Genomic DNA, 72,089 nt, shown 5'->3' with positions numbered 1-72,089 from the left:
TCGGAGCCTTCCAGGCAACATAGGAGCTCAGGTGGATGGCAGTCGGCTAAATGCAGTTGCATTTGCCGACGACATTATTTTATTTGCCTCCACAGCTAGGGGCCTGCAGGAACTGCTAAATTGCTCAAATATGTCCTTAGGTGCTCTTGGGCTAAGGATAAATTTTATGAAGTCCTTTACATTATCCTTCGTCCCCAGTGGGCGTGACAAGAAAACAAAGATCATTTCTGGTTCCTTCCGGGTTGGGAACACCCCAATTCCGCACCTCGGTGTGGATGCGGAGTGAACATACATGGGGGTTACCTTCACGCCTACTGGAAAAGCGAAAGTTAAAATTTTAGGGCACCTTCGACCCAAATTGGAGGTTCTGACCAAGGCACCTCTCAAGCCACAACAAAGATTATTCTTTTTGAGGTGCCATCTCCTACCCAGTGTCTATCATCTACTGGCCTTAGGAAGGGCTGGCCCCTCCTCATTGAAAAAGGCCGACACTGTGGTTAGGGGATACATTAGAAAATGGTTGGACCTCCCGGTCGACACCCCCGTCCCATTTTATTATGCTGATGTTGAGGACGGGGGACTGGGTGTGCCTTGTCTCCGCTGGTCTGGAGTTAGACTACGCCTTGACCGCTTAAATTATTTTAATCACATTTTATCTTTTAGGGAAGTTGTCTGTTCCCATTTTAATCTTTTTAATCATTCGACGGACCCTGCAGGACAGGTGTCCTCTAACTACATAGAACGTCAGCGGTCAAAGGTTGCACAAAGTCTGCTCCAAGACGGAATAATTTACGATACAAAAGCTAAACAGCGGCAGATGTGGGCTGAGCGGCTCTATGCCTCAGTAGATGGTAGTGCACTGAGATCATCAGGTAAGACCGCTGGACAGCACACCTGGATATCGAATGGGACATTCCTTGTCAGCGGGAGAGACTACATTAATATGATTAAGGCCCGCATTAATGCTCTCCCTACTAGGACAAGGACAGCTAGGGGGAGCCCCAACAAACCAAGGAACTGTTGGGCCGGGTGCGCCGCCCTAGAGACACCCAATCATGTGGTCCAGCAGTGATTTCGAACACATGGCCTGAGAATAAAGCGGCATAACGCTATAGCTAACTATGTAAGCCGCTCCCTTCAACAGAAGGGGTTCCAGGTCGCAGAGGAGCCCATCTATCCTCTGCCCGCTGGTACCCTTAAGCTCGACTTGGTGGCATATAAGAAAGACACTGCACTTGTCCTCGATGCCCAATTTGTAGGGGACGGGGTGGAGCTGGACTCCGTCCACACCGCCAAATGCTCAAAGTATAATATAAAACCATTAGAGCAGGCGGTGAAAGTGCAGACAGGCGCCCAAAAAGTCCTATTCTCCAGCATTACTCTAAACTGGAGGGGCGTATGGTCACCTAAGTCGGCACAACATCTTCTGCGATTGGGTGTCATTAATAAAAGAGACTTATCCGTCCTCGGTACACGCGCCATTATCGGCTCTATGGCGTGTCACCGACGGTTCGGATTTATGAACACCCACACAAGTGGGGGGAAGTGGAACAGGGCGGGTGTTGGCTGACTGACTAACTCTGTTAACCTGTGGGGTGCTGCCTAGCCCCGTTTATTATTATTTATACTAACATCTTTTTTTTGTTCACCTTGTTATGTCCTAGGCACAATTTTCCTTCTTCCATCTCTGCTCTATCAGGAAAAAAAATAGGAGAGATGGCCAGATGGAATCTGTATAGATGTGTCGGGAATGGTCCGCGTCCAATGAAAAAACATCCCCTCTGTTCCAGTTGGTCACAGGGAGAGAAACTTCGGACATTATATTGAATGGCGACCGGCCTGTTTGATCTTCTTAGTATTCTTTTTGCAATTTTTTCATCAACGATTACCTAATTATTGTTAAGATCAAAAAAATGCTAAAATATAAAATATATACAAAATTTCATTGGATAAAGACACATATTAATATATTAGGTAACATGTAAAACAGATTCTCTAGTCAAAAAGGTAATTAAAAAAGAAACATTAAATTTTTATTTTAGCATTTTATCATTTATAAGCCATGAATTAAACTTAAAATTAAAAAGACAATTTTGCAAAAAAGGCCAACTAGATGGGAGTTAAGTAATAATTCAAGGTTTCTTTTTTAATTGATTCCTTCTATAAATTATAAAAGATGCTAAGGAGATTTGTATATACTTCAGATTTTTAACTAATCATGGTTATTTTTCAGTATAACGAAGACGTTTCTTTGGAAAATCTCCAGAATGTGACTGCGGTGTTTTATTCAAAATTATTTCCAAGCTGAATTTCGAGAAAATTTTCGGAAATTTCTTTAAATAAAGCGTTTTATTGATTTTCTCCTATTTGATTGATTATCAGAGGAACTGTAATCATACAGTCAGTAGTTTCTTAATAAGTTTTTTTTTTTAATTTTGGTGTAAACTTAAAGGGGGGAAAGGACTATTAATTTTTAATTTTTATTAATTTTTTTCCAGTGTATTTTTAACAGATATTTAAGGTAGTGTAATATCGAAACAATTGGGTAGAAATGATCAAGAATTTAAATTGTTTATATCGGTTGGTTGTTATCATAATCAATTATACTTTTCTTCAATCAGGATGGTAATCACGTCATTTTCTTAAATTTTTTTTTAATTTTCATTTTTGAGAAGTTTGGCGATATTTATAGTGATTTCGCATTCCGAAATTTCTGCTATTTTCTGCAAAATTGGATAGTGTTCCGAGAGTGTATAAAAGCCGCAAATGCAATATATGGTATGCTGTCATTAGTGTTTTTGACCGCGGCGAAATTTTTGAACTTTTAAAAAGTCTAAAGTCGAATTGTAGCATAACGTCTTTTTGATTTGTAGCATTGAAGGCTAAATTCTTTTTGTTCTATTAAATATAGGTATTTGTTAATAGCAACCGTAAATAAATTTCTCTTTGCGCCATCTTAAATCCATTCAATCTATAAACTCGTCAAACTAACAAAATGAATTCTGTAGAGAGAATGAATAATGAAGCCTGGAGTAATGACAGAAATGGAAACAAAGTTTAAACAATTCCTGTCCATAATAAAAGAGGTGAAACAAGGACAAACAGAGATGTAGCAAAAACAAAAAAGTATGGAACAATATCAGAAAGAAATGCAAGCTAATATTTTAAATGGGATAAAAACAAAGGTGAAGAAGCCAATGGTAACAGTGAAGCTGAAAAGACTGACAATGGGAATATTAATGAACGTGCTGATGGAAATGAACAGGAAAAATAATCTACTGAAGAAAATCATCAAGATAATAAATGTACTGATGGAGGAAAAACTGATTAATCACGTTGTTTCTGATGATAAGAATATAACTAATGATGAAGGAGACAATCATAAAGGTGATGATAATAAAAATTAAAGTATTCATAATTATCTTTCGTTCCCAATATAGATGGAGAGAAAGAAGTTAGTAGATTTGAATTGAATAAAATAGCCAAAGAAATTTTATAGTATTGTTAGAAATGCTGAATAAATCGATGATACAAAAAGACCATGGTGAAGGATCTGAAATTTAAGATCTTACTGTAATAATATCTATTTTCATACTTTTCTTTGTGAGTTAAGCGTTTATTAATATTTTAAGGTCCACACTATTGATAAAAATCATTCAACAATATTAATAATAACAGACTTTTTCCTTCACCATTTAGGAACGATCTTATTATGTTTATTATTATGAACTTGTTCGTTTGCGAAAATCGTTGCGAAGCCACATGAAAGTGATTTCTAAGGTCTCTGGAGATTGAGCCCTAACTTTCTTTCATACAAGTTAGGAATATCTGCAATAGAAATAAATACACGGTGTTTATACATTTTCAAAAACGATTTCGAAAAAGAATTTTTTAAAGAAAGAGTTTTTTTAATAAAATTTCTAGTATCGGTTTATTATTTAAAAAAAGTAATGTCATCTATCCCTCCTTTAATTAATTAATTCTTCTTTCAAAATGTAGAATGCAGACAAGCTGTGAATTGAAGTGTATGAGTTTGATATTCCTAAAGAGACTTATTCTTACACCATAATTAATGCTTCAAATTCCCAAACGTTATGAAATTAATTATTTTTCCAAAAAATTTTCGAAATAAGCAACATTATTAACCGGATAAAGAAAACCGTCAATCGTAACTTTTTCATGGAAAGGAGCTTCTGAAAAAATACTAAAAAAAAATTAATATTGTTTCAAATATTTCTCAAGAGAAATCTCTCTCTAACAAAAGAAAATTCACCGACACAGAAATCAAATTCAAAGTCTCTAAATACATTTGCAACAACAATAAATAAAATAATAAACCATTATTTGCAACTCAAAAAATATAAACAGTATTATATATCTTCTGCTAAGGCGAGTAGCTCAACGTACAACATAGTTTGTACAACTATGTATGGAGACAATTTTACATGAAATAAATGGAAATTAATTGATGAAGCATGGGTTTATCTAAAAGTTTGCAACAAAAATAAGTCGATGTAATAAAGAAAAGAAAGAGAAAAATACATAAACATGATTCCATTAATGCAAAGGAAATTTCAATAAAGGATTTGTGATTGTAACAGGACTCTCTGATAATGGGATACCAAAAACAGCAAAGGTAGAGAAAATGTTAAAATCCACTCAAGGTGCTGACACGAAAAAGGTTTAAGTCCGGTATTTATAGAAATAATTCCGTTTCCTTATCCCACTAACTTTCAAAGAAAGAAACTCCATCAAAGCCTACTTTGAAAAATATCACTGCCTTCCTTGAAAAAGTAAAGATTAATAAAATAGAATTTCCAAGCTCAAAAAAATAATCCTTCAAAAAAGTTAATTCCAAGTGAAAAGGGAAATACCCTTTGCAAGTTTGGTAAGCAAGCATATTCCAGTTAAAATGCGTCTAAGAAAAAGAATATTACATTGTGAAAGCCTCATATTTTTCTGAGCAGGAAATGCATTAATAAACAATGAAAGAAAAAATTCTAATTTAGAAAAATGTTCCTGACAGCTTCTAAAATTATCCAGCTTCCAAAAAAACTGATCATTTTACTAATTTTCTTGATAGAACTTTTAAAGGACGGAAAGTCCCAAAGCAATTAACATGCTTCGAGGTTTAACTTCTTAGCTAGCACTTAACCAAGACGAGAAAATGACCGCTCCCAACTTGATTGTTTTGTAACTAAAAAATTACCTCGCCCATTTGCCTCTAATTACACTTATTTATAAAGGCAATTAAAAAAACTATGGTCTAATTATAGAGTTAATTATTGTTTAAACATTCTTAAGTATTATTAGCTACTTAATATTTGGTATTTATGGTTAGGTCTTAATTAAGAAAGAAATTTTTCGATTCCGCAGGGATCGATATTAATGATATTTTTCTTCAGATCTTTTTTATCATAAAAGGTAATTGATATTAATAATTAGAAACTTCACAATGCGTGCGTGCGTGTGCGTGTGCGTGCGTGTGCGTGTGCGTGTGCGTGCGCGTGTGTGTGTGTGTGTGTGTGTGTGTGTGTGTGTGTGTGTGTGTGTGTGTGTGTGTGTGTGTGTGTGTGTGTGTGTGTGTGTGTGTGTGTGTGTGTGTGTGTGTGTGTGTGTGTGTGTGTGTTACCATTTAAAATCTGCTTTGAAAAGAGACTAACATTAATCTAATTATTTTTTAATCTTCATTTTAGATAAAGTTTTGAAAATTCCAGAAACAATAAAAGCTAAATCCGAAATGAAATATCTTTTGTAAATAGTAATTTAAATCAAAAAATAAATGGAATTTTGACACCTTTAAGAAACTTATGACAGTTTGGCATCTTAGACCGGCTGACCATCATAGTTCTATAAATCTAGCTTTTCCATTTATTTTAAAGAATGGAATTCGTATTTTTATTTCAAGCAATATAAAATTCTTTTTTCAAGTCATCAAATGAATAAAACAAAAACACATCCAAATAATTCAAATTAAATTTAAATTTGGTTTAAAAATTTTCTTTTGGGATTATTTCTTGTTATTGAATGTTTCTAGTATACACAGATATTGAGAAAAACCTGGAATGTGGAGTTGAAATTATATTAATTTCTGTACTAGGATTTTTTTCTGTTATTAACTGTTTCTTGTATTCTCTATACTGCAAATTGTCCAAATCCTACTTTACAAATTATACTTAAACACTTAAGATTAATTTCATGGAAATAATCACCATTTCAATCTTTATGGTGATATTTTTAACAAGTAATTATGAACGAATAGATTTGATTTTCATAATAATTATGAATTCATATTTTTGCCTTGCACAAATAATAGCAAAAAATTGTTAGTAATTCATATTGTTGCCTTGCATAAGTAATTGCAAAAAATAGGTAGGAATTTATAATGTTGTCTTATAAGAATAATTACTAATTAAACAAATTTTTCATTATTTTCGAACCGAATCATGTTTGAATTTAACAAAGATTTAGTATCAGGTTTGGTGGCATTAGATTTCATTACAGAAATTAACTATAAAAATAAGGTATTAGAAATTTTGAAGGACAAATTAACAACTCAGAATATCTGTTGGTAGTGAATTTTTGCGGGTAATTATTCTAATATTTGACTCCGACATCAAAGTTAAAAACAATCTGCTCAATAATTTATCCTCAACTTTAAAATGGGTTAAGAACTTTGAGTTTCTTAATAATAGCAATTCATTAATGTAATATATATTTTTTAATAAGAAGAATCGTTGTTTCTTTTGGCAATGGCCTTCTGATGTTTAGATATTGAGGTTAAATCACTTTAAATAACCTATAGGATGCTTTTTTCTTGATATTAGGGCTGCCTTTCCTTCATTACAAAGGGTATTATTCACCAGTTTTAATTGTTTCACTAGGTTTCTTTTTTTTCTAGTAACAGGGCCTTGTATCTCTCTCTCTCTCTCTCTCTCTCTCTCTCTCTCTCTCTCTCTCTCTCTCTCTCTCTCTCTCTTTGCTTATTTCATCAGTTAAAATACTTGAAATACTAATATCTTATTTATTGTAAATTCTTTTCTTTTCAATAGTACTCAAATTTTTATCTCCTTTTTTTTTAATCAATTTGCTGCAAAAATCTCTACGAATCACTGTGACCACATTAAGAAATCTTAACAGTCATTTATTTTTTTCTTCAGTAACATAGTCATTTTAACTTTCTTATGTGCAGAACTGAACAAAGAGAAAATATCAAAATCATTAAAAATTCCTATTAATTTGATTCGAGATTTTCGAATGAAGAAACTTCAAGATTTTGATGAATCTCCACCTTTTAAATCTTCTTGATTAAAAAAAACTATTTTTGGAAAAAAAATCCGTCTAAATGTCTATTTGGGAACACGGTAATCCAAAAGCGCATTCAATTGGAATAATAAAATCCCATATAATAACCTTTGTGCCATATATAATCTTATCCCATATATAACCTGTTAAACAGAAATGCACATATTTCTATCAATGCTTGGATGAAGTCCATGTAAGGGTAAATGGATGAAATTTTATATACAAATTTCGCATAAAAGCTATCGACATGTATAAAATTTTGGACCAAATCTGTTAAATAAAATACAATTTCTTGTTCTGCATGTTTTGTGTGCATCTAAAGATAATAACTAAAATGTAACAATTAAAGATAAGAAAAATTTAAACATACAGTCTTGTGACCCAAATTGTATATGGGTATCAGTTGTGAATTCAGTCGGTGAAAATGAAGGTGTTCAAAATTCATACTATATTTTCTAAATTTTTAATAGAAAATTAAAACAACTCTAACTAATTTACCATATATGGAATTAGGGAGGACTAAATGCCCATGCTTGCGGACTGACGAGACTTCGAGAGTTTGCCACCATCATTCCTTCATCATCCTACACCTGAGATATGTTTTGGGGATGAAAAAGTCGAAGAAGAAGAGCAAAAAAAATAAGCTAGATTTTTTTAACTTTACGACAAGCTTTACTTATTTTTTAACAAACACCCAAGCTGGTTTTAAGCAATTTGGTACAGCGTACTCTGCAAACTATTGAAACCCACAATAAATGGTTTAAGAAGCTATATGGTTATTTCTTCGCTCAATCACCTTTAAACGATTATATTTTATCTTTCAATAAAAGCTAAACAAAATCTGCTTTCTTTTAACAATGATCAAGCTACCCTTCTTAAGCGAAAATGACTAAATATAAAAAATGTTTAATAGCTTCAGGAATTGAAAAGTGTTTGAACTTCATATCTTTATCTTGTTTGCAGACAAAACAGAGGCATAAGTTGTGGTAAATTTTTTGTAGGATTAAATTGCCAGTTAGTGAGTCCCAAATGAACGCCAGAACTTATGAATCATTTTGGGAACTCACACTTTAGGTGCTCAAACAAAAAAGTGATTAAAGATTAATAGTTTTCGAAAGAAACTGCTCAAATTTCAAAAACTTCTCCCATTATGTTTAGAAAGTTTTGAGTTGTCTTAAATCATCTTTTAATTCTTGTCATTAGGTGCTAAAGAAAGTTTAGCTCTTAAAAGACCATAAAATTAAGGACTTACTATGTCGCAATTACCATTGTTCTTCTCTTAAGATCTGGGACATGGGAATTTTTAGATTTTAAAGTGTTATTATTTGTGTAAAAGTTAAAGTTCACTCATGTAGAATATAAAAAATATGTGTTTCGAATAACAACAAAAAAAATTTCGGCTTTTATAAAAACATAGAAGTCATTATTTCGAAAATAATGGCAAAAAATTGAGCAAGTACTACAGTAAAAATCCTAATTCGGAATCAGTGGATGGAAAAATAGGGTTGCCTGTGGCTTAATTTTTTTTCCTTAGAATTAATTGTGCTACTTTTCATTTCTTGATGAAAATATGTGCTAGATAAATAAGCATCTCTGTTTATTGAAGAGAATAATGCCTGCATAATATAACTACAATGATGGTAGTCCTTTTTAAGTAACTAGACAATGACAGTTGTTGCTACAACAAGGAGATAAAATCGGGTCTTAAAAATCGTCTCTGGGAATGGCAAGCGATTTGTTGTCTAATTTCTACCTACCCATTGTAGGTATGTTTTGTCATGGAAGTGAAGGTAATTCGACCCGACTATTTTAATTTATCCAAACGAGCAATACACCATACCGGAAACTTCTCTCCCCATATTTCAGATGCTCTCTGGTATACACTACTTAATACAATTTAGAGGTTTGACTTTGCTTTTTCTTCCAAATTTATAAAAAAAGGGAATTTTTGATTGGCCGTTGAATCTAATTCACATGAAATACTTTTAAAAAATAACCCTTATTTTCACAGAGATTATTTTCGGTTTTAAAAAAATTTATACGGTTTCTCTTTTGATTGTCTAATATTTTGTTAATAATTCACGTGACATTGCTAAGTGTGCTTTTTACAAATTGGAGCTTTAAATTTACTTATAATTTTTTTAAATTAAAAAGAGAATTTTTTTATCAGCTGGTATATCGAATTCACCTGAAGAAGTTTCCGAATTGATTTTTAATTTCAAAGCTTACAATTTTCCATTTAAAGAAAAACAATTTTTCATGTTTCCTCTAGATTCTCTATGGATTTAGATTTTTTAGGCTAAAATGAATGCCGATATTCAACATGGAATAGCCGTGTAATTATCTAGACTGTTAATTTATCAATTCTCCTTTTGATTTCTTGCCATAGTTGATTTTCTCTGCGTTTCATAATTTAAATTCTTTTTCATTCTTAAGAATTTAGCCCTGTCTAACATAAGAAAATATAAACTTTACAGTTTTCTAAAATATTTAAAAATTATACATTTCTAATGAATTATTGAATCCCGCCTTTTAACTGAAAATGGCAGCTTGAAGGAAGCATAAAATAATATTTTTTGATGCATGAGCTGTCGAATCTAGAAGAAGCACTTTTAAAAATCTTTTAAAAAACTACTTAAGTTGCATTCAATTCACCAAGTGCTTTCTCTTATATTGTTTGCTGTAACACCTTTCCACTCTCTTATTATTGATATGTGCACCCTATTTATAGATATTTGTATTTTAAAAGTTTCAAAACGCATGAAAACGTTTTGAATGCACTGAATTTGGCAACAAAACAGGAAAAATAATCTGACTCTATCTGAATTTTTCATAGTCTGAAGAGCCATTCAAACCCTAAGCTGAAAATTCCTCACGGAGTTTATCTTTTTCCGTTGTTTTGAATTCAAATAAATATCCATACACAAGATCAATATAGCGCTTATATTTGGGAATTTTCACTTTTTTTCACATGACGGCTTAAAGCCTTCACGAAAAACATTATAAATGTTTATACACATCTTAAACTTTTGTAAATTCTCCCGAGTATCCGGTTCGAGACTATCCGATCAAGTTTCTTTTATGGTATTTAAATGAGAAAGCAAGGTGTTACATTGGCAACATTGCCAAAGCATTTGAAGCGGGCGTCTGCTACTATCCTTCTACGTGTCGTGCACAAAATTCAAGTTGTGACAGGAAAAGAACAGCTTTCTTCTCGCTATTCATTGTTTTGTCAGTGTGTGACGGACCACGATTGTTGCCGTTGTTCTTTAATTACACAGTACACAGAGATTCGTAAGTTGTTCTTGAAGCATGCTTAATGCTTTCTTAAGTGTTTTCAAAATGGGTGATAAGTGAAAAAAGTTGTAGTGACTATGGAGGAAAAATTATGCGTTATACAGCGATTAGATTCTAGTGTAACAGCAAAAAATACAGATTTGGAGTTAGGAGTTGGGAAAAGTACATTGGGGGACTGGAAAAAAATTGATCAGAAATTGAAAAGTGGTATGTTGCACAAGTTATAGGAAGTGGAATAAAAAAAATAAAAACCATGAGAACTCGGAAAAAAAGTGAGAAAACACGTATTATAACAGTGAGTTTGATATAAAAACTTTCTCTTTTAGTATTGGTAGGCAAAGAAATGAAATCCGGCCTATCTGGCCTGCCCCTCCACCACATTAGGCGATACTGGGGAGTATTCTGTAGTTATTAATGGTATGAACAAAGGAAATAGGTTGAATTTCAGTTCAACAATAAGATGTTTTGTTGAAAATTATACAAAAAATATATTTAATATTGGCAAATTGAACAAAGATTGTATGACAATTAAATTAATATCTTTAAAGAAAGAATATTTTAAAATTTAGAATGGTTTAGAAACGGTGTTTTTACAATAATGCTTTTAGAAGTTATCACGGGAAACTCAAAATGTTTGCTTTATTTTTAATTAATTCTACTTGTTATTTTTAAAAAATCTCTCCCAGATCTATATTCTCACCTTCTTAGATAACTTGGTAACTCTAAATATGATAGCCTGTCAGGGGAGGAACACTACCGCTTACACACCCACGTTTTCTGTTTTGTTAATAGTAAATATGATAAACCAAAAGAAATTGAATATTATTGATACTTTAACCATGCAGTACTAATTTCTACATATAAACTTTCCAAATCTTTCGTGTCAACAATGATTCTCTATACAACCTTACATGTTATCACCATTTTTAAATTAAAAATAACAAAAAAATCTTAACAGGCCTATTTTTAAAACCTGATTTTCTCAAGATTCCTCTAAATCCCTTCCTAGATTATAAATTTTGGATATTTCTAAAAAACATATGTAATTCCCAATGAATCTTAACAAAAAGACAGAGAATAATCTTCATAACTGATCAGATGATTGGCTTTAGAAACTTAATAACGACTTCCAAGTCGGTTCAAGGGCATTATAAAGCTATTGATTGCCATTTAATTAGGTTCGTTCACAATACCCCGAGGCAAGGAAATACAAAACATGTCATTCCGTATCAAAGTTAGAGACAGTAGTTTCTCAAAATGTCAAAGAATGTTCAGTTAGAAAACTGTAAGAAATAAAAGGATTTCAACAGCTTGGATTCGTAGACAAGGAGGATGCGTCATTGTTTGGACCTCATAAAGGTCAGAAAGATTATTTTTGATGCATTGCTATTCCAAATAAAAACAGAATATCTTGATCTAAGATTTTCCAGTTATGAAAAGACTTCTCAGTCTGAATTTTTAAGACATTATATAATGTCGACAAAGTTACAATAATAAAGAAAGAAAAAAAAGGGGAAAATATAATGCATTATTCATAATCAAAGAAGAGTGAAATATCTTTTGAAGTGAATTTTATAGTTGGCATTAGACTAGAAATATAGTGTGTGTTTTTTTCCGAATCTAAAATATTACAGTAATATTTATTTCGTCGTTTTCACAAATAGTTTCAAACTTGATAAGAAAACATACTTTACAAATAGGATATGCTTGCATTTAAGTTTTTTGCAGTTGAGGCACAATTAAAAATACTTCATTTTGTTGTTTCTTATGGCACTTGCCATGGACAATCCCGCTGTTACGAAGACAGCGATTTAAGCCGGTGGGGGAGCGTTTCTTGTTTTTAGTAACGCCAACTGAGAGAGACATAGCGCCAGCCAAGTAGGAGCGCCAACCAAGAGCACGATTTAGCTACTCACGCAAATTCTCTTGCAAAAATCCTTTTTACAGAGGGGTACATTCACACCTTTCATAGAGAGAACAGATGAAGAACAAACATGCCCGACCGGAACTCGAACCCAGGACGCCCAGCTCAAGGGGAAGACACGCGACCCCTATGCCAGGATGCCGGCCATATTTCATTTTTATTCTATCTACTGGGTTTTTAATACTCAGGCACTCTAATATTTACTGAGTTAGCATTTCTAGTACAAACAATAATGCAAATATGTAACAAAATATATAAATAACATAGTAAGTGAACTAAAAATTTAAAATTCGAAACATATAATTTCATATATAGAGAGTGTTTTTTTAAATCTATTCCAATAAAATGTCAAGATTGACAAAAAATTCCGTAATTACAATTTTTATCACAAATTTCATTTCATTACTTTTCATTCCACGCGCATATACATTATTTCACGAAACGCAAAAACTGCTTTTGCTAATTGTATAATAAAAAATAAAGAAATGAGGTTTTATTTAAAATTTAAAATTACAATAAGGGCTTTAATCTGATTTGCCTTTACTTCCACAAAATATTCTGGAAATTTGATCATTATCCTTCATACACACACGGCTGTGTCTGCGCAAATATTCTTATATATTCAAAAAAAATTTCGTGACATTCCCCGACGGATTGCCACAGAAATCTGGTAAGTTATTCCACTTTGAAAACAATGGAAGTCAAACAACGAAAGAAATTCAACGGAAATAGGTAAAGTGATTTTTGACTTAAGAATAAGCTGGAGCTCTAAAATGAACTGGGATGCCATCATAATGGAACTACATTTATGACGAGACTGCTAGTATCAATGTGGAAACACCAAAAAGCATGCCGACTTTCTCTTCAATACCAGTATATTCACTAAGTCGCTAATACTGCTGAAAACGAAAAAAAATACACTTCTTTTATGTATGCCAGAAAATGCATTGTATTATATCTCGCACATAAATTCTCATTTTGTAACTATAAATATTTCTCCCAGTATTTTTTGTCAGCACGAACCAGACTTTTCTCGAAAATATTATAAAATATATTAAATATTATTTCTTACAAGGCAATGGAACAAATTGTGATAATAATTATACAATAAATTTATGTGTATTGAAATAATTTTTTGACATCGTACTTTATCAGTCATCGTTGAGCTGAAGTTTATCGTCTGCATTTAAAGTTTACTTTCTTTATTCAAATTTTTATGTGTGGATTGTAATAACATGCATCATTAAATTCTATAGTGTTCCCTCCATTATCTAGTAAAATAATTTCTACGCAAAAATGTTAAGCATGTGTTTAAAAATTATTTCTACGTTTATACGTTATACGTTTCTACTCTTTTAAAATAGCTCAGTTCAAGAAGACTTTAATAAATATTTGGAAAGTTTCCATCAGACAATTAGCATTTAACCCTTTCTTTCTTCTCTCTCTCTCTCTCTCTCTCTCTCTCTCTCTCTCTCTCTCTCTCTCTCTGTGTGTGTGTGTGTGTGTGTGTGTGTGTGTGTGTGTGTGTGTGTGTGTGTGTGTGTGTGTGTGTGTGTGTGTGTGTGTGTGTGTGTGTGTGTGTGTGTGTGTGTGTGTGTGTGGTTTTATTTTTCTTACTTTTACTCAGATCTTTTGTTTTATTATCTATGTTGCCCCTATTTGTTTTATTATTAAGAATGTTTGTGTACATGATTTAAACTGCCACTGTTGTACATTTTGTGTACATTTTGAATCTGTAAGCCTCACGTTGAACATTATTTGTGCAAATAAAAAGGTTAATGTTCATTTATAATCAAGATATACGGCCAAATCCTGTATTAGTTGCAACTTTTTCCATTTCAAAGAATCTAAAATAGTCTTTGCCAATTTCTTCATTATTTTTGTGGATCTCATAATAAAATTACAATGCTGCAACCTGTATAGCAACCCTATTTACTTCTGAATGGATTCGAGTGTATTTACGATATTCCAATATCTTTTACAATTTTTAATACATTCTATAATATAGAGAGCGCCTAAGTCAAATCTGAGCATCTTAAGTTAATTATTTATCTGCTTATCGTCGAAATTATTGGTGCATTTCGTCATCCAAGAAGTGTCTTATGGTAGATATCAGCAGTTTCCATCCTGATTTTGAAGCCAAGGGCAATTTCTATAGCAGCGCTCATATTTTACTAATATACAAGAGTGTAATCAATAAATTTTAATAATTCCTTCATTTTAAATTTTAATATTTCATTTTCAATTATAAATTTTAATAATTCATTATTTTAATAATCATTTTATTTCTGTATATGAAAATTCTTAGTCTAAAGTGAGCGCCAAAAAATTTAGGACTTTTATGTGTGATAAGGAATTTACAATATTATATTTATAAAAAAAAATATGTATATATTATGCTTTTTTGAAACTTTTTTTAGTACAATTCATTGAACTATATGATTAAATAAAAATCAAATTTTTGTAGAACCAAAAAAAAAGCAGAAGACAAAATCTCAAAGCATATATTCTTTTTTCGATGTAATAGGAAATTAAATCGTGATTTAAACTAGTGCGATTCGTTTTTGTTTGCACAAAAGATATCAAAACACAACTTTTAAAATTTCAATTTAAGGTACGTAACTAAAGCTAAAAAATATATTCATTTAGAAAGATTTTATTGCCATTTTATTGCTCCTAATGCAAAAAAAAAAAAAATTAATGTTGCATTATTTATCAGTCCAACTCTTATATGTAAAGTTGAGTCGAAAAATGCAGATTATCTCTGGGTTTAGGAGCTAAGTAATTTATTTCTTAAATTATCTTCAAAATATTAATTGGCCATTCAATAAACTTCTAAACTAGAAGATCATTGTTTCATATCTCTTTGTAGTAAAAAAAATATGTTTCTCCGATTCTCCAAAAGTTTTATCTTTTAGCTATTCTTTTTTGTTGTTGTTGTTTGTTTCTTTATTTGTTGAGTTGTCTCGAACTATTTTATGCAAAAATTTGAATTTTTAATTGAGTATTTTATAACATTTTTCAAAAAATTCATCTCCAATGCAGTCTCATACCTCAAACTTATTTCATAAATTTTATCATGCCTTTACAATTATTTTTTTCTTGATTTTAGCATAATAACTGTTAAATTAACTTACTGGTTTTATTTTTTTAATTTCTCTATGATCTGAAAAATGCTCATAGTATTTCTATTTCTATAATTAGATACTTTTTGACACATTTCGGATTTTTTATCTGTGTGTGATTTTAAATTCTTTTTATTTTGCATTTGCACCATTTGACAGTTCTATTTCAGCTCCATTCAAATTAGTGAACACCTATTGTCAAATAAAACAAAAAATAGAAAAAACCTCCTGCATAGACTTTCTGTTAGTTGCTGTTTCCAATGTTGAATTTTATTGCAGATCTTCCCAGTGATTAGATTTAAAAAGAAATTTCAAAAGTAGTTTTTTTTAATTCACTAAAAATTGCAGATGTTTCCTATTTTAACTACTTTCGATTTTTTTATTTATCATACTATGTTTATTATAATACTGCCTTTATTTATAATTAATTGTATGATATTGTAAATAATATCATTGAATCTTAAAAATAATTTTCCTTCAAATTCGCTATCAGATGACACTTATAAATAATCTATTTTCAATAGAAATTTTCAATTAGCAAATAATTAAGCTCCAAAATATTAAAAAAGTATATTTTCAGTGAGAATATTGGAGCTACAAAAATAAAAATGCACATCGTAAAAAGTAGGTCTGCAAAATTTAAAAATTTTGTCGCATCAAGGAATGAATGAAGCTCAATGATATTTCTTATCCAAGGTAAAATATCGATTTTAAAATATTATCATTCGTTCCCTTCTGATTGCCAGATTTCTTTTTCCATTTTATTCAATTGTTCTAATCCTTTGAAGAAACTTTATGAGATAAAAAAAATTAATAGCAATTTAGTTGAAAAATGGGCATTAAATACTCCACATTACCGTTGTCAGCTGTATTAATGTAGAAAACTCCTTTCCCAATGATCCAATAAAACAAATGTCATTTTGAACTCCTTAACTTGAACAGTTTATTATGCAAAAAACATATTGGAATTTGTATAGAATAGAAAATAAGTAATTTTACTTGTCACAGCAAATGGCCATAAAAAAGACTTTTATGAGCCAAAATAATACAGATATATGAATTTGCATTTAACAAACATAAAGATGATGTTTCGATAACCATTGATTTGATAGATTTATTATATAAAGACAGAACATTGAATGTGTAATTTGTGGACTTCTTTCTCTAAAATTTTTTCTTCTGTTATGGTGTTTTTTATACATTAATAGAAATTAAGTGATTAAGATCTGCTCAATTCGATTTTTTTTAAAACATGCTTTCTTCCGTAAAAAGAATTATTATGAATAATTTATGTTCTTTTATAGTAATAATGATTTTATGGAGAAAATAATAGAATTCAAAGCAACGTAGAGTAAGTAATGAGCTTTAATGTAAATAACCAAAAGGATAATTACAAATTTTTCTCAACTTACAATCCTCTTCATTTATCCTCTACATCTATCTAGCAGCTACAAGAGAGTCTGCATTAAGTTTTTCTTATATTATATGTTTGTTTACGGCTCTCCTTCTCAATGAATCGTCTAAACGAATATGAGAATTCATTCTCACTGGAAATATGCTAATTTTTTTGTTTTAATTCAATATTCTTAAAATTGCAGACAAAAATCCCAGATGCCTAAACGGTCTAATTTCAGTAGTTCCTCAAAAACTAATGCTAAACAACGTTTTTTCCCACAAGAAAGGTTAATATCGTGCTGCCGGTTCTTCACAATATATAAAATATAATTTCTTTAAATTTTACTGGTAGCCCTTTAGAATTACTTTGAAAAACATTTTTGTGACCTTAAATTTGGACATGAGTGTACATATATATATATATATATATATATATATATATATATATATATATATATATATATATATATATATATATATGACCAAAAAAAAACAAATTTATAACTAATTATTAGAATCTTTCTATTTGCTCGCAAAGCTGATAATGTCACATAGCGTCATCTCATCAATTTGTGTGAAACTTGTATTGATGCCATAGAATGATAACCTATTGGTACCTCGCAATTTTGTGAAATAGCACGATATGATATTATCCGAATACGAAAAAGTTCGGCGCACATCCAGTAGAAGCAATGCAATTATTGTGTTAACCAACTCGAATAACATGTTAAACTAAGCATATTGATGATTTTTTTAACGACCAGTTCATATGTAAGTAAAATTGATAAATATTCATATGTAATCAGTATGTGATCGTATCTAAATGTTTTCTCAGAAAAAAATACGATTAAATACGATTTCTAAAAAACACTCTTCTGCAGCGAAGTTCTATCTCCTTTGTACTTCTATATAATGCTAAATGAAAAACTTGTAAAGAATTAAAGGTATCTTCACTTCGAATATCAAGCTAATCATTCTGAGATCAAAAGAACTCCTTACAAAGTACTTTCTCATTGCAAGCTTAAAGTAAGTCTCACAACATCTTCCCCATCCCAATATAGTTTTAAAGAACATAAATATAGATAAGCAAACAGAAAATAATAAAAACTGTCCAAACATTGCAAAAAAATTTAACTGATCATATTATACAAGAAAAAAATTCTTTGCACGATTGACTTCCTTTTCATATTTTTCCTAAACATCATTTTTCAATCTATAAAATGCCTAGGTACAACATAAAATGCATACAGAAAATGTATAACATATTCAAAGGATTCTCATATTTCAGATTTTTCCAGATAATGCTTATTCATTTTTGAGAATACTAGCATTTCATCAACGTTGTAATCTAATATGCGTAAAGGATGGTTTTTTCCGTTTCGAGTGCAATATTTGTAATTCATTTCAATGAAAATAGTATTTATTGGAAAATATAATTCGGCTATACCAAGGAATGAAACTCTATCTTAAATCGATGAGAATCAGTATTTAAAGAAAAAGTATTATAGATAACATGTTTATGAAAGGCTATGATTAATCCTTATATTTAATAAATATGATAAATCCTTATATTTAATATATCTGACATGATTCAGATCTAATTAGATGCAGTTTTATTTAGATGCGGATCTAATTAAATGCAGACTTGATTCAGATCTCATTAGGTTCGGGTCTAATTAGATGCAGGTCTGATGCAGGCGTAATTTGATGCAGACCTGATTTAGATCAAATTAGATGCCAATCTATTTAGAGACGGGCCTTATTACATGCATATCTGATCCGGCCTAATTAGATGCCCACCTGATGCAGATCTATTTAGATATGGATCTTATTAGATGCAGACCTCATACAGGTCTAATAAGATGCACACTTTCTACAGGCCTAATTAGATGCTGATCTAATTAGATGCAGATCCTATGTGGAGCTAATTAGATGCATATCTGATGCTGGCCTAATTAGATGTAGATCTAAATATGTCTAGTTACAAGCAGATGTAATTAGATGCAGGTCTGATGCGGGAATAATTACATGCAGGCCTGATACAGATCTATTCAGATATGGATCTAATTACATGCAGACCTGTTGAATATCAGTTTAAATGTAGATCTAATTAAATGCCGATTTGATGCAAGTCTATTTAGATGCACACTTGATTCAGGCCTAATTAGACGCAGATTTGATGCAGGTCTATTTAGATGAAGACTTCATGCAGGAATAATTAGATGCATTTCTATTTAGATTTGGATCTAATTAGATGCAGATATGATACAAGCCTAATTAGATGCAGATCAAATCTGATCTATTTCAATGAAGTTCTAATCAGATGCAGGTCTGATGCGGGCCTAATTAGTTACAGACCTGATTCAGATTTAATTAGATGCGGTCCTAATTAGTTACAGACCTGATTCAGATTTAATTAGATGCGGTCCTAATTAGATGCTATTTTAATTAGATGCACACCTTATACAGATCTATTTAGATATGTATTTAATCAAATGCAGAACTGAAGCAGGCCTAATTAGATTCAGTTATAATTGATGCAGATCTGATGCGGGGCTTATTAGATGCAGATTTGAATACATCTATTTTGTTGCAGTTCTAAATAGATGCAGATTAATAAGATGCAGCTCTAATGCGGGCCTATTAAGATGCAGACCTGATTCCGATATAATAAGATGCAGATCTATTTAGATGTGGGCCTAATTAGATAGAGTTCTATTTGGATGCAGACATGATGCGCGCTTAATTAGATTCAGGTCTGATTCTGTCCTAATTAGATTCAGACCTGATTCAGATCTAATTGCAGTTCTATTTAGATGTGGATCTAATTAAATGCAGATTCAAATCTGATCAAATTCAGATCGATTAGGTTCGGGCCTAATTAGATGCAGGTCTGATGCGGGCCTAATTAGATGCAGGCCTGCTTCAGATCTAATTAGATGCAGATCTATTTACAGGCCTGCCTTATTAGATGCAGATCTGATGCCGGCCTAATTAGATGTATGTCTCATGAGGACCTAATTAGATGCACACTGGAGCATATCTATTTAGATATGGATCTTATTAGATGCAGACCTAATAAGATTCAGGTTTGTTATAGGCCTAATTAGATGTAGTTACATGCAGTTCAAATTCGATGCAGATCTATTAAGATGCAGGACTGATTAAATGCCTAATTAGATTCAAATCTAATTAGATGCAGGTCTGATGCGGGCTTAGTTAGATGGAGGCCTGATGCAGATCTATTTAGATACGATCCTAATTAGATGCAGTTCTAATTAGATGCACCCCTGATACAGATCTATTTATCGAATCTAATGAAACACAGTCTGAAACAGACCTAATTAGATGCAGTTCTATTTAGAAGCGGATCTTGTTTGATGCAGATCTGATGCGGGCCTTATTCGATGCAAATGTAAATACATCTGGTTACTTGCAAGTTTAAATAGATGCGTATGTAATTAGATGCAGGTTTGATGCGGACCTAATTGGATCCAAATGTATTTAGATTCGGGCCTAATTAGATGCGGATCTGATCAGAGATGCTGATCTATTTATATATGAACCGTTTATTTTCAAAATCGAGCAAGTTCATTTTTTGTTATTGCGAGATATTTAAAGATTTGCATTTCAATAAATTTAAAAACATTGGTGAGAATTAAGAAATATATTTTTTATACAAATAATGTAAGTTTATAATCCAATAGTGTTTACAGTGCGGACTAAAAAATTAAGAGTTTTATTATAGTTAAATGAACTTGCCTCACTTTCAAGATTAATGAATTTTTGTAACCGTTCATTTAATTGTGAAATATTTCAGTTACATCAGTCTTTTTTTTAATAATAAAAATCAAATACTATCCAAAAATTTATATTTATTTATTCATTTGATAAAAAGTGCAAAAAAAAATATATTCTTGTAAAAAAATATAACATAACAAAAAACAATTCAGTTTTATTAAGAATTTCAATAAAATTATCCATTTTTAGTTTATACGTATGTATAATTAAATTGAATTGTATTCAGGATTTAATATTTTAAAATGTTCATGATGAACTGGAGTTATATATGGTAATACATCCATCATGTCTTGTATTTTTCAGATGTAATAGATCTCCTTTTTTCATACATAAAAGATTATTTTTGGTCTTCCTCATTGTGGTGTCAAATTGGTAATTTTAAATTCATCATCTCGCCCTATCGAAGTTTTGTAGAACATTTTGTATGGTGCATCCCTTGTAAATCTGATCCGGCATATAGTTAAACAATTCACGGTTTCTCCATCGGTATTTTTATTTCTTTTTAAAACCGCTTTCTCCAGAGGTTGGATAGAAAATAAATATCCACGTTTCATTTCATGTATTAAACATTTATTATATTTTTGACAATTTCGTATTACTTTATAGTAATCATGGGAATATACAAGGAACTAGTTTTCCAGATTGCCAGTTTTATCTATCCAAAATCACGATCGTTCGGTAAAATTGAATGTCCTGACAGCAAAAATTTGTGATCAATGATATTTATTTCATTGTCACTGGACTGAACAATTGGTGTTGGAAGTAAACATATTATTATCGACACACAAAATTAAGATATACTTTTTATTAATTATGAAACCACCGATTTTCATGATCGAAGATAGATAGATAGAAACACCCTAGATTTCAGACATGATATCAAACGCCCACTTTTTCTTCACCATACAGCGACCGGAGCTAAATTTTGCCGCAATATATTCTGTCAAAAATAATTTCAATCTAAGATGGACTTGCCCCACTTTCAAAATAAACATATTTTCAATACTGATAAGAGCTAAAACTTCCAAAATACTAGAATCTATTTTTTTTTTTTACTTTAAATTGTTTGCGCATAAAAAGATCATAACAAGTTTTATCTATAACTTCCATTATCTCAAAAATGGACTTGCCCCACTTTCAAAATAAACGGCTCATATCATTGCAATGCCATTACTTTATTCACCTGTTATGTCCGGAGGTTTAGAACCTCGTATTCAAGAACCCTGTGACACTTACTTCAAATCGGCAATACATATATAAAACAAGAAAAAAATGGACGGAATGCATGACAGACGTATGCATTGAATGAAAGCAGCTTCTATACTTTAATTTTTTAGCATTTTTAATCCGATTGACATACAGCTGGACATAGAATAATTTTATCTTTTTTTCCAATAAAACTTACAAAATAAAAAAAAAGTCTAGACACTAAACAAAAATTGTTATGAAGAGTTAAAAAACGCAGGAAATTTCCTAAAAATACTGTCATTCAATCCAAACAACTTTCTGACAGTTTGAACTTAAGGTATGTCGATGACAGATCCTATTGACCATCCCCATCCGAAAATGCCTCCCGTTTTGTTTTATATAGGAAAAGGTAATTCGTTTTAGATTTCTGGTGACAGCTAGAAATTTCTCTTTTCTCGGTATGAATTCATTGTTTCTTGCCAAAATACTGATAAAATATAAATCTTACACGAAATTTAATTTTAAAATTTAACTTCTAAATTATTAAATTTATGCAAATATTGCAGCAAAATAATTTTATTTCCTTTTTACATCATTTAGTGTCGATAAATGCCACTTCAAACTGCATATCAATCAACTCATTGCAAACTCATTTAAATAATCTCGTGATTAATCATTTAAATGAGTAAAATTAAATGATAATAAAATATTTCTTTAAATAGGCTTACAGGGAAAAAAACATACATTAAGATCTGATGACTACTTCTCTCAAACATTTTCTCGCTAATGGAAAGCCTGTTACACATTTTTTCCCGCATGCCCCAGCTTGTTGAACAATATTGCTTAATGTTATTTGGTATTGTATTATATTTTTCAATATTCAACAATATTATACAATATTGCGTGTATCGTTTAATAACATTCGATATTGTCCAAATCTATGTGCTACTGGAGTAGTTCCGGATTCCTGGCCAAGGTGTAGCGCGTCTTCCTTGTGTTCTGTGTGTCATGAATTCGAGTCATGGTTGGGGCATGGTTGTTCTTTACCCTGTGTTTCTGTGGGTTGTGTGAAATAGCCCCTCACCCCACCCCACTGTAAAAGGAAAATTATTTATTTTTCTGCTATAATAGCACAAAAAAAATCACGCATTAAATAAATATGCATTAATAATATATGTTCGTATTTGCATTTTTTATTTATTTACTTATCTTTGCTTTACAAAAATTAGGACCCCAAATGACTTCTTGCATCCAGGCCCCTTTGAAGAGAAGACCGGCTCTGACCATAAAACCTTTAATTTACTTTGTCATAACTGGCTATAAATATATGGCAACGAATTCTGTGATGAATTTGTAAATATTTGTCACTATACTTTTTCAAATTTAAATCATTAAAATTCCTCCATCGGATTTATGATTGTTAATGCTACTGATTTTCTGCATGTGTGAGTTTGACAACAATTCTTTGTCAAAAACATATTTTAAATTCTTTTTTTTTAGGATAAAAAAATATATAATTCTTACGTGTATCTAAAAAACATTGCAGCTGTTGCTACCGTAAATACACGTTCTGCATGTTCTGAATTTGATGCTTGTAATGACATTTTGTGGCATTAAAACGCAAAATCGAAAATTAAGTGTGTAGTTTTGTCAAATTAAATCAAAAGTTCATTATTTGTTTCATACTTGAGTAGCCTCTTAGCCGATGCAGTTCCAAAGAACTGCACTGTTGCCCAGGGAACACCACGTGGAGGTGGGCTACTTTTGTTCCCCGCCCAGCCACCCTCCATCGCTGCATCCGAAGACAGTTCTGATCTGAAAACTGCATCGGGCAGCCGACGACAGTTTTGATATTAAACTGCGTCCTTCTGCGACCGGTATCTCACTGGAATATCCAAGGCTAAGCAGAACTGGTAGATCGCAAAGGATTCTACAACTGGCACTCCGACAGGAGCCATCCGTGCAGGCAAACCCAGAGCAGAACACAGCTTGTAGACCGTATAGGATTCTACAACAGGGATATCTAACTTCTGGGTTGCAGATGGAGCCAGTTTCGCTGGAAGTTCTAAAGCCTGGTAAATCCTAAATACCGTGTAGGAGCGAACCACTGGGACGGATTCTACTCTAGTCGCAGGTGGATCAGATGGTGTATCAACATCTTGATCCATATCGGGATCGAAAAACAGATCTCCGATTGAGGGTAAGTGAGGGAACATGTAATATTTCAACAGTTCCAAGATCGTCCATAGGACGATCCATCCAATGATGGCCGTAGCCTCATTGAAATGTTCAAAAAACACACCAAGCATAGCTCAGCAAAAAAAAGTCACACAACGATCAGTTGCAAAAAGAGAAATGATTCTTAACAGAGCAGAAAAAGGTCGATTCATTGTTTCATCTATTATATTGTTTATATTTTATGCGTTTGTTTAACATTAAACAATAATATTTCTGCTAACAACAATAATAAGAGTGATTGTTGAAACCTGCATCCAATAATAATTGAAATATAACCAATGATTATTACTAAGTTAACAATGGAATAAATCTAGTAATCAAGCATAGAATACTAGAGGGGGGGCAAAGAAGGGATTTAATATTTAATTAAATTATGCGGGTTTTAATTTATATATTTTTTTCGTATATTAATTAGATTTTTCATGAGAGATTTAAAATAAATACAATGAATCGAGATTGAAATTGATTAAAATCGTAAAAAATGCGTTGAGTAAAATTTGAGAACAAATTTCCTTTTTACTTAATATATTAAGAAATAAGTTTTGCCCTGTGCTATATTTGCGGTAAATTGCCATCTCATATTAGTTTAGTAATTAGTTAAATAAAGGAAGTGGAATGAAAATGAAAAAGAGAAGAAAAGCGCAAAAATATGCTGAAAGATAATATGCACGCGAAATTAATGCAGAAAAAACATCAATTCAAGAAGTACCAATTTTCAAAATCTCATACATGAGCGTTTAGTGCTTCGTAGAATAATGAAGGAAACCGAATATGCATTTTGGACGCTCATTTGTGAACCAAATGAAACCCAAAATTCCATACCAAACTATTTTAATGATAAGATCAATTATCATTAAAAGTCGCCTGTTACTACTTTTACACGCTTGTGAACAAGCAGATCGACAGACTGTCAATCCAGATTTGAAATACTTTAGATGTTAAATCGCCGGCATCCTGGACTAGGAGTAGCGCGTCTTCCCCTTGACCTGGGCGTCCCGGGTTCTTATCCTGGTTCAGGCATGGTTGTTCTTCCCCTTGTGCTCTATCTGTGAGGTGTGTGAAAGAGCCCCCCTGTAAAAAGAGATTGTGCAAGCGAGTGTGTGAGTCCATTTTTCATATGAGCTGGAAGTCAGACTTCTGCTTCGGGTGCTCAGGAGCCCTTACCCTCAGAAGCGGCTGAGCAAACTCAGCTTAAATCGCTGACTTTGTCAGTGTGCTTGTCTGTGACAAATGTCATAAGTAACAATAACAACTGGTGTTATAAAATGGATATCCAACTAATATTCTAAGAAAATGAAAAATATCAATATTTTGATAAAGCTTTTCCTTTTGGCTTAAACCAGACAATTACAGACAAATCGTCCAATGTATATTATAAAGATAGTCCCAAATCCGTAAAAGATTTTAACATACAGTGGCTCAAAAAATTGAGAGTACACCTTACGTTTACTTGATAAATGCGACTTTCAATATAAATAACACATTAACGGGAAGTGCAAACATGATTTTATTTTTACACATAACAAATGGTTTAATTTAGAGTAAAAATAAAGCAAAATCAACAAAAAATTTCTAAATTGAAAATTTTCAGAAGCATTTTAAATAAACATACGCAGAATTTTACCTCAAAAAATTGAGAATACACCAATGAAATTCTTGTAATATTTCGCATAGAAAGAAAGTGTCATTATTAAATTGCATGTTTTTTGGCTCTTATAATGGTCTCTAAACGTCATGGTACCGATTCGACCCATTTTTGGTGGTATCTGAAGATATTTTACCCCATTCATCTTGCAACACTTGTTTTAAATGGGTTTTGTTTCTAATTTTGTATTTTTGAACCACTTTTTCGAGTATCCCCCACGAATATTCAATGGCATTGATGTCAGGGTACTGTGGTGGTGTGTGTAACTGTTGTTTACAATGAAAAAGACATCATATTTTGAAGTTACGTGTATTCTGTTTGGGGTCGTTGTCTTACTGGAAAATGAAATTTCCATCTAAACCCAAATTTTTAGCACTTTCCTTTAGATTGCTGCTACCATATGGTTCATCCAACTTGTTGCAGAAACTTTTCAAATCATAGGCAGAAGTGTAAGTGCTGAAACTGTGCTAAATGCCATTAAACAAGCTGGATATAAAAGTAGCATTGTTAGAGAGAAACCGTTCACCAGCTTGCAAATTCCGAAAAAGCATTTGAAGTTTGCAAAAACTCATCAATTGCAGACCAATAACCCTTGGAAGAAATCTATATTTAGTAATGAAAGAAACCTCAACATTTTTGCCAGTGACAACCATCTTACTGTATGGAGAAAGCCTAATACTGCTTTGTAATCAAAAAATGTACATCCTACAGTTAAACATGATGGTGACTCCGTGATGATTTGAGGTTACATGGCTTCATCCGGGGTACTAAATTTAATTTTTATAGATGGAATTATAAATGATACGGGTTACTTGGATATACTTAGCAGCAATCTAAAGGAAAGTGCTAAAAATTTGGGTTTAGATGGAAATTTCATTTTCCAGTAAGACAACGACAGAATACACGTAATTAAAAATATGGTGTCTTTTTCATTGTAAATAGCAGTTACACACACCACCACAGTACCCCGACATCAATGCCATTGAATATTCGTGGGTCATACCCGAAAAAGGGGTTCAAAAACACAAAATTAGAAACAAAATCCATTTAAAACAAGTGGTGCATGAAGAATGCGGTAAAATATTTTCAAATACCACCAAAAATGGGTCGAATCGGTACCATGACGATTAGAGGCCATTATAAGAGCCAAAAGACATGCAATTTAATAGTGACACTTTATTTCTATGCGTGATATTGCAAACATTTCATTGGTGTATTCTCAATTTTTTGAGGGAAAATTCTGCGTATGTTTATTTAAAATGCTTCTGAAAATTTTCAATTTAGAAATTTTTCGCTGATTTTTCTTTATTTTTACTCTAAATTAAACCATTTGTTATGTGTAAAAATAAAATCATGTTTGCACTTCCCGTTAATGTGTTATTTATATTGAAAGTCGAATTTATGAAGTAAAAGTAAGGTGTACTCTCAATTTTTTGAGCCACTGTATATTGAATTACCTCTATCTCTACAACAATAATGCAATGATACTTTTGATGATTCCAGTTTTCCTAAGCCATAATTTTTGTATATCGAATTATTACTATGTGAATCAAACAATGCTCTCTTTAGAATCTTCTGGGGCCGTGGTAGCCTGGTGGTAAGGTCTCGGCTTGTGAGCCGTCGGGTTTTAGGTTCGAGACCCGATTCTACCGAAGAACCGTTGTGTAAGTGGGTCTGTTGCACGTTAAATCCGTCATTCCCAACGTCCTCCCGCTAGTGTGGTGTGGCGTGGTGAGGGGTTGCCAGCTCATGTGTCGTCCTCGTCATCTGACCACGATTCCAAATTACGAGGTAAATCCCAAAATAACTCTAGTGTTGCTTTACAACGGGACGTTAATATAACTAAACCAAAACCAAATTTAGAATCTTCTGAAACTAAAGTGCTACTTTCCATATTATTTGTTACTAGCACCAAAAAGAATTTTGAAAAATATGACAATCACTTATTATCACTTAAATAGGAGTAACTGAATTAACTCTCATAATTTGATTTCTATTGAAATTCCTGAGCATCTTTTTGATAGAAATGTGTTTTGACATTCAATTATATTTCTAATATTTTGACCTACTTTTCCTACTTGAACCAGTGTAAAATGGATTTTTTTTCATTGGAAATTAGAATAAATATTGAATATATTTCGTTAAGGTGCATCAACCACATGTTATGATATCAAGCAGTCTTTTTTGTAACGAAAGTTCGGAGCACAAAAGAAATTTCCACTAACATTCATCTTCATATTTTCAGAGAAATATAGATATCTCATCTTTCCTTAGCTTAAACTCTAATAATAATTACAATATTGATTATTTCACTAATGGATTATTAATTTAACTTAACTGGATTAAAACAAATACTGTGAACATATAACGAGTGTGAAACAATTTAATTTAACCGTGTTAATAAAGGAGGAAGACATGACAACACAGAAATGATTCATCCTAATAATAAAAGTAATATGTTAACATGATCCTTACTGCTTCCAGCAGCATCTGACTTTAATTCTTAGAGGGGTTGAGGATCTTTAATTCTCCTTTTCCTCACCTCGCTCGTGGAATGCAGAGAACAACAAAAAAATCATAGGATGAGAACGCATTGCTCTAGAATGCGTTTACTTTGCTAATCTATTTATCAAATTATTTATCTATATAAAATAATAAATTTTACAATTTTATTTTTTCATTAGATAATCTCTGATAGAGAATAAAGCGAGGAAGAAAAAACTTTTTTTAAATGAATTAAAATGACTTAATTAATTTTATTAATAAGTATTTTTTTAATATCTGCATTTAGCTGATGCAGATATTGCTTACTTTCTGAGCTATGCTCGTGTTATTCTTTTGAAACCTTCAAAAAAATATAGATATATTACGAAGTTAACAACATGATTAAATCAGTCCTCTTAAGTACTGTAGTTTTATAAAGGGTACCTAAATGCTTGGAAAAAGAGCGTATCAACAAAAAAGCATAGCAGTCTACAGTCCCGCCATCTATATTCTCTTCTCTGATTTAGATTGTGATCGCCATCTAACCGGGATTCACAACAGTTATTAATTATGATAATAAATCTATGATAATGATGATAAATCTAAATTTATATAATCGACATCAAAGCATAAAATTCTTTTAAAAACACTAAAATTCTACACAATAATGTGCTTTTATAAAACAGTTATAATTATTTTCAAAAACTGGAAAAAATTATTAAAACTTGTAAAAATGTATTGTGCAGAACTATATATATATATATATATATATATATATATATATATATATATATATATATATATATATATATATATATATATATATATATAGTTCTGCACAATACATTTTTACAAGTTTTAATAATTTTTTTGAAAATAATTATATACATATATATATATATATATATATATATATATATATATATATATATATATATATATAGCAGAATCGTGGCTGAAGACACAGAAGAAGACTTTGAATTATTAATTTCATTTTATTGCATCCCGGGAAGCACGAATTATGTACAAGCAGAAGCGACGAGCACAACACAGAACAACAAAAACGAAATGAGGAAACGCTGATGAAAATTTTATCTCTTAGAATATATACTGTGAGATTTTTATAAGGATTACCATCACGTGTCAATCACAGGCAAGGGAATGATAGGGATCTTTAGAAGAATTTGTGTAAGTCAGCAATATTTTATCCCTTCACTCCGAGTGCAAGAACTTAACCGCGTTTAACCGATTCAGCAAGCTTCTGTTAAATTAATTAAATAGAAAGAGTGGAATAGGATCAGGAAATAAGAGAATATTTTAGAATGAAGTTAATATTGGCTGAATTGCAATAAAACTTTGGAAATTAATTAGGATTTAATTTTTATATATATATATATATTAAAAAACATATTCATATTCATAAAATTTAATAAATAGGATAAATCATAAATAAGATAAAGTATATATTCAATATCAGACCTCTTTTTAATCTAAAATTTAGGAAATTAAAAAATGAAACTTTTTCATGTTATTAAAATAATTCTTTAGATAGCTTTGATTTAAAACTTATCCTGGTATATGTTTAAACTTTCTTTAATGAAACTGCCAAAGTCTGGCTTTATCCATTAATTCTTTAATTAAAGATCGGAGAAGGAACTCGAAAATAACGTAGTGACAACTCTGACGTTACCTTCGATCTCAGAAGAGGATACAAAGAACTCGGATAATTAAATATCAAGTAAAATGTGCCAAAGCATCAGGATTTCCTTCCGGGACGAACTTTGGAGGCGACTCAAGATTCAAAAGGGCTTAATAAGAGTTCTGGAGCCCATGTTTAAGGAACGGGGATAAGTCTTCAGATAAGTACTATGAATACTAATAACCCAATTCACCCTCGTTTTTAATAATGAACTAAAGGCTTCTTTGATTTTAAAAACTTATAAACTTCTAAAACTTATAAAATTTAAAAACTTATACTTCTTTAAAGAATTATTTATTTTTATTATCAATAAAAAAATTTATGAAAATTTTATGTTGATTTACTTTATTGCATCAAAGACAAAAAATTTGATGAAAAACTTTGATGATAACAGCATACATAAATTTAATTTTGATACCAGGGAAGAAATCTAATGAATTTTGTATTGGCGTATTGTTTACTGACTAATAAATTGTTTTAAATAATTAATTTTTAATTAATTAGAATAATTAAATTCCTAAATTAATTAATTAATTTTAAATTAAAATATTTGAGAGGAAAACGAAGAGTAGTTTCTATTCTTTTTTCAAGTCTCTTGATGATATCTTTTTTTGAATTATTGAATTATTTTGTTACGAGAATTTTAATCAATACCATTTCATTATAGAAGGCCAGGGCGCTATTTTTCTACTTCAATAATAGGATTTTTTTTATATACTTGATTGATTTGCAATGACAGATGCCGATGAATAGCCAGAAAACATCTCATGATTGTGTAACTTGAACGCGGCAAGTCAATCATACGCCAAGAATTTCTATCAGCTTGTGATATCAAAAATCGCCGATGCAGCCTTCCTATTTCTAATCCATTATGATTTAGCCAAATCTAAATATTTAGGTATGGTTAAATGCCAAATGGTTAGCCAAATCTAAGTACCAATTTATGGGCTAAATATTTCACCAAATCTAAGGATTTGCATCGCTCTGTTCAAATCCATATCGAATTCAGTTTCTTTCCAGTTTATTTTTGTTTAAATCCGTTTTTCCAATTATATATTCTGTCATATGTAAATAACCATCTAACTGTAATAATTTGTCTCTTTAATCTTATATATATTGTCAGTATTTTTTTGTCAGTAACTTTTTGCTAAATAAAATCATTTTATTATAATGGTATGTTCTGCCATGATTCTTCGGTAAGTATCTACCATAATAATACCGAGTTCCAAGTATTTCCTAAACCTCTGTAAATCAAAAGTTTATTATAACGGAGAAATGTGACAGTTTCTGCTAAATAAAGTATGTCTTATTGTTCATTCAGTCCTAGAAGAGCCAGGTGATAAATTATTTAGCTAAACATGATTTTAAATAATCTAATCTTCTGAAAACCAACTTCAGCATTCTTCAAAATGTCAGATTTTATTTGGTAAAATTATTGGCAATGTTTAGATACATAATTTTTTGAACTTTGAGTATAAAATGCTTGTTATAGCATACAGTTTTTATGTAATACAATCTTCATGAGTTACTATTCGAAATCTCTCATTCTTCATAACTTTTTTCCATTGATATAAAAATAAAGGTTGAGAATTATGAAAATCGTCCCATAATGGCCTTCGTGTTGCTTCAAAGCGAACTTTTAATATAACTAAAATATATTATTAATCTGAAGTTTTTTAAGTTGCTTCAGGCTTTGAGTTTCCAAATGTAAAAGTTTCTATTGAATCCAAATATCTTCTTTAGTTGTTTTGTTAGTGCTATCTTAACATCAAACTTTTTTTTTCTGTTCTTAAGCTGGCATTCCTTAATTGCCTTTTCCTTTCAAATCTCTGCGTGCTCTGAAGTTTTATCCGTCTAAGTAAATCACTTTAATAGGATTTGTTTCGGACGTTGATTCCGATCAAAATGGAACGTTAACTATAAAAGCTATAAGAACAATCTAGACATTGTTTTGAGTAATTTTGTTTGAAAATGACCTTTTAAGCCTATAACTTTTGTACATAAAATAATATCTGAAAGTACAAGATACATCTTAATTTATATCTTACTAATACATCTTAATAATATATTATGAATTTTAATATTTTCGATAAATATAATATTTTTTTATTTGTGAATTATCATCCAAGTATGACACAAAACACGTCTTTGTATTTTGAAGTATTTGTGTTGAAAAATCTACATCTCCTACAGCAAAGCAATTATCAATAGCAAAGCAGTACTGTTAGTGTATATTATAATAATATATATGTAGATCCATAATTAAAATTACTTGAACGCAGAGCTTTGATTTAAAAAATTAATGCTAAATGTCAAAATTAAATACTATTGTTTTTTCGAAAGGAATAATCAAAAAGAAAAATTTTGAAATTTTTTTCCAAATAATAATAGTAAAAATTAATTTAAATTCATTAAAGTATATAAACAGAGAAACTAAATAAGAAAATTCTGTAATAAACCAAAATTAAGAAAAAAATTAATTTTTCAATTAAATCTTTAATTTTTATGAGGGCATAGGAATCCAAGGAGCGTAATCTTAGTAATTGTTAATTTTAATTTTTTAAAGGAACTTTAATAATTCAAATTAATTATCTGAAATATTAATTTTTAATTAATTTGAGGCATTATACAAAGTTCTGGGACATTATCAATTCACATTAACTTTAACTTTACCTTTAAAAATGCAGAAAACATTAAATGGATATCAGCATTAAAATAATTAAAGTTTTGAAAAATAACAGTTTTTTCTTTTGAAATTAACTATAAAAAATATACCTAATTATTCAATTCAATTTACCTTTATGATATATATGTATTTAGTAGAAAAATAACAACAACAAATTCCATGGATTTTAGAGGGAACCTTTATATTCCAGAAATAAAGGTTTTCGGAAGAAGAATTGTTCTACAACCACCAAAAACCAATGTCAGTGATCTTTCCGAAACTCACCCTCTATAATCCGTAATAAATGAGTATATGGTCCCTTCCCCAATTTAAAATTTTTGGCATTGGTTTAAGTTTCAGTAAAAGTTCCAGATTTTTAGTTTCAGAGTCCCTCCTGTAAGCTTTTTGAGCTTGGCAAAGAAAACTGGTTACTTGTGCATTAACACATGCCATTGGCAAACGATGGTTTAGAAAAAAACTGTTATCTAGTGATCTTTGACGATTTGGGGGTTTTAAGAGTTTTATTTTTTGAAGTCTACATTCTTTTCCTACACATTCAAACCAAACTTTTACAGAACTACTATTTAGTCATGCGATCACAAACCAAATTTCATTAAAATCATTATCTTTTTGAGCTGTTGCATTTAAATGCATGCAAAGTATAGCTTGACTGATTGTCAACTTTCTAATAGATTGCATTCAAAATATGCTAAGAATCTAAACCTGGGTATCAAATTTCATTTGTCTAGCTCTTTGTGTTTTGTAAGTATCGTGTTCACTTGCACTCGGGTATCAGGAAATGTACTTCGTTTCCGTGAATTTCATTCAAAATTTGATAGAAATCTACAAATTTAGTATAAAGTCCAAATACCGAATTTCATACACCTAGCTCAAAGCGTTTTTAAGCAATCGTGTTTGAAGTCATAATTCCAAATATGTGTTTTACGAATTCAGGTATATTTAAAACGGGAAGATTCGACAAAATCTTGAATTCGAATTTTGTGACCATTTCAATACGTTCTATTGAATTCTTTGTTATACGAGAAAGTAGAAAAAAAAAGGCAGACAAACATAAATTCTAAAGTCATTATGGTGTGTGAACATACTACAAAAGTGCACTACGATAGGATGCAGAACAGAAAAAAGTAGACTTTTTTTATTATTAATTTGCGTTTCTCTCTACCTCTTTTTAAAAACTCTAAAAGTAAGAAATATTTTCAAAGACCACAGTTCACCTATATACTAAAAAACGACTCGAAAAAAATGGTAACATAAAGTCATTTTAAGAAAGATACAGCACTTCTTATCCTTATTCAACTATGTAATCCTATTCAGTGGGAGATGAAGAAAAAAATTAAAGTCATTGGCATTTTTTGTCGATCTTAGCTTAAACCCCAGTTTTATTAAATGAGATGAAAATTCATTTTTCTGAGTACTCAGGAAATATTTTACCGTTTCCGAAAAGGAAGAGGAATATTTCAATTTTACCTCATTTCCAGACATTTTATGTGATTACTTATTTTGATAACTCAGGAAGTTTTATGTTAGAACTCAACTTAAAGTATCTAAAAGAATATTTATAATCCTTAACATTGTTTAATTTCAATATCCTTTTGAAATTTAAAAAAATTCTCCGACTTTTTAATTTGTTAAAAAGAGGATGATTAGTTTAAGCAGTTTTATTTCTGTCTTTTCTCAGGTTCTAAATCAAAGTTGTCCGTATCTTTCTAAAACGAGTATTTAAAAAGAAGAAGTATCTTTAATTTAAAAACTTATAGATTTTACACATTTTATTGCTGAGTGTTCAGTTACTTTTTATCTTCCACAGTTTCATTTTGTATTGTCTCGGATTTATTAGTAATTTTAAGAGTTTTAAGAAAGTTAGAGGATTAAAGGACATCAATCATTTCTCATTTCCGTATGATTCACATTTGTATAATTTTTAATTTATAATAGATCCGAGAATATTCATAACATAGTAATATTCATAAAAGAAATTATCTTCCAAAAGAAAATAAAAAGCATTTTAATGATTATTATTTTTAAAAGTGAATAATTTGTGGATTAAAGTTGATAACACTAATTATAGTTTGAATGTAAGGTATTTTCTTTTAATAAATGAATGCGAATTTTATGAAAAGAATACTGGGAATCCCCTTATCTCATAGTCTGCATCTAGTTTTCGATTCAACAGTAAAAGCAACAGAGTTGATAGAATGACCTATTAAATGCTCTTACGAATCTGTATTATTAACCATTTTCGTTTCTTGTCTTGTTAGTTTTGTAGCAATAAGAAATTTGAGTGATTCTCAATGAATACTGAATGGTTGCAAAGTTTATGAACCCTGACTTTAATGACAAACTTAGCGATCCTTTGGTAACGAATTTGAAACTTTGGTGTCAAAAATGAAGGTCCTGGAGAATACAGAAATTTAGAATATATCTCTATTAGACCCAAGATCTGGTGACTCTTCAAGAAAATTCCATACAATGTCAGAAGTCTATATAAGACAAAACACTTACATGAGAATTAAATTTCTCATTGGAGCATTTTTTTTAATTACGATACGGTACGTTGAATGCCCTTATGCTGATGATGTTAATTATTTATTTTTACTATTGTCGTAACGCTGTATGCTGTTAATTTCTACTAATGCTATTTTTTTCATGTATACTTCAGTTGTTTTTGTTGGCTATACAAATTGCTTTCCGCGGAATATACTTATCTTAACTATTACAATCTTTCTAATCTCTTATATTATACAGAAACAAATAAATGAAAATTTTATTTAATGTACTAATAAATCGCTGCAAAACAGACCACAGATTTAATGCAAAAGAATTTCACTTATGGAAAGCCATATAGAAACATCTCACTTAAGGCATCGTTCAAGAGTCTTTTTTTTTCTATTTACAATTGTCACGAGTCTTGTATGCACAGATGCACAAAAATTGAATTAATTCATAAGCAATGGATCTCAAATGTACCAGACGTTTCTTCCAGATCCCTCTGTATTATATTTCTTTATAAATTTCCAAGCTTTTGGCTTATTTTTACAATTTTAATAAAAACATTTAAGATGTGTCAATAACTGAGTATAAAATATTTCCAAATGATATGTACTCGCCATTGTTTTAATACATTAAGACATTAGATGACTGAAAATAAATTAAAAGTTTATGTCTTCTATTCACTTTGTTGTGGTTCAAAAACTGATTGATCAATGTGCACTTTAACAATGAATTGGAATAAATAATAAATCCCTGCCATTGAGCCAGCAGCTGGTGGTGTTTTTCCCCTACATTCGAAATACAGACAATTGCCAATTTTCTTTCAAATGTTTACACGAGAGATATGTTCTACTTATATCTCATTTGTTACTAAGTTGCACCCATAATCATTCTAACCAACTAAAATCGCATTTCTCTGTCTTTTTTTCCCCATTGATTTGTTTAGAAATGCTAGGCGATGTAAAAGTAGAGCCATCATTTTTTTAAAATAACTGTATCTTTCCAGCTTGCTACATTTTTGTAACGCATTAAAAACCAATGTATGGCTGATGACATTTAATTTCTGAAAATTTAGCAGACAAATTCAAACATAAGTTTTTTTTCTGTTATAAGAAGCATGAAGAAAGTATTGTAATCGTCAAAAAAATCGAATTCAAGGTTTTGATGAATCTTTACGTTTCTGTTTTCAAATATAAATTAAACAGTTATTAAACTATTAGGGCCTAGAAACTTAACTTATCAAAAAATATGCATGAAAAATTAATTTAAGAAAATATAGAGACAAGTTTTTTAAATATACATATTTATTATCAACTAAACACATGATGGGAAATTTAAATTATTATAACTGTTGAACATGAAGATATATACACTGGAACAAAACACTACATTAAAATGATGTAAACACATGTCGGTACATGAGTGCTCATGAAAGGTTCGTGCAGCAGTTGCTAACTTGCAAAAACTATGAAGAAAGGGAAATACACTTGAGTCTCTATAAAAATATTAAAAAATGCTTAATGAATAACATTGAAAAATACATAATTGTAAATTTCAGTGTTCAAATATGAGTATAGTTAATGCAATGCTTAAATGCTTTTGTTAATAATATTATAAAAAATTCTATGGTACCAGGTTTTTTGTGAATTTTAGAATTTTAAATAAAATAATTGCCAATGAATTAACAAGCAATAAAAAATTTCATGGATAAATAATCCTTTTTAGTAATAATTTATGTTATTAATTAAATCAGATTAAGCATTCAGAAACCTTTTTTTAGTTTTCTTTCCCTATAGTAACCTTGCTTCATTATCACACATGTTTTCAAAAATTTAGTAAACTTTTTTTTCTTGGAAAGTAATATTCTCTGTTATCTCTTCAAAAATTTCATTTCAAATTGTAGGACATCAGCAATTAAATTACAACGATTTCGAAATTAAAATACATGAATTTAACAACAGTTTATAAGCTGGGGCAATAATAATTGAAAACTTTTTTTATTTTATATACAATTTTTTGTAATGTCTCAATGTTTGAAAAAACACAAAATTTCTTTCACTTTTGATTAACTACCATGCCACTTTGGGTTTTTAAGCAGTATCTTTTAAAATCAAAATCTTTGCATTGCAGGGTATCCGCTGCAATTTTATAATAATTATATATAATCTTTTTTAAAAAAATAGTAAGTTTGTAAACAGTATAGACGTTCAATTTAATTATAATAAAGTGGGATGTTTCGAAATTTAAAATGTGAAATAATATTCAATTTATATACAATGATGTATATAGGTGATAGTTTTTTCAAAGACTATTTATCCTAAATTTCATTAAATACTTCAAATGAATAGTATTTATGTAAATTTCACGTCGGTAAGGGTTGCCTTAACCCTTTAAAGGGCCATTTTTTTTCTAGTCATATTATGTTAAAATATTTTAGGCTTGAAATTAGAATAAGAAAAGGGATTTATTTAGCTTATTAGATAAATTTAATTGGATTCATTAATTAATTTGGTTAATGAATAATTAAGTAACAAATCAAGACACATCATTTTGTCTGAGATAAAGAACTGAAGCATCTAAGTTTCTGACTTACTAAAAAATTTGTCAGAGCTTATGCCAACCTACACAATTTCATACAAAGATTGATTAATTTGGTGGGAAGCATACTTCCCATGGCCCTAGAAAGGGTTAAATCTATACCCTCTGTATATATATATAAATAAATACAGAAAAAAATGCATATTCTTTATAACGGTTCATCGTTTCTAAATTTAGTGACGGCAGTATCCAGCAGTTTTTCTCTAAATTGTTTTTTTTTTCATGTTTTAATAGATTATAATAAATTCCTTACCTCTTTAGCGCCTCTTCATATATGAAAAACAAACAAGAAAATGAAATGAAGTGTTTCCTTTGATTTTAATTATATTAATTTGTTTCACACTAGCTTGTATTTTTTTACTTCAGCCCAACAATATCTTTTAGTACATCTGGTGTTATCAAAACTTATATTTAAAATAATTTTAATGATAAATAAAAAATTAAATAATTCAATATAATATTTGCATCGTCTTTTACTAAATACTACAGATATTTACTTTTCAAAATTGTCGAAAAAACATTTACAGTCAGTGGAAAGAGCAACATTATTTAGCCATGCATAAAATCTTCCAGTAGTAATGGATTATCACTAATATAGCAAAAAAAAAATGAATTGAGTTATTTTAGTCTGGTTTTAAAAATTAAATGAACTTAATCCTGGATTATTAAATAAGATTTCTTTCTGTATCGCCTGTTTTTTCATTGCACTTCATAAGTATAATCCTTTCACTTTCTTATTATTTTCTAAACAGTATTTATTTATTTCTGAAAATAATCTATCTCAACTTTTTATGTGTGTTTGATAAGATTCTTAGATATTTAATGTAAGAATGAAATATAAAAAGAAGAAAATGTCAGATAACAAAGAATTAAATTCCTCATAAAAATCCCTCATGCCTCCTCTTTTATGTTCTGTAGTTTCTTTAATGACAAAATTCCACCGGGCCCATGTTTTTAATCCCAGCAATTATCTTGAAAGACAAATTTTAAATGGTTATTTTTTTAAACATTATATTTTATTGATAAATCAACAATTAAATTAGCAACGCAATTCACTGGATAATCAAACTGCCTTTAATAATTCTTCCATTAATAATCACTCGGTAAAAAAGCAGACGGTCTTTATTTTAATTTACAAATCTTTTAATGCATGAATTTTTTAGAGCACATCTGTTCGTAATTACGATAATTAATCTGATTTTAATTAATTACTTTTCATTACTTCTGTAACATAGAAAAATTTATTCTTCAATTGAAGTAAATTAATTTTATAAAACCCGACTTGCTGTGACAAAAGATATGTTTGCTTAACCAAATAATAAATTACTTAATCTTTATAAATACATTTATAAGTTATGACTGCTCTAAGGGAAGTGAAAAAAAAATGTTTTTAACAAAAAATAGTTAAGCATTTTAAGCATTTATCAGCAAATTATATTTTTTGCATATTATACTCAGATTTTTTTTTTTTTTTTGAATGTGTAAAGCATTCATTATTCCATTTTGCAAGTTTATTTTTGCGCATAAGAAAATAATTTTAACATTTTTCTAGTAAAAATATTTTTACTATTTTTTTAGAAATGGCAATTGTTAGTTTTCATTTCTTTCAAAGAAATTCTGAACATTATAAATAATATTAAAAATTTATAGATTTTTTTTAATTATTACAATTGCTAATTTCTATTTGAACTCAACTATAAAGTTCCAAAGAAGTATTAAATTTTATTTAATGAAATTGTATAGAACAAGTGTTCTTTAATTTTGTATTTAAATGTTCTTATTCTACCTTTACATTTTTTATTTAGCGAAAAGTTCAGAAGAAATGTTTAAATTAGTAAACATCATCATTTAAAAATAAAAACTTTACCTTTGCCAAGACTTTACAGTACTATTATCATATGACAACCCTATGCAGAGATATAAAACTCAAAGGATGTTCTATGATATATTTTTCATACTTTAGTAAATCATTCAGAGCCGCATTCAGTTGAATGAAGCATATTTTTTTTCTGAACTGATGATTTCTGAATAAAATGTTTTTTATCATGACCGGGTAATGAAAAATGATTTTTGGAAGGAACTGAGTAGGTGGGACACTTATCTTCCTGCTTCTTGTAAAACTCTTGGAAGACCAAGGATGCTGTTTATGAGTTCAGTGTTGCGTTTTATGGGAGAAGGCTTCAAGGCGTTGCATATAGCTCTAACAATGTCGGTGATGCACTGAAAAATTAAGAAAAAAATTATAAAATTAAAATGCTAATGGTTAAAAATTCAATCAAAATTATCTATATATCAAGTCACTAATATTATACCATTTTTTAAACACTCAAGTGGGAAAAAAATTTGGGACGGGTTGAACAGATCACTCCTGTCCAGTGAGTACATCTCTGTACAGTGCACTTTCAAATAATAATTGTAAGAACTATTTTATGAATTAGCAAGATGGTTTTCTACTGTTCAACATAATTCATGAACTGTGGCTCTAAAGGGATAATTTTGATTTCTTTTCAAGCATATTTTCTTTTGACACATTAACTATTGTAGATAGATATTACCTTCTTTAAATAATAATAATTAGCATTTTTTTTTATTCACGAATCTTTTTTTTTTCTTTCCCATATAATTCATGAGAAATCTCACATTGACTAACTTCTCTAAATAAAAATTTGAAGATGAGATAATTGTTCGAATTCTTTTATTTGAGATCAGACAAAGATTCAAAATTAAGGTATTCATCCCAAAATATCCATCAGAAACTTGATGAAAATTCAATGGATGTTAATCTGCCTGAACTGAATTATTTTATCAATACCATCCGCCTTTACTCAAATTCTTGAAGTTTATAATAAATAATGTTATTTATAATAAAACCTCCCTTAACGAGCGATGTTTCGCAGAATAAATGGCAAAGAGAAACCATGACGTCACAAATTAATTAGCCGTTATGAGTCAATGTTAACTGCTTATTTTTGAAGAGCCTTTATATCTTACAAGGAAGAAGTTTTGGATGGATAGCGTTGACGAACGCGACCCCGAGGAGTTTGAGAAAATTGACTGTAGAGCTTTGATCAACATTTTCTTTGTGGCCAAGAACACAGCAAAAAGCTATGGAGGAGATTTGGTCAGCATGAGAAGCAACTGAGCAACAATCTTCATTTGAAATGAAGGAGATACTGAAAGTATGGAAAAATATTGCCTTGTATATTAAGAAGCATCATCCTGATAAGGCAGTAGCTATGCGCACTATAAATTCATTTAATAAAAATATGTGTCTCATTTTCATCGAATTCTGAAGCGTAGACAAAAACAAGTGTATTTAGAAATTTTCATGTAAACAAATCCTGTATTATAAGGAATATATTACATTATTATAAATTTGTTTGAATATTTGTTCTGAATGGAGCGCATTGCGAATTTTGCATAAATTTCTATGGAAAAAATTGTTTCATTTAAACGCGTAGGAAAAAGTGCTTCACATTAAGAGCAAGATTTGGGAATGAGTTAAGCGAGGTTCCATTGTATTTAAATAATTAACAACAGCTTAATATTAGTATTAGTTATTATAAAATTAGGGAATTGTTATCTTGCTACACTTACCCCATTGAGCATGGAATGGTGCGTGAACACTCCAAGAGGGGTAGCACTTTCTGTTGCATTCTCGCAACATCCAACCATCGCCAAAAGAACACAAATGATGCCAACGGTTAAAACTACTTTCATCCAGGCTGAGCAAACTTTAGTGGAAATCATAGCGAACGGTTTATCACAGGTCACTTTCTGAAAATATAAAAAGAATATATAAATTTTAATTTCAATTATAATTTTATTAGAATTTGTGATTACTACAATCTATTTTTAATTGAAAGTTTGGCGACTTTTTAACCAGTGACTGTATTTCTTAGAGTTGAAAATGTTTAGACGCTATGAAATAAATGTTCTCTACGTCGTAAAGAGAAAAATTGCAAGTATAATATGGCTGTCATCTAATTTTTAACTGTAGATAATCCAACACTGATCTGTTGCTCAGTGTGTACATTGTATACTCAGTGTGTACTCATTTTGTACATAGAAAATCTTGAAAAATGAACAGTGTGTACCTAAATTATATTACCGAGAATCACATGACATTATCAAGTCAGCGTAAAAACTTACTATCTTTAATCAATTTACTTAATAGAAGCTTGTCCGCGTGAATGAGCATCTAATTCGTTCAGGAATTCCCATACTAGACTTTCTGAGTAGCATCTACTCATAATGTCTTTGTTTTAAAAATCGTGACCGAAACAATGCATGTATAGGTTTTATTGACAAGATGAATGTGCCCAAGATATTATTATCTTACTATATAGGTAAGGCTTTACATTTTTATAATTCACTTTAATCCTGTATTTCTTACCGCTTTCTAAATTGCATTAATTTCGAAAACTATACAGCTAAATGACCTTGTAAATGGTTTCATCGTGTAGTTTATAGCCTTTCATACTACATCTGGACATAACTTTTATGGCTATAGCTTCGTCGTTTAGAAGCTAGGAAAGGAGGAAACTTAAATCTTTAGCATAAACTGCATATTTGATCAATTTTAGACAAGAATAAATCAGAAATTTAAATCATTTACTATATGAATTATCATTTTCATTTCTTCAACTCTTCACTGACTAATCTTTTGTGTTTTATACTCGATTAGAAATAAATGTTGTTGGTTGTTTAAGTTTGTTATTGATTAAGAATCTTAAAAAGAAACTTTTTTGTTTGACAGTTGGATTGTAAAGTCTTTATTTTTGTCTAAATTCATTAATTTTTTCCACAAAAATATTTGTCTTTAAATATTAGAACCTAGGCGATATTTATATGACTGCGAAATTTTAAATAAAATGTAAACTATTTTACACTAGCCGCCTTTGGCAACCAACCGGTTCGCCAATCTTAATGCTCGTTAAAATTTTAATAATTAAATATTTTATGTAATTCCTAGTTTAATAGCTTCTTCATCAAAATATTTTAAAACTTCAAATTTTGATAGTCATATAATTTACTCATAATACTATAAAGACCGTCAGTCATAACGTAATATGTATCTCTCTAATTTTCTGTTAACTCCCGTAGAATTTATGCTTTAAATTAAAGTGGAAATGAGTGATCTGCAATTAATATAATAATATTTTTTACTGAAACAAAGCATTTTTTTATAATATGATTACTGGAAACAGAGTCACTGAGGATTTAAACTTTATGGGCACAAAAGGATATCTTTCTTAATTTGTTATCTTTCTTAATTTGTGTAATATCTCCAGAATTTGTCAACAAAATTTTCTCAGTTTCATCATGAGCAGATCGATTAATTAACAATGTTTAATTTTAAATGCATCAACACTAAGAAAATAAACAGAATCGTTGAAATAATCGGCCGAAAAATGTTAAGCCTAACCTCATTATTGTGGGGGGAAAACTGAAGCCTTACTCATTTGGTGGTGGAGAAATGAAGATTATTTCTGCGAGAAAGTTAGTTTTTAATTAATAATTAAAGTTCTAATTAAAAATTCAAAAAAGAGACCCCAGCTGCACATTCCAGACCTCCAAGGTATACATGTACCAAATTTGGTTGCTGTAGATCAAACTGTCAGGCCTGTAGAGTGCCAACACACACACACATTGAGCTTTATTATAAATATAGATAGATATAGATATAGATTTACAACATTAGAATCATAGATATTAACTAAAATATTTTTATGTAGAATCGTTAAAAAGCTTTTTCTGGCACTTTGTTTAAAATAAAACATCACATTCTTGTACTATTGGAAAATTATCATTTAAACAAAATAAAGATTCATGTTTATGGTAAAAACTTAGACTATAAAAAAATTAGATGATCGTATTATTAAAGAATTAAACCTAGATTTCGGAATGGCAGAAAAGAGACTTTTAAATATATAAATACTCAATATCCCTAAATAATTTTTTGCTTATATATAAAAAACTTTCATTTTCAGCACTTTATAAAAAAAATGCAGCGTATATTGATTATACGGTTACAGACAATGTAGTCTATAATAATTAAAGTTTTGATAATATGGAAATTCTGATATATGGGATAATGATATCATTACTGTATCATTATCCCAAGTTAATGCAATCTGGTTAAGACCCTAATATAAAGACATTGGTGTATAAAAAAAATACAACATTTAATAAAATTTTCTGATTAAATAACAATTATAATTTCATGAATATTTTTCTGAAGCCGTATGACGTGTAAAAGCAGATATTACGAGATTCAAATGTAATCGTGACTTTCAATATATTGTCAAATTTAATCACTAATTGTATATCAATTCATATAAAAAGAAATATAAAATTACTTTTAATAAGTTGCAAATAACTAAAAGACATCTTTAATTATTGCATAAGAGGTTTATTAATGATAAAATTATATGTATATATTATAACTAGCAACTAATAGACACATCAAAAATTATTCATGTAGTCCTAATATAAAAAAAATTCATCAAATTTGAATCTCGTTTGAATACAAAATATTTTATAGAATGGCAATCCACTCTTAAGCAAACAGCTTATAATGCGTAGATTGACTTTTAAAGTACGTAAATAATTACATTACTTCAACTGCAGCTGCTTCTAAAACTTCGAGTAATTGATTCATAAGCATGCATTTAGCGAACTCAGTTTTAACCAATAAAAGTTTTTAGAATCCTTTTACTAGAAGCCTGTCTAGTTAAATAATTTTAAAGCAAAAGCTGGGAAAAAATTATAATTCTCAACTGAATATGTTAAATAAATATATTAAATATGTTTTATGTTAAATTATTCCTTATTATAAAATGCATTCATTCGTGTTCATTAATTCATTCACGTGATATTTATATTTCTCAGGAATATAAATATAGTAAAAATAAATATCATAAATATAATAAAAATAAATATCATAAATTTAAATATAACTATATTTATATTTATATTTCTGAGAAATATAAATATAAATATAGTTATATTTTTTCTTCATAAAATCTCAAAATAGAATATATGAAATATAAATGATTTTTATATTGCAAATGATATACTAATATACAAAATTTAAACATAATATAAATACAAATTTCGAACATTCCACTGTTATTCAAATGTTTAAGTGCTTTATATAGGAAAATATCAATCAAAATTCAAAAATAGGCATTCATTTAATAACATGCTTTTCAAATTATGGGCTGTAGTCTAATATGATTCAAATTTCGTCTACAACAATAAAAAAAGTTTTATGGCCAACTTAAAATTCAAATGTAAGCATTTGAAGTGATTTTTTACATTTTAATGCTTTTGGATCTGAATTTTGAAAAAATAGTTAAAACTAAAATGAGTAAATATCAAATAGGTAAGACATATTTTTTTATCTTTCAACAAAAGATATCTGCATTAATGATTGCAAGATTTGATAGGAAAATAATTCCAAAATAAACTTAGAACTCAATTTTTCTTTAAAATTAATTAAGAAATAACAATAATCACCGAAATAAATTCATTTTTAAATTTCTATCTTTATATTAAAAATATATAATATCAATAATTTTATTAATTAATTATTTCCAATATTAATTTTTTTTTAAAAACCAGACAAAAATTATTGATTTACAAATATGAATTAATGTGATTTATTAATTATGATTTAATTTTAATTCTTGATGTTTTAAACTATCGAAAACAAATTTCCCTCTGAAACTTTCTTAGAGAAAATAAGTTTACTTACTATCCAACAAAGGAGAAAAATTCCCTTTCTATTTAATACACCGCAAGAAAAATACTCCGAAAAATACTTCTCGATTGAAGAAGAACAGGCGATTCGATCGTAGATGACTGGCACGAATAAACGATGTTCTAGATTTCTGAGAAATTTCTCCCTCTCACTTGCTTTATATATACGAAAAAACATATGTTCGACACGTGACAACCTCCAAATGTGAGAAAGGGTCACTTTGATAATGTCCACTCAAAAGCAGATGCTGTTTACTTTGGCGGGTTCCGATTCTAGTGTATAGCTCACCAGGAATTGGTTCTGAATCAATCGAACGTAATGTCGCTTTTGTGTGATTCAGTAGTAGATATTGATTTGTCATATTATATTGTATTGGTGGGTATAAATATTTATCTATTATAAAGCAAATAGATGATTAAATCAAGAATGATTAATTATTTTCTGAGGAATAAATCTTCCTCTGCTTCTCGTGCACATTTTTTTCTTTCTTTGAGCGGAAGTTAACTTATCGTTTGCAATAAAAACTAAATTCGTTTTCCAAACTTGCATATAGAATGTTCTTGTTTATGTTCTATGTTTGTTTTTCTGTAACACCAGATTTTTGCATTCCATGCACGTTTTTGGGACTAAATATTTATATAGTTATTTATCGTTGTACAAAGATAAACAAAAATAACACATATTAAGCCATGCAAAAGCTCTTAACGATTTTTTTATCAATGAAATTAATTTTATTATCATAAAAAAACTACCGAAATATAATTTTGAAGCATATTGTAAAATTATTATTTTCTTAACATTTCGAATTGAGAATCAGAAAAATATTTTAGCATAAATCGAGATATTTCAAAAATCGGAATAATTCTAAAGCTGTACGTTTAAAATTTTAAAATTCTTATGCTATATCAGAAAATAGATAAGTATTCGAAAATCCTTTTGTCTCCAACAACTCGTATAAATTCTATATGTATAATGTTTCAAAACTCAAAGGACAAACTTTAAAAATGGATCTGACATACAGAAACAATCAATTTTACGGAAGAACATTGGGTCGCGAATTTAAAGGAGAAACTGCTAAAGGAAGATGTTGTGGTTGTTGTTTCTTATGGCACTTGCCTTTGGCAAGCCCGGTGTTAGAAGACAGCCGGTTTAAGCCTGGGGGGAGCGCTCTTCTTTTTATAGTAGCGCCATTTAGGGCCAAGAGAACGACTTTAGCTATACACACGTCACAACCCTTTTTAGTTGGCGGACTTCATTCACGCATCGTAATTTAGACCTGAATCAGAGAACGATCACCCCTGATCCAGTAACCCTAGTGGTATTACTCTCGACATAGAGGAATTTGTGACCACGACAGATTTTTACGCGGGGAGTCTTCAGCTGCGGGGTTTGAACTCACAATCTAAGAGACGCGAATCCAACGCGCTACCAACCAGGTTATCCCGACCTTTGCAAGAAGATGTTTACCAGTTAGTTAAATAAAAGAAACAATAGATATAATAGGACTAAATTAGTAAATTAGGTAATGAATAAAAGTAGGATTCTATATAAAATGGATTAAGGAAATAAAAAAATAGGATTAAGGAAATACAAAAAATACAGCAGAATAACACAAATTTGTTTGATGAATATTAAAAGTATGTGTTGCTTCATAGAGTAAGTTCTTTAAATACTTAATTTTTAGATCTTCAAAGGTTTGATGTTGATAGTTCTGGTAACTATTATAACATTTGTCACACTACATGTAATGTTATGTTCTACAAATTCATTGTATTCCACTTTCTGGTGTATCCATTGCTTTAACGTAATTCGTTAGCAAAGTTCTGTTTCTGCACCTCGCCTCTTATTTGAAATCCTATGTTCCATTTAAAAAATGGTTTATTTCTGTTCGCCCTTAAAATTTGTCTCGTCACTTTTAGAACATACTGCACATAAACAGATAAGACAAAATAAGTCACAGTTTTATGAAAAGCATTACTTATTATCGTAATTGTTATTATGTTGAGCTGTCAAAATTTGATTGCATGATAATGAATGCTTGCTGATGAAGTGGCAAAGCCAACATAAATTCAAAGAAACTGCCTTTTTCTTTTATTTGGAGAGGTGTATCTCCATAGTAATCGACATTGTTAAATTATTTTCTAAAAGCAAAAAATGGTTATTGTTATTTTCTAAAGAGAAAGAAACTTTTCGTCGCGTGATTCAGTTCTGAATGTAGTGGGAAAAACTAAGAAATTCATCAGGGGCTTCGGGAAAATCCTATTCCAGTTTTACTTTTCTCTCATGCCATGGAAGTTTTATTTGAAAATAAATAGTGAGAGGAAGAAGTTCCTTTTTTATACAGAAATAAGAAGAATTTCCAGCTGGCAGCATTTCTTTACGTCATTTCTCAGGATGATGGAGTAGCAGATCTCCCACATTAGTATCTTATTTTAAAGAAGTTGCATCCAGAGATATAAACCAATTACCGTGTAAATAAGATTATTTCCATTTCTTTTTTGTGTAGTTTGTCTAAAATATGGTAAATTTAGTCAAATTTGTATCTGTTGTGAACAAGAAAAGAATGATAAAAATAAAGTTACAATTTTTAAGAAAGTTTATTTGCTGCCTTTTATCTTCTACGGGATACAGATGGCATTAAAGAAACATAACATATTTTGAAATGTTTATATATTCCTTTTTATATGTGTGAGTGCAAAGCGGAGAAATGTTATTGTGCGGTTGAATTGAGAATCCAGTAGGTACACAAGTAATTAAATGACTAGACTTTCATCTAGCGTATTATATACCAATTTGCAGTATTAGTATAGTTTTATATTTTTTATAAAATAGCTATTAATTTAACCCTTTAAAGGGCTCTTTTTTTTCTAATCATATTATGTTAAAATATTTTTAGGCTTGAAATTAAAATAAGAAAAGGGATTCATTTAGCTTATTAGATAAATTTAATTTGATTCATTAATTAATTTGGTTAATTAATAATTAAGTGACAAATCAAGACACATCATTTTGTCTGAGATAAAGAACTGAAGCATCTAAGTTTCTGACTTACTAAAAAAATGTGTCAGAACTTATGCCAACCTACATAATTTCATACAAAGATTGATAAATTTGGTGGGAAGCATACTTGGGAGCCCTAGAAAGGGTTAAGTTGAAAAACATTGTCAAGAATTTCCTTCATATATATCCTTAAAAATTTGCATTTCAAAGACTTCTCTCTCTCTCTCTCTCTGTCTGTGTGTGTGTGTGTGTGTGTGTGTGTGTGTGTGTGTGTGTGTGTGTGTGTGTGTGTGTGTGTGTGTGTGTGTGTGTGTGTGTGTGTGTGTGCGTGCGTGCGTGCGTGTTGTGTTGTGTATGAGAAGGAGAGAGTGAGGAAAAATTGTATTCATATTAAAGAAATAAATGTATCAAAGGATCATCAACAAATAAGCAACGTTACTGAAAATTTTTACAAGAAATAAATGTGCGTGTGTGTGTGTATATTAAAATATTATAAATACAGTAATATTTACAGTATATATATATATATATATATATATATATATATATATATATATATATATATATATATATATATATATATATATATATATATATATATATATATATATATATATATATATATATATATATATATATATAATATATAAACATCCAAAAAAGATACCAAAGACTTGTAATTTGACGCACCGTAAACATCATTATAAGAAGCTATATTTAATTATACTTTTTCTCTTTCTAGCAATATATATGTTGCTTTCAAGTTTTTCAAATAGTATCTCCTCTTTGTATTTCAGTTTGATTCCCAACTGTATATGTGTGTGTGTGTAATTTTTCCCATCTTTATTATTGATTTATAATTTATGTATACATATACACTCTCTAGTTTAAGGTTTTGAAAATTCGATAAAAGTAACCAGTAAGACGTAGTAGTATAATAAGACGTTTTCAGGCAATATAATATCAAGTAGAATAAACAATTGTTAAAGCAAGGGACAAAAAGCACATTATTTATTGGTAGAAAACCTTCTTTAAAACATTAACGTATCTTTTCATAAATTCCTGCAATGAAAATTAAAGCACTTCTTTTTAATAATAAAATTAAATAAAAAAGTGTGGTTTTTCTTAAACTTTATAAAATATTAAATGCAATCAATTCTAAAAAGTTCATCATCTCTTGCCCTTTATTTCAAAAGAATAGACATCTTTTATTTCCTAATTCTTTTTAGGATGAGTTCATGTGTTATCATGCAGAATATATTTGAAATAAATCATTTAAAAGAATGGTATGTAAAATCACAAAGTGGGAACATATAATTACAATGAATAATTACTAGTTTTGTCTTAACGGAAATTGGAGCTTTCACATAAACTATGCTATATCTTTATAAGCCCCTAAAAATTGTAAAATGAGAAGAAAATGAGATGTTACAAAACAGTGATGATATATTTTCCTACTAATATACCAATAACTTAGGCGTAATTAAATATTTCCGCTAAAATATTTGTCAAGAATTTCTAATTGGTGCAAAGCAATTTTTTAAACTATCACTTCATGTTCTTAGAATAAAGTTGCTAGAAAAAGTTAATATTCGTTTAATTTATTTAAATATGCAGTGATTTTGAATACTGAATAGTTATTTAAACCATTTTTATTGATAATATTAGCAAAGTAACTTTATCAGCAAAATAAATTATATATAATAATTTTATTAGTAAAGTAATGCTAAAAGATTTTTTCATATTTTATAAGAACAGACAACCAATAATTTTTAATAAGTAGAAATTAATTCATGAAAATAAAATTTTATGGGTATAAATGAATAATTTTATGAATATAGTAGTATGAAATTCATGTATTGTTTTATTAGGTGATAAAAAAGAAACAAACTTATATAATAAATTCACTTCAAATACCTATACGAAAAATATTTGTGGCATCATTATAACAAAGTCTTGTGAACTAATAATTAATTTGTATTTTTTAGAGTAGCAATGAAAATTAGCTTGAAAGATGCTTGATGGCAATTAGCTTGATGGCAAGTGATGAGCTATCACTTGCCATCTTGTACATTACTAAATAGGGGGGGGGGGATTAAAATAAATGGAAACCACCTTTTGATTGGTTTTCATTGCTTATACCAACTAACTGTACATAGTTAAATTTTATTCCAAAAAAAATGCGATAAAAACTTTGAAAGCTTAGGTATTAGAGTAACGAAAGGTAAAATACAATGAATAAAAATTTTCTTTTCTCAAAATCTAATAATTTATTAATGCGTTTCTATAGAAATAATCCTATTCCAAACTATAATAGGTAAACTTATGATCACTAATCGGTTTAAGAAATATCAATGAATCTCCTTCAAATCGGGCCCCATTCTGGATTTCGGTCAAAATTTAGCAAGTGTCTGTATTGTAGGTGTTAAATCTCAGAACCGAATTTGATCTATGTAGCTCTCTTCGTTTTATAGTGATCATGTTAACTTATATTCGAACAGCCGGACAGACAGACTTAATCTGAAATGATTTTGCTCAAAATTCGATAGAAATCTGCAAATTTGGTGCAAGGATCGTATACCAAATGTCAGTCGTCTAGCTCAAAGAGTGTTTGAGTTATCTTTGTCGCACACAGACAGACATTTTCCAAAAATATTTTTTTTCTAGCTGAGGGAGGTAAAAAAAGGGGAGATTCGTAAAAATCTCGAGTTCGAGTTTTTTAAAGATTTTTATACTTTTTCTACACGTATATTAGAAAATAAAAAACGATATATTCTATAAAAAACAATATTCTAAGAGAATTTACTTATTTTTAGAATATTTATTTCCAAAATTGGAAAAAACTTAATGGCCATTACAGAGATTTTCAAAATTTTGAGTAAAATATAAGAAGAAAAATAATATTTTCAACATAAAATCAAATTTTATTTCTATATGAAATATTTTTCTGAATTTCCTTTTCATCTAGAACTTTTCAAGGATATTCCTCAACAGAGGAAATTTCTGTAAGCAAATTTGTCAATATTTTAAGTTCAGGCCCCCTCTAGGCATCTCCTGATTTCAACGAAAGTAATATTCCCAGAAAAATAAATAAGAAAAAAAGAAAGTTTTCATTTCTCTCAGTTATAAGTTTTTTTTTTCTTGAGAGATATCTCATATCTGTCAGGATATGAGATATCTCTCAGGATCATAGATAAGAAAATTTTATTAAAATCTTCTCATTAATTTATTTCTGTTTTTTTTAAAACAGGAGAGGATAGTATCCTTGCAAACATTAAGGCTTTTTCATCAAGCAAGTACATTTTCTTTAAGCTTGCAAACAAGACTTTTTCGTATCTTCCAAATATTGCAATCACTTTACATATTTAATAACACAGTTAACAAATAGTTTTTTGCAATATTAAAGAACAATACAATTGTAATTATTTATTTCGGAGGTGTTTTTATTTCAACTTGAAAATGAATCAAGACGGTCTTATGAAAGAAAATTTCATTGCTAATTAGTGAAATATTGTCAAACATTTTGGTCTGGACATCGTTATTATGATTTTAATAAGTGGTCGGTAGAGCTCACACAATCGGCATTAATTTTTAAGAGTGCTGCTTTTTTTAAAAGTAAATTCCTTCAACAACAGTTGGCGTTATTAAATGCTAACTCCTTTGACAACCAGCTTTTTCGCCTTAGTGTGTGTATCTCTACAAGACGACAGGTAAAAATTACTAAATTTGGCAGAGATGTAGTCGATAAGATAAAAGTTTGCAGCGGAGTGATTTTTTTGAAATTTTAATTAACTAAAAATTAACAGAATTTAAATATTTTCATCATGATTGTCGAAAATATTGTAATACAAAAAGGATTTTTTTTTTTTTTGTTATATCCTAAAATTAATAGAAATCATCTTTTCAATTGTCTTCATTTTAAATTAATTTTTCGATATTGAGTGGATTTTTGTTACAAGTATACTTTTAATAATATTTTTGAAATGTTGTTGAAATTTTTTGTTTTGTTGTTTTGAAATTTGTAATTAAGGTTTAATTTAACAAACAAGCAAGAATGAAAAATATTTTAAATGTACCAATCTTATACTTAGTGAGCTACTTAGATACTCCTTCTTGTTATATTATATATAAAATATTTTGTACTATTATACATATAATATTTGAAACTTGTTTTTCGACAATAATACACCGAATTTTTTTTAAATCTCAGAAATTTCTATTGAATGATCACGTATTAAAATTGCTTTCTTATTAAGGTATACTATTGTTTTTGATCAATCTAAAAGTTTTTGGGAAACTTAAAACTAAAAAAAGTAATGCAAACAAACTTCATTGCTAAACAATTTTGCCATCTATCCTTATACTCTTACTAAACATATTTAATTTCGACTTGAAAACTATTCTATTAGTCGAAGAAACTACCAACTAAAAATTAAATAATGTAAATTTAATATTTCCGAAAATAATTTTTTAATGGGATTAATTTTTATAAACAAGTGAAGAAACTTCCAATGGGGACAGCTTTGTCAAGTTCTTTAGCGAATATTTTTTACATTACTATGAAAAAATTATAATTAAATATAATTTAATAAATGGTTGGAGATATATTGATGATTTACATTTGATAAGCATGAATAATACTAATGTTGTTATTGAGTGTTATCCAAAAGGATTAAGTTTAACTGAAATGAACAAAAATCAACAAAAAAATCCAAATAGAAATTTCTATTTGAATTTAAAAATAGAAATTTCTAATGGAAAAACTTTAGTTAGGTATTTATGATAAAAAGGATGAATTTAACTTCAATTTAATTAAACTTGTTAATCACCATTCTAATTTAAACTCTAAAGTTTCAAAAAATTTCATTTTCTCACAATTTAACAGGATTAAAAAAATTGTAATAACAAAATTTCTTATGTTGAAACAACAAACGATATCATTAAAAACTTAACTTTTAATGTTGTTGTTTTTTTTCAAAAACGATTGCAATAAACCTTTTAATAAGAGAAGATTTATCTATTTTCTAAACTATATTCTAATATTTTCACAACTAAAGATATGCTTTCTAGTTTTTTTTTTCAACTTAATAGATGGTACTGAGATTGTTCAATTTATTTCATTTGATAACGAGGCACTTGGACCAAGTGCTGTAGACGTTTTCAGCTTTAATTGCTGTAAAGTTAAATTTAATTTGATGTAATTCTCTGCAGGGATAAATTTAATTTTCTTTATAAAAGCTTTTGGATTATTTTTACATTCAGCTGGTATGTTCTTCGCTTTTAAATTTTATTGATGTTTTTTTGGTTTTATAGCTTGATAATGAACTTGAAGTGGTTTGATTAGATTCAATTTTGCTGGGGTCTTGCTTAGATTTGAATTTTGAAATAATATTTTGTTTATTATTGTATAATTTATTGTCATTGCTTTGTTGATAATAATATTTGTTTTAGCACCCTCAATTTCTTGGGATTTTTCGGGTCACGAGTGGTCAGTCAGAATCCTCACAGAAAAAATTGCAAGTTTGGAGTCCGACCTGAAGGTGATCTTTGATAAAGTCTTCAAGCCGGATTTTTCATTTTCTTCCTTTTTATTCCCTTTAATTCATTTTTACTTTTAAACTTAATATTTAATTATTTATATTAGTTGAAGCCATTTCAAATTAAGGCTCAGTTTGTAAATGAGATAATAGAAAATTAAAGAGATCTATAACTGGATGAAAAGAATAAAATAAGGCTTCTAGAATAGAACCAGTTTCGTATCTATCAAAATTTGTAGTTTAAAATTACTTTGATTAGAGAATGTTACATAAAATATTTAATTAGTATTTTTAGAAGGCATAAATCCTTTAATATACCTGGTCATCAAAGGCAACTAATTCAATAATGAAATTGAAGATATTTGCTATTAAAATATTTCTTTACAACAAGCCAATTTAATAGCGCCAAAACACGTGCATTACACGAAGTGCTGAATAAACCTTCTAAGTAAACCCACAAAAGAAATCTCATAATCATATGACAAAAGCAACTGTCGCCAGCAGCAATGACCATTGATTCCCCTAACAACGAGAAATATCCCGGAGGAGCAAAACTATTTAGCTCTTCTTTTTTTTTTATCACTGACCATAAGGCTTTATACATTCGTTTTGCGCGGGGGAGTTTCTTTCTTCTCATTGAAAGCAGACAAAGATAATGATTTGGAAAGAAATAACACAAAGCATGTTTCTCAAAGGTTAATGGAAGATTTATAAAACTAGAGGTAGTAGTCTTCCAGAAACTTTCTCTCGTACCCTCGAATGAAAGCCTAATGCCCATGCCTTACTCCCCCTCAACGTGTAAAAATGTGGATTTTGGTAAAGCCGCGAATGTTGTGAACATTATTGGTGTAAAATAGTTATAAAATATAGATATCAGTCATAAATCTAGGAATTTTGCTGAGCTTATTGCGAAATCTTTGGACATTTTTTTGGGAGAGACTGATCCTTAGAATGCCTATGCACCCGAAAATTTTGGAATTATATTTTGAAAATTGTTGTCTTTTTTTCGACCGATTGAAGTCAACATTTAACATATAAATACAATTGTAGTTTCAAGACAACATATCAAATTTCATTTATTTCAATTATTGCATTGACATGCATGTGAAGGAACTAAACGACAAACAACCAACTTTTTAAGAGATTTGGTTCAAAATTTAATTACAATCTATACTTTAAATGCTTATTGTATCAAATTTCATTTACCTAAGTTCTTAAGTGTTTTAATTATTGTATTTAAATGCTTGTGAAAACACAGACATATATATGACCAAACCCTTGATGGATTTAGTTTCAAATTTGATACCTATCTACATTTTTGATGCTAGACCTATGTATTAAATGTCATTCATCTAGCTCTTTACATTTTGTAGACATCGTGTTCAATTGTACACGATTTCTGTTTGTTGGATAGCCTTGACAGACAGAGCTTCATCTAAATGGTTTTCGTTCAACATTTAGTTCAGATTTGCGAATGTGGTGTTATGCTTATACACCAAATTTCATCCGTCTAGCTCAAATTGTTCTGAAGTTATTAGACAGCCAGACAGATATGATTCAAAAATGTGTTTTTCAGACTCAAAAAGGTCTGAAATGCGCAGATTCGTCGCAATCTCAAGCTCGAATTTTTAACGATTACAATACTACAAAACTCTCCATTTAAATGTTCGTATTTAACCCTTTGCAATCGGATGGTAACTCTCATTCACCATTCAAGAAGGTGCATCATTTTCATATTTTATTTGTTTAATTTTGATATATATATATATATATAAACCTTGACCGCCACTTTTATTTTTGAAATATTGATTGTAGACATATACTGTAAATTACAAAGTTGCGTAAGAAAAGGTGCAAATCGCTATGAAATCAATTAAAGTTTTCAGGGGATTAAACTTTAAAAAAATGCAAAATTTAAATTTTTATACGGACCCCGTACAAAAAAATTCTCGGTAAGTAAAATGCGCCGCATCCTCTAATAAGGTCTAATAAGGTCTAATAAGGAAATTTCAGCATTTTATCACAAAAAGTCTCAAAGATATGAAACTACATAAATGCTAACTTAAACCACTTTTCGATGCCTGGATATGAGTTCGCAAAGAGAAAAAATTTTGTCAGATGTTCGTGTTTTAGGGGTCGTACACAAATTAACAAAGAAAGTAATGATTGAATAAATAAATAATAATTTTACTATTTATTGGTTCAAATGTATTAAAAATGTGTAGAAATAATAACTTAACGGAAAGATTACTTTAATGAAAGATTACATAAGATCTTTTACAAGTTCATTGATTGTGCTATTTTTAAAGTATAATCTGTAATTCATGATATAAAATTTTAAAGTATTTTTCAGAAAGCATAGATTTTAAAATTTGTATTTAAAACTAAAGATATAAAGCATATTTTATTTTCTTATGATGCATTCCTGCGTCTCGTCATCTGCACTGAAACTGTAAACATTTGGATTTTAATTTGTGATTGATCCTTCTCCAACTTTGTTTTAACATATCTTTAAGAATTTTCATGATAAAATTCTAAAATTTTGTACATGACCTTATTAGAAGATGGGACACATTTTACTCAGTGGGAAATTTTTTTGTACGGGGTCCATATAAAAATTTAAATTTTGTGTTTTTTGAAGTTTAATCCCCTGAAAATTTTAATTGATTTCATAACATTTTGCACCTTCTTTCAAGTAACTTTGTAATTGTCTACGATCAATATTTAAGGAATAAAAGCCGCAGTCAAGGTTTTTGAGACACCCTGTATATATATATATATATATATATATATATTTCTAATTTTAATTAATTAATTTCCAAGATTTTATCGTTATTTAGCCCATAATAACTTCATTCTAAAAGTATTCTCTTATTTTGTGATCCAATTCCACTTTCGGTTTAATTAATTCCTTTGTAAAACTAATGCGCCATCAGTGCTACGTCTCAAATGAAAGTGATCCTTTAGGTGCCCTTGAAAAGGTGTCAAAGGTCACCACGTGTATTGAATTGGCACGTGGCCGGAAATCTTATATAAGACTAGTGATCATTTGTTTCGGCCCTTTTTTTGCTTTTGCCTACTTTTGCTTTTGTGTCGCCCTGCGTCTGCTTGTAAATAAATTGCTTTCCCGAGATGGACATTAAAGAGAATTAAAAATACAACGTCACGTTTATGTCTTCAAACCTGCATTCTGCTTCCACCAAAATTATGTTACATATATATATATATATATATATATATATATATATATATATATATATATATATATATATATATATATATATATTTACAATAAACAAGTCTTTGTAGTAGGTGAATAATTATGAATCGAATTACTTTTCGAAATGCAAAGGGATAGAATGGTCCTTTTAAAAATTAAATTATGTTAAAAGACAGATGTCCTCTCTAATCACAGTCTGATAGCCATTTCTAAATCTCTAAAGCCAAGCATGTATAAAATATTAAATGCAATTTTTTTAAATGATTTTTCAAATACGCTTTTATTAGTGTTCGAAAAAGTAGAAAATAAATGTTTTATGAGACTTGTAGGGGAAATATTAATATAAAATTTTAAAAATACCTTAGAGATTTTTATTGACATTCTCCATATAAACTGAAAATTTTGTTCATATCTTTAATTCTAATAAATATTACTTTTATTATTATCTGTTAGATATTTTGAAGTTATTAGTTATTTATTTTTCAATCCCATGCTGTGATCTCACTAACTTGCATACGATCGTTGCATGTTTGGTAAACCTTTGTTGGCAACATTGAGTGAAAGGAAAACGTGTCGAAAACAAAAATAGCAGCTGTTCTATTTTTATCTAGAAGAAGAGGTTGACTTCGCGAGAAGCGAGTTCGTTGGCAATACATGCACCGACTGTTTTTGCATTTATTTTTGTTTGTTTGTTTTGTTTTGTTTTGTTTGGGAAAATTTTTACATTATCTTTTATAAATACTCCATCGAAGAAGTGAGTTACGTTTTAGGTCGCAGAATAATAAATTCGTGTTTTTAAGAAACCCTGGTTTTTTATTTTCAAGCGTGGTCTATAACATTAACAAAGATACTTTATTTTACTATAGTTTTTTAACCACTCCCGCCTTTACAATTTTGCATTGACTTTTACATTTTTCATTTTAAAAAATCCTTTTCTACTTTTTTGTACACTTTAAACCACTTTTTTTGCTTTTCTTGATTTCTTTTATAATCTCATTACACTTTATAATTCATTATTTCAAAATCAAATTTTAATGTATTGAAAATTTATAATTAGATTCAATCATTTTTAATCTATCTATACTTATATAAAGCTCAATGTGTGTGTGCGTGCGTACGTGTGTGTTTGTGTTGTTGCTCTACAGGCAACACCGTTCGACCTACATCTACCAAATTTGGCACATGCATACCTTGGAGGTCGGGAATGTGCACCTGGGGTCAACTTTTTTGAATTTTTAATTAGAATTTTAATTATTAATTAAAAACTAACTTTCCCACCAAAAAAAACATTTTCGCTTTCCCACCGCCAAATAAGTAAGGCTTCAGTTTTTTTTTTTTTTTCCTACGCTAAAAAGGATACGCTTAAGAAATTTTCGGCAGATTATTTCAAAGGATTCTGTTTATTTTCTTAAGATTTGATGCATTTAAAGTTAAACATTGTTAATAAATCAATCTTTCAGATTCATTCTGAATTACTTTTGAATTAAAATAAAACAAATTAAAGGAAATTAAAAATTTCTAATCTGCATAGCGTTACCCCAACTGGCGTAGAAAATTCACGCATTTGCGTTACCATAATTGGCGTTGAAAATTCACGCATGCGCATTGTGTTCTGATTGGTGACAACGGATGCGGACTTGGTTTTGAAGACTGAATATGTTTTCGTCAGATTATTTCAAACGATTCTATTAACTTTTTTAGTGTTTGATGCATTTACAACTAAACATTGTTAATTAATCGATCTGTTCATGAAGAATCTGAGAAAATTTTGTTGAAAACTTCTTGGGATATTATATAAATTAAGAAAAATATTCTTTAATGCCCATAAGGTTTAAATGCTCAGTGACTCTGTTTTCAGTAATCATATTATTAAAAAAATGCTCTGTTTCAGTAAAAAATATTATTATATTAATTGCAGATTAATCATTTCCACTTTAATTTAAAGCATAAATTCTATGGGAGCTAACAGAAAATTAGAGAGATACGTATTACATTATGATTGAAGGCCTTTATAATATTATGAGTGAATTATATGACTATTTAATTTGAAGTTTTAAAATATTTTAATGAAGAAGCAATTAAAATGGGAGTTCTATAAAATATTTAATTATTAAAATTTTAACGGGCATTAAGATTGGCGAACCGGCTGGTCGCCAAAGGCGGTTAGTTGATAACAAAATCACTAACAGATCGCGCTTATTATTAACAACTAGCCGCCTTTGGCGACCAGCCGGTTCACCAGTATTACCGCTCGCTACAATTTTCAATTAAATATTTTAAGTAACTTGTCTCTTAATAGCTTCTCAAACAAAACATTTTTAATCTTCAAATTTTGATAGTCATACCAAATTTATACTGTTGTTTAGATCGTTTCGTTCAATTTACTATATATATTTTGCTAATTTGTTGTCATTTCCGGTAAAACTTCAACTTTAATTTAAAGTGGAAATGCTGAAATTGCAATTAATGTAAAGATATTTTTAATGAAACCAAACGTTTTATTTTATTTATCATCTTTATTATTATTTATTTATTATTATTATTATTGAACATGAGTATTGCAAACCGAATCGTTCGGTATTTAAGTCTTATGTGAACTACAAAATATTTTTCTTAATTTGCGTAATATCTCAAAGAATAATTCAACAAAAATTTCTCAGATTCAGCATAAAGTTCAGTTTTTAGTTTTGCTTTCAAAAGGATTGAAATGAAATCAATAATAATATTTTGTTCCGGCCTATAAATATATTTCAAAAATTATGAAGTTTAAATTTTATGCAGTAAGGTATCATATTCTGAGAAATATTCTGGACACACCAAATTTTAAATAAATGAATGAATGTTTCTATTTTCCACGATTAACTAAGACTGATTTATGAAGCTTTGAATGTTAAAAATTTAGAAAAACTCAACATTTTCATAATCTTAGACCAATTAATCTTGAGAAACCTGCGCGCTGATTGGCGTATTTTCTTTAAAACGATCGATGGAAAATCTAAAATTATCCTTTTTTTTTTTTTTTTTTTTTTTTTTTTGAATAGTGATATTCAAATTTTTATAAATCAGTCAGTTTAAGTGATTGATTTTGTTGATTGGAAATTAATTCTTTATTTAAAATATTAGTGTTTCAAGAACATTTTGTTAAACGTGATTTCCACAGCAGAAGCTTTATGTAAAATCAAAAATTCGTTATATATTAGAGTATTTATTGGATCAAGTTACATAAAATATAATCATTTTCCATTTAGACCATTTTAGCAGATCTGTGTCTATTACTAAAGGTTTACAAATTAGCAGTGTGGCCCTGATTTGAATGGATATCCATATTAAACAAAACTTGCTTTAAAATAAAACTGATTTATTGGATTAATAATACAGATAGTGTAAAAGATCATAAAATAATTTTTCTTGAATTTATTTTTTAGAAAAAAATAATATTTCATATTTGTTTCATTTCCTACAGACACGTGACGAAAATCATATTTTTGCAGATTTCATTTCCAAAAAGATTTAATTTATTTTTAAATGGAGCTTTAATCGATGTGATGGCAACACTTTGAAAAAAGCTAATTTTTTCCCCATGAATGCGAAACGTGCTCGTGCAGCTTAAGTTTTATTTTTATTTTGTACGAAAAAAATTGTTGAAAAATATAGTTAAATTATTTATTTAAAAATTAATTAAAAATAGAAATTTAATTTTAAGGTTAGAACATTGGTATCATTTAAAAGATAAATTTTTGATCTTTAACTTGATGTAAAAATCTTTTTTGTGCGGTAATATTTTCGCAAGTTATAGCAGAAACACGCTAAAATTTCGCTTATTTTTTAAATAAATAAAATTCTAATTAAAAATTCGAAAAAATAACCCCGAAGTGCACATTCCCGGCCTCCAAGGTATACACGTGCCAAATTTCGTAGCTGTTGGTCGAACGGTCTGGCCTGTAGAGCGCCAACACACACACACACACACACATTGAGCTTTATTATAAGTATAGATATAGATTTAACTAAAACTAATTGTATAACTGATAATAAATTCTTGAAATTTTGCATTGTCATCGGCAGTTTGCTACTGTGCAAAGTTTCGGAATTCTAATCCGTCAGGAAGTGAATATAAAATCAATTTTAAAAACTCTGTCCCAATAAATTTGAAAGTGGTTCAAGGAAAACCTGTAAATAGTGGCACCCATTATCATCAGAATCTGTTATTTTCTTCAACTTAAAAGCAAATATAAGAAAAATGTAAATTTGATGAACAGGCGAACAATATATCAAAAGAAAATATTAATATAACATTCAGTCGATCTATGCTAATAAATATAGTGAGTGATCTTCCTGGCATTTTTTGCAGAATCCCTAATAAAGATGCGAAATATCCCTTCTCGCATAACATTTTGAGCCTTGGTCAAATTCGCACAAGCTATGAAATTCAGATTTTTTGCGTGAGTCCCGTATATAAGCATTCTTTGTTTCGTAGTACAGTAAAGAAAACAGGCACATTTTCATTAACTACATGCCACTGGCGACTGATAGCTATGAAAGAACCTATAAGCAAGCGATCTTTGGCGGGTTTTTTTTTTCCATTAAATGCTGGCATGCATTTAATCGATTTAATAATACACAAGTACCAAAAAAAATCTTGTGAATTTGGGACGTTTTCTTTCAACTGATTATAATCAAAATTTAGCATGGATTAAAATTTTAGTTGCAAAATTGCATGCCAGATTTCTTTTAATTAAATTATTACATTTTTTTAAAACATTGCGTTTACAAGCGTATGAAAATATAATCTGATAGACAGTCAACCCTTTGACAGATTTGGTTCAAAATTTAATAGCAATTTACTTTTTAAATCTTAAATGTTTGTATCAAATTTCAGTTGCATGTTTTTTTTTTCAGTGATGGTAGTTAGATGCTTAGACAGAAAAGTGATTTCTACAAAAAGAATTCAAAAAATGTATTTTTATTGATGTGCACTGTTTAATTTAATTGCAAGTTTTAACAAGTTTTAGAAAATATTTTTATTATTATTTTCAACAAAAGATTTCATTTTTGGAATGTGATTCCATCCATTTTCATTGTCCAATCAAATATTCAAACCCATAGTTTTCTTTTATTGTTGAATGCTAAAGATGAAAGATTCTTTCGATTATTTGCGGTGTTTACAGAAGGAACCAGAAAAAGAAATTACATTACCGAAGAAAGCAAAGTTCAATTTTATCCCTTAACTGGGGAGGGGAAATTTTAGAACTTAATTGGGGTGGTGTGGTCTACGAGACCGCATTTCATTTACACTCAAATTAAATTTTCTAATGAATGTATTAGTATGAAAAACTGCCAATATATTTTGCAGATATTTTTCTTGATATATAGATATGTTTTAGAAATTTTTCAAAATATATTATCATTAGAAAAAGTAAATGCGTTGGAACATACATTTTTTTCGCAAATTACATGTTACAATAAATAATATTCTTGTAAAAACATTTTACTTTTTAAATCATATTTATTTTTACAGTATATGAAGGTATATAGAAGACAATATAGTGTAAAATTCAACAATTATATGAAAAATAAAATAAAAAATGACAATGGGTAAAATTGGCCCTTTTTTATCGGCTTGTGTGACTTTCATAGCACGGTTTTCTAGGGCATTTTAGAACTAGTATAAAAATCAACCTATAAATTCTGTATATATATATCTTGGTATATTTATATATTTTATAAATTTTTCAAAATACATTATCACTAGAAAAATGAATTATATTTCAACATACATATCAGAATCAGTTGAATGGGAAATTCCAAAAAACTCTTCTGTACAATTATTCTTATCACTAAAATCACTTTCTGCTTCATTTAAAAGTGTCTGGATCACTGCTTCATAATGAGGATCAATAGGTTGGATGATATTTCGAGGACCAAGTTTTAGCGCCATCTACTAAGCCTTGTTTATCACTCGGACACTAACAGGGACGTGCGGTCTTAGAGACCACGCTCGAAGAAATAACTGAATTATTTTAAAAAGCATCCGCTGAAATCGGTTGAAAAAGTGCACGTGTATTGAAGGTCACAGAACAGGAAGCTAGAGGGTCAATCCATGCAATCAATCCATGCAATAGAAAAGGAGTGACCGAAAATCCATCTCTAGCGGTCTCACAGACCGCAAGTCCCCAGTTCAGTTTTAAATAGATTGCTTAAACACTTAAGATTTTCAAGGTACAAAGATGTCATGGGACTCCACTCCATTAAGAAGGTTCATGTACGCAATAAACAGACCGTGTATAGGGATATTAAAATAGCATGACTTTAATTACCCCAACTTAATATTTGAAAACAGTTTGTTGAGGAACTGTTTATGAACTATGGCGTGGGAACTATGAGGAATAGTTTGTTGTTAATGAACATCAAGTTATGCTTTAACGATTTAATGAAATTAAATACAGGGTGGGCAGAAAGTCCGTGAAAACTTTAAAAATTTATAAAACCCGGAAAATTAAATTAAGCAAAATAAAAAACGGTTTGTAGGTTTAGCATCGATCAGTCACGGGATTTTTTTTAGGATAAGAAAAAAATAATTCAAAAACAGCCAATAGGTGGTATTTCGTACATAAGTGAAGAAAAGACACGAAAATAGCAAAAAATACCAAATCATTTTTATAGCAATATGTGTTCCACATGCCGACCACCACAGCTGATAACACTTGCAGACTGTCACAAATCCAGCAATGGCAACATGCAGCATGTCCAGCTGTATGCATGATAGCTCTCGGGGGATTGCATCTTTCAATATCGAACACATTGGATGGATGGGATCGATACGCCCAAGATTTTAAATTTCCCCATAACCAAAAGTCTTCGGGTATCAGATCTAGAGATCGAGGAGACCATCATGGACCATGATTCCCTCTTCTCCGAGCGTCTGTATCATGAATTCCTTGACTGGAATATCAGTGTGACTTGTTGTTCCATCTTGCATAAACGTAACAGTAGAAGGCGCTCTTTTTCACGAAACATGGAACAAACAACCTTCTCGAGTAGAACTTTAAATGACGCTGGGCATTTACTTTTACCGTTTGCTGCCCATTTAGGACACTGTGTAACAAAGAAGAGGGGTCTTATCATGAAGGAACTATTGAACCTACACCACACTCTGAATTTTGGGGAATGCAGTGCTTTCTCAGTGTACACTCGTGGATATGACGTCACCCACAAGCGACAGTTAAAATCACCATAGAGCGCAAAATGAGCTTCATCTGTTCACAAGATTTTAAAGACCCAGGAGGGATCTTGTTCAATTTTAGAGAGAGCCCACGTCGCATAATCTTCTCTCCCTGTGGTATCCGAGGGAAAGTTTATGAAAGTGCTAGCTCCATCTATCGACTGTATATTGAAATTTTTTTCTTGTCTTAAAAAAAATCCCGTGAGCTATCAATGCTAAATCTGCAAATCATTTTCTATTTTGGTTATTTTTTTCGGGTTTTATGAATTTTTAAAGTTTTTACGTACTTTTTGCCCGCCCTGTATGACCAATATACCCGGCGAATAAGCTGCTCATCAGAGGTTTCTGGTAAATAATAAAATGCCTTCCATAAAATACAAATGTCAAGTTTAAACAACAACAAAAATCTAACAGAGATAGTAACTACGTTGGGTAGTGATGTTGTTTAGATTATTCAAAAATCCCTAAACATGCATCAGTATGAGAATCCATGATTTATTAATAAATTTATTAAAATTTTCTTGACACCGGAGATCGTTTCTTTTTATTAAACTAAACAAAATATTAGAGATTCTGTTTACTTATAGTTGGTAAATAAATCTCTCTCTTAAATACAAAATATTTGTTGATTTTTTCATCAAAAGTGATATTATACGTTTGCAATAATAATTAGTAAAATAAAATACCAGCCATAGCAACGAGACATGTGAACTTTGGATCGGCTGTAACACATAAAAGAACGTTGAAATACATATAATTTTATGAAATTTTCTTTATTTGAGCAAAATAGAAATATGCTCTTTTGTTTAAAGTACCGATAAATGTCAGTCTCTTGCGTACGACGTTCTTTTACGATTAATTTTTTCACGTTCTGTTCCTTCGAATTCGCCGTAAGAAGTACATAGCCATGCTTTCAACACCTCGTCAATTCCTTTGAAAGTCTTTTTTAGAATTGCACGTGCGTAAAATCTCCCCCCCCCTTCGTCTGCATTTGTCACCTGGATGAAGATTTCCAGCAGTTTGAATTATCCAGTATTCTTTTCTGCGGCGTCATGTGAACCTGGATCTCGTTGCTTTCATACACGTTTTATTTTGTTTGAAAGAGATTCTATTCATTTTTAATCAGAAAGAAAGTTCGTATTTACCTTTGCAAGAATTAGACTGGTCACGTGCAAGAGAAACTTTAATAAATTTCTTCAGTGTACTACATTTTTTTTTAATAACGTATTCCGGAAGGATAATGGCTCTAGAATTTTCTGTTTATGTAGGCCTTTGAAAATGTCATGCGTTTTTTAATACGAGTTCGTAATAAGCAAAAATATTAATATTAATAAATCAAGAAGTAATCAACTTTTTAACGTAAAGGGTGATAAAAAAAATATTTGTATATAGATATGGTGATGTCAAGAGAAATCCAACATTGCAATAGAAAAGCTGTATGGTTGTTGTTGTTTTTTTCAGTTTATGATAGAACTGAATTGGATCTTTTGAAATTCCAGACTTCAATCCAACGAGGTCTTAAGAAGACACATATTTTCATTCAAAATAAATGTAGTATGCAAAGTTCCAAGATATATTCTTTACTTCTTTACTAAGATTTAAGATATATTCTTTGACTTCAGTTAAAAATATCAGAAATCTTGCATTTCAAGCATTTTGATTTGCTTGTTAGGGTTTTTGCGGCGCAACAGATATAGACTTGGCTATGCTGCGCCAAACCAGAGGTAAAGTCATATGAATGCAAAAAAGTTTTAAAAAAATGTACAAAGGTTCTTAAAAATAAAAATAAGAGACGAACAAGTGGATAATATGTTATAGGCTTTACGCTGAACATGAGAATGTTTTATCAAATGAAAAATATAATAGAGTGTTAAATCTTTTAAAAAATTGCAAAAGCTGAGCATTGAAATTTGGGCATTCTGACTATGTATGCTGGACAGGCAATTGGCAGTCACATTGAGAATACAGTGGTGGTTGTTTGAAATACACTAATGTAAATAACAAAATAGATTTTTCTTCGAACTAGATATTCTCTAGACTAATGTAGTAAATAAAATGAATAATTTCATATTTGTATCGAATGAATAAATACAATATATATACGTAGTAGAGAAGAAGAAACTTTTGAAATTTAACTTCGCTTTATTTCATCCCTGGTGATATAATTTATACAAGAAAAAAATATGATTATAAAAAATGAGTCAGTCTACATCGCAACAGAAGAGCGAAAGAATGAAATTTTTCCCTTCAGTGATTTTACTATGAGATTTTGATAGGGATTTCTTTGACGCGTGTCGACTTAGAAAAGGGAATGTTAGATATCTTTAAATGAATGTGTAAGCATTAGAGATTTTTATCTCTTCACTCGGAGCGTGAGAGAACGTTGAAATCAACAATTTTCTGGAGCTCTTGTTAAAAATAATTAAATAAAAAGTGGAAATTAGATCAGGAAATAACAGAACATATGAGAATGATATTAATATGGGCTAAATTAAGATAAAATTTAGATATTAATTAGGATATAAATTAGATTAAAAGATATTATTATATAGATAGATAGATAAAAAGATGTCGATATAGTTATAGTTATAGATATAGATATAGATATAGATATAGATATAGATATAGATATAGATATAGATACTTGAATTTGTCCAAAATGTGAGTCGAAAATAAACTCAGTCCAAGATTCTAAAATGATACAAAAATTATGTTGCACCTAAAAAAGAAAGAGAATATTTAATATCCTAACAAATTTTGGTTTTTCAAAATCTGATTATCTGCAATCGCTTTCATAAACAAAGATGTAATTTCCAGATTTCAATACCTATTATTATCTTTTTGATTTCTTAAAGAATTATTAACAAGAGGTACTAAAATCTAATTGCCGAATATAAATAATGATGATATAATGTTGGAACCTCTAGTATGTGTTACAATTAATAGTGATGTGACCAGGAAATTAATTTTCCATAACTATGCCTAATCCTACAGTCTTAGATAGAACACTCTCTGGATCGTTTATTGCAATTTATTTAGATGATAGATTACTTCTAATATTAAGTTTAACTTATCGTTAGAATTTGTTTTTTAATCAATATGAACGATTTTTCATGTCTTTTCTATATATAAATATTCTTAAACCGAATAAGAACACATAAACTCTAAAGTCGGATGTATTGTTTTGTGTTAAAGCATTAAGATAATGATCTTCTCAACAAATCCTGTGTTTAAAAAAATAGGGAATTTCCTAAAGGAATAAATTAAATTAATGGAAATGTTTAAAAGAGCTTTGTTTATGATATACGAAAAATTAAGTACAATTTATTCATGATTTTGTATTTAGCATTTTTTTTTTCATTCAGTGTGTAGTTCTTCAAAAGATTATTTCGGAAATATTTAATAGGTAAGGAAGAAATATCCGGCATCATTTCGATGAAGGGAAAGAGAATATTTACACGGGAAATGAAACTTGCTAATGACCTAAAATCTGCAACATCTTGGTTAACAAACCTAAAAGTAGCGAAGAAAATTGGAATTTCCTTCTACGCACTATACTTCCTTCAAAATGTTGATGAAGATAACTAAGGTGCATAATCTAATAAATCGAGTGGATTCTTTCTCATTAGTTCAATCTTTTAAATCTAGCAAAATTTTAAATCTCGGTGATAAATATATATGCATCAACGGTGATATTTCCAATTTAAAGGAAGGAAATAATTTGCCATAAACAATTCCAGTTTTATGGTGATAATTCTAGGCACTTTAGTGATTTCAGTATTTTTTTTTAAATGGCAACTTAAAAGAAACTTTTTGCTTTTAGTTTGCTTGCTTATTATTGATATGGATAGAAAACATACAAAACCTCTTTTACTAATTTATGAAGTATACAAAGAAGAAGTATTATATTCGTAAAAAAAAATTCAGCAGCGAGTGATGAATCTTCGCGTTTTAAAACAATGGATACAAAATGTGCCTCTTTAGAATTATCTGTCTGTCTGTCTATAAACACGATAACTCAACAACGTATTCGTCCAGAAGGGTGAAATTTAGAATGCCATATTCACACAAAAATTTGTAGATTTTTGTCAAATTTTAAGTTAAATCTGTTGAAGGAAAGAGTGTCTGTCTATTCATGTAAATGTGAATACAAAAACCAAACCTGCAGGAGATGTCTTTTCTAATCCATTTCGTTCTCTCTCTCCAAAAAAAATTTTTATTCCTCTCCTCTCCCCCCCCATAAAATAGAGGAACTTTTACAAGGCTAGTAACACTTTGCGTGGCATTGATGGAAGATAGCTATAAAATATAGATCTCTGGACATTAAATTATAATAATGCCCAGAAAAATACATTTTTACTGAATCAATTGTGAAAATATGTATTTCAGATGCGTTTTGACCGAGCAATTGACACCAAAATAGTGACAAGATAACATATCATATTTCGTTGATTTAAGTCATTGAGTTTATGAATTATTGCATTTGCACGTATAAGAAAATACAGACAGACAGTCAACGGTTTGAGAGATTTTGTTTAACATTTGATCAGAATCTATATTTTAGATGCTAAACCTGTGCCACCAAATATTATTTATCTAGCTCTTTATGTTTTGTAATTAGGCGTCTATGCAGGGCGCTTAACTTACAGTTTAATTATAGTAACGATTTAATTATAAAACAACACTATGGATATTTTGAGATGGACTTCTTAATTTTGAACAGCTTTCAGATAACGAAGACTACACCTGAACTGGCATCCCCCCTCCAAACTCCCGTACCCCACCAACAAAATGATATATGGGGCATAACTATAGAACACCAGACTTATTTACAAGGTGGTTCTTCGGTGAAATCGGGGCTGAAACATGGTATCTTCCTGGTTCGAATCGAGATCTTACTACCATGCTACCGCGGCTGCCATGATACTTTCCAGGCATGCAAAGAAGTTACATTCATCTATTTAAATACGCTCACAGACATAACTAAAGAGAACTAAAGGCTCATAAACCCATCTCAATAAATATTCATTCTGTATGCGAGCCTGATATACGTTAATCTGACATTGTGTGCCAAACATCCTCCCTCTGGTGTGCAGAGGAAGGGGTTAGGAGGGGTGGTACCAACTCAGGTAAAACGATGTTCAAAGCTGTAAAACCTGTTACACAAAGTAGCCCTCGTGTTGCTTCGAAATAGAATGTTTATATAATTGGATTAAACCACAGATATATATATATAAAGCTATTGATATTTTATACCATTATATGAATTTCATTGGCGTTCTTCTTTCTCTGATTATAAAAGCAAACCTTTCATAATTAAGCATTATAGATTAAGTATTATTTTAAGCACGCGATAGACAGTATTACGAAAAATTTTAATTTCGGGAGTTCGTTACTCAAGTACTGTCACTAATACAATTAAATTTTAATTAATCTTCTTCGAAGATGGTCACGAAAGTGGGGAAAACACTAAAACTGGTGTAATTTAATTAGGCACGTAAACTTCAATGATAGACTCGATAGTACGTGAATTGTTTGGAGAAACAAAGAGTAATCTTCAGAATTGAAATACGGCCATTTTCGAAGTTATGGAGAAGAAAAGAGAGATAAAACAATAAAAGTCGTTCTTTGATAATCAGAAAGCTAAAAAAAGCAATTTCCTTCTTCATTTTTGATCATCTGTTTGCTTCATCATTTAATCATTGTAAGTCAGATACTTTTCTACAGAATTTTTTCCTACCTATATCTTAAAGCTATCAAATCTCATCTCATATAGAAGAAATTCGTAAAAGATTTAATAAAAGAACATTACTTGGAACTGAAACATAAGTAATTTAAGTTGATTTTAAATTATATATGATTTGCTTCTAATTAAATCAGTAAAGTTAGTCTGCTTAACGAATGAAGTAATATCTGCATTTCTCTAAAACTTCTAAATTAAAATGATAATAATTTATGAATTTAAAATAATCAAGGAAACAAAAAAACAGTTTCCCCAGCTCCAACAACCGATATAATTTCATCAACTTTTTTATTTCATATGAAAGCTCCTTACAGTAGATAAGTCATTCAGAGTCGCTTTCCCCCACCTACTCATACCTCCCTCCATATCGCCCTCCAAAGTACTGGTAGATATTCTAGATTTAATAACTAGAGAAATTTCATCAATTGATTTCGCTATTTTTTTACTAGTATCCCATCATAATGTTTTTTTAAGTAAAATGTTTTGTCTGTGTTAACTTGCAAAATCAGTTTTTTTTTTAATTATTTATCTTGTCTATGCATATTGCTGTGTGATTAAGAGTAAAGTAAAGTTTAAATATCGATGGAGACTTTCTACTGCCTTTCAGTGACCGAAGATCAATGATAACCAATGATAATTCAAAAACAAAACGAACAAAATGAATAAGATTTGGTTTGTGATCTTTACACCAAAATTTCAGATTTCTGCCAAATTTTAGGGGAAATCCATTCGCAAGAAATCTGTCTGTTCACATACATATGGACACAATAGTAGAAAAACTGATCTAACTACATAAATAAGAATTAATATAAGGTTTTATCACCAAAATAGGTCAAATATCGAGCCAAATCCGTCTACTATATTTATCCATACATGTCATAACACGATAAATCAACCTGCCGAGTAATCTTCTAAAATTTACTCTCTATAAAAGTGTAATTTTCTTCTCTCGCATAAAATTGAAGACCTTGGATAACGCTTTGCAAGGAAATGACGAACAATAGCTACAAAATATAGATTTTTTTTAACATGAATCTCTCATTTTCAATGAATCTATCACGCAATCTAGGACGAATTTTTTCACGATTAAGGCATGACATGTGGTAAGTAACTAAAAATCGAATATATATTTTGGATGCCGATCGAAAAGCAAACTATATATTTGACACAGAAATTCAATTGTGGTTACAAAATGATATACCAAATTTCATATATTTATAGCATTTTTGAGTTATAGTGTTTACATGCTTTTGAAAATATAGACAGGTAATCGGTCATCCCCCCCTTCCCGCTTCTGAAAGATTTGGTTCCAGAATGACACGAGTCTTTTCTCTAGATATTAAATATGTGAAACAAACTTCACCCACCTAGTTCTATTCGTTTCGTAGTTAGCATGTTAATTTATAATCACACAGTCGGACAATTGCTCTACAGAGATTTTATTCAAAATTCGATACAGACCCATATATTTGGTAGAAAGTCCATACTCAGTGTCATCTCTTTGGCTCAAGGAATTTTCGAGTTATTGTGTTTATGCACAAACATAATTTCATAAATGTATTTTTCGGTCTTGGAAATATTTAAACAGTGATGACTCATCAAAATCTCGTATTTTTTGGCGATTTTAATTCTTTTTCTCTATGTAATCCACATAAGAGAAAATAAAAACTAAACAAAATAAATAAATTTAATTTAATCTATGATTTTGGCAACATCATTGAGTA

The 72,089-nt window shown here is 29.7% G+C and overlaps 1 protein-coding gene across 1 annotated transcript; it reads right to left on the bottom strand.

Moving 5' to 3' along the window:
* Nucleotides 1-39,941: 39,941 nt before the first annotated feature.
* On the bottom strand, nt 39,942-45,682 carry LOC129980552 (pigment-dispersing hormone type 1-like). The gene is made up of 3 exons (XM_056090903.1): nt 45,638-45,682; nt 41,473-41,652; nt 39,942-40,095 (listed from the first exon to the last, which is right to left on the bottom strand). The coding sequence occupies exons 2-3, from the start codon at nt 41,623-41,625 to the stop codon at nt 39,973-39,975; spliced, it is 276 nt and encodes a 91-aa protein (XP_055946878.1). The 5' UTR covers nt 41,626-41,652; nt 45,638-45,682; the 3' UTR covers nt 39,942-39,972.
* Between the last annotated feature and the right edge of the window lie 26,407 nt (nt 45,683-72,089).

The sequence above is a fragment of the Argiope bruennichi genome, chromosome 8, assembly GCF_947563725.1.
Source record: "Argiope bruennichi chromosome 8, qqArgBrue1.1, whole genome shotgun sequence".
NCBI lineage: Eukaryota > Metazoa > Arthropoda > Arachnida > Araneae > Araneidae > Argiope > Argiope bruennichi.
This window is presented reverse-complemented; position numbering and strand designations above follow the sequence as displayed.

Coding starts and splice junctions, on each gene's coding strand:
- LOC129980552 (XM_056090903.1), bottom strand. CDS start 41,625: ATGATTTCCACTAAAGTTTGCTCAGCCTGGATGAAAGTAGTTTTAACC. Junction 40,096..41,472: donor ACCATTCCATGCTCAATGGG/GTAAGTGTAGCA, acceptor TTAATTTTTCAG/TGCATCACCGACATTGTTAG.